Here is a 69,275-nt window from a genome sequence, read left to right as displayed (position 1 = left end):
AAATGTTGATGGATACCAACTTAGGGAACTTAAACAGTAACCTATGATAAATGTTGATGGATACCAACTTAGGGAACTTAAACAGTAACCTATGATAAATGTTGATGGATACCAAGTTAGGGAACTTAAACAGTGACCTATGATAGATGTTGATGGATACCAACTTAGGGAACTTAAACAGTAACCTATGATAAATGTTGATGGATACCAACTTAGGGAACTTAAACAGTAACCTATGATAAATGTTGATGGATACCAACTTAGGGAACTTAAACAGTAACCTATGATAAATGTTGATGTATACCAACTTAGGGAACTTAAACAGTAACCTATGATAAATGTTGATGGATACCAACTTAGGGAACTTAAACAGTAACCTATGATAGATGTTGATGGATACCAACTTAGGGAACTTAAACAGTAACCTATGATAAATGTTGATGGATACCAACTTAGGGAACTTAAACAGTAACCTATGATAGATGTTGATGGATACCAACTTAGGGAACTTAAACAGTAACCTATGATAAATGTTGATGGATACCAACTTAGGGAACTTAAACAGTAACCTATGATAAATGTTGATGGATACCAACTTAGGGAACTTAAACAGTGACCTATGATAGATGTTGATGGATACCAACTTAGGGAACTTAAACAGTAACCTATGATAAACGCCCCACTGTTAGTAACCCCCCTCCCTCATACTTTGGTTTGGTTTGAACCCCGGGAACTCCTTTACATGTGTCCTTCAACTCTCCACTTGGGTTAAACATTTATTTTGGGCAGACAGAGACCAGGACATGTGAGTTTTCAATGGCGACCACAAACAGTTCTGATTTTGTATATAGGTTTATAACTTTTATGAAACAGCACAGTTGGAAAATATATGGTAAATATAAATCAAGATGGGAGGGGTAGAGGGGAGGGGTAGAGGGGAGGGGTAGAGGGGAGGGGTTGAGGGGAGGGGTAGAGGGGAGGGGTAGAGGGGAGGGGTTGAGGGGAGGGGTAGAGTAGAGTAGAGGGGAGCTGAAGGACTAAAAACAAACAAAATACAACTAATGTCAAATATACTGTGTCAGTAAAATGTATATAGTATGTAAAAGCTGGATATAGAAGCCTAAGTGTTGTTGTCCATTTGTGCAAATGGAATAGACAACAGGTGGAAATTATAGGCAATTAGCAAGACACCGCCAATAAAGGAGTGGTTCTGCAGGGGTGATCACAGACCACTTCTCAGTTCCTATGCCTCCTGGCTGATGTTTTGGTCACTTTTGAATGCTGGCGGTGCTTTCACTCTAGTGGTAGCATGAGACGGAGTCTACAACCCACACAAGTGGCTCAGGTAGTACAGCTCATCCAGGATGGAACATTAATGCGAGCTGTGGCAAGAAGGTTTACTGTGTCGTCCAGCATAGTGTCCAGAGCATGGAGGCGCTACCAGGAGACAGGCCAGTACATCAGGAGACGTGGAGGAGGCCGTAAGAGGGCAACAACCCAGCAGCAGGACCGCTACCTCCGCCTTTGTGCAAGGAGGAGCAGGAGAAGCACTGCCAGAGCCCTGCAAAATGACCTCCAGCAGGCCACAAATGTGCATGTGTCTGCTCAAACGGTCAGAAACAGACTCCATGAGGGTGGTATGAGGACCCGACGTCCACAGGTGGGGGTTGTGCTTACAGCGCAACACCGTGCAGGACGTTTTTCATTTGCCAGAGAACACCAAGATTGGCAAATTCGCCACTGGCGCCCTGTGCTCTTCACAGAAGAAAGCAGGTTCACACTGAGCACATGTGACAGACGTGACAGTCTGGAGACGCCGTGGAGAACATTCTGCTGCCTGCAACATCCTCCAGCATGACCGTTTTGGCGGTGGGTCAGTCATGGTGTGGGGTGGCATTTCTTTGGGGGGCCGCACAGCCCTCCATGTGCTCGCCAGAGGTAGCCTGACTGCCATTAGGTACCGAGATGAGATCCTCAGACCCCTTGTGAGACCATATGCTGGTGCGGTTGGCCCTGGATTCCTCCTAATTCAAGACAATGCTAGACCTCATGTGGCTGGAGTGTGTCAGCAGTTCCTGCAAGAGGAAGGCATTGATGCTATGGACTGGCCCGCCTGTTCCCCAGACCTGAATCCAATTGAGCACATCTGGGACATCATGTCTCGCTCCATCCACCAACGTCACGTTGCGCCACAGACTGTCCAGGAGTTGGCGGATGCTTTAGTCCAGGTCTGGGAGGAGATCCCTCAGGAGACCATCCGCAACCTCATCAGGAGCATGCCCAGGCGTTGTACGGAGGTCATACAGGCACGTGGAGGCCACACACACTACTGAGTCTCATTTTGACTTGTTTTAAGGACATGACATCAAAGTTGGATCAGCCTGTAGTGTGGTTTTCCACTTTAATCTTGACTCCAAATCCTGACCTCCATGGGTTGATAAATTTGATTTCCATTGATCATTTTTGTGTGATTTTGTTGTCAGCACATTCAACTATGTAGAGGGAAAAAGTATTTAATAAGAATATTTCATTCATTCAGATCTAGGATGTGTTATTTTAGTGTTCCCTTTATTTTTTTGAGCAGTGTATATAATACATTTTATTATTGCAGTACAGTAGTTATTATACATAGTAGCTGTCTATACTAAGATCTTAATACACGTTTGATCATGATTAGTTACAGGCATAGGACATTAAACTAGATCAATAAGATCATGATGTAAGAAATAAGAGACAAGGGGAAAGGTGGTGGAACATAACTAATAACAGAAATGTGATGATAATCAGAACAAACACAGCAGACTGTCTTCAGTAGTTTATTACACTAAAGGATAGAGGTGTCTTCCTGGGGTGGGTTAAGAGGTATGACAGAAGAATATTGGAGGCAGATAGATGTTGTGACACAGGAGAGGAGTGTTCTGTCCTTCCAGTAAAAGGAAGGTCTTCTCAGTCAGTCACTACTGTGCAGCTGCTGCCCTCTGCTGGAGAGAAAGTGAAACATTCAGTCACAATCTCCATTGTGACGTTTCAACTAGATACAGATCTCCTCCTATCCTAACCTTAACCTTTGGTGGGGAATTTTTTTTTATCTGACCCAAGATCATCATCTAGGTGCAACGTCACCCTAAACCCAGGTGCAGTCCACACTGTAATGTTATAGATACACACTGATAACAATAGTTTAGCTGATCACAATGTGATAATAACATTTTACATGCAGCAAAATAAAAAAACGAAGACAGATTTGTGTGGTTAAAAAGTGATGTTTAGTACACATAGTAATGTGGTGTTGTCTGTATCTTTGTTGAGAGATCAGCATCATCTGGTACAGCAGACAGAGGAGACACCAACACTGACCTGTGTGGTCACCTGTAGAGCTAGTGAGCTGTAGACCACATTCTCATCTGGTTCTGCTGACTACAGAGGAGGAACAGGTAGAGAGGTGAACAGGGATAGTTCTGTCATGATGGAGATACACTATAAAAACACACTTCTCTGTGAAATTAAAAGGGTAGACAGTTATAATTGTGATATGTAACATAAATGTGATATATTAGGCCTACAGCTATAATGGTGATGTAACCATGACTATATTAACACTGAGGAAACAATCACCTACTGTTGTTTCTGATAACATAATACTAGCTGTGGAGAATCAGTAGAACAGCTTTACCTTGGTCTGTCCTTTTAGTTGGGTCTTGTGCTGGGGGATGACAGTGCTGTATGTGACATCATCATCAGCTTCAGGAAATGGATCCTGTTGGTAGAGAGACGCCCAAGTAACAAAAACGTGTTGTTATACTGTTATAGTGTACATTTACCTATTGCTTGTTCCAAGACAGAACATTAGACTGGAAATACAATTGTTTTCTAAAACAGATGCACATTTGCCAAGGCAGTGACGTTTTATGAGTAACAGCAATAATGTTGTCTACGAGTCGAGATGCTTGTAGCCATAAGTTGACCTTCTCTTCTGTCCTGAACTGATCAGGCATCACAGTGCTGTACATCACGTCATGGCGTCTCTCTGGGTTTGGCCTCTGAGAAATGGACAGCACAGAAGATAAACACATGGCTACATGCATTGGAAGAGACCCGGAACTTCAGATGCTCAGCTAGCTTCGCTCACCCTAGAGGAGGAGATCAACCATTTCCAGGCCCAGGGACATGGACTAGTCTGTGGCAACCTAAATGCCAGAACTAGACAAGAAGCCCTCAGCACGCAGGTGGAGAAAACACCTACCTGGAGGTGACAGCATTCCCTCCCCCATATGTCCCCCTAGACACAACTACGACAACATAACCAACAAAAATGGGTCACATTTCTTGCAGGTCTGTCGGACAATGGGAATGTACATAGTCAATGGTAGGTTTCGAGGGGACTCCTACGGTATTTACACCTATAGCTCATCTCTTGGCAGCAGTAAATACAAATTCCATCTTGACACCGTTGCCCTAGAGCACCCAAACTATACATACCTCTGCCTAAACATCAGCACCACAGTAACTTCAAGAAAGCTGTGAACGATCTTAGAGACAAGGCAAGAAGGGCCTTCTATTCCATCAAAAGGAACAGAAGGTAAACATATGGATACACGCACAGGAAAAGAGACACACTTCAGATACTCAGCTCACACTGCAGAGATGGAGGAGAAAGAGAGAGAGAGAGAGAGGGGGGAGAGAGAGAGAACCCCAGCTCACACCGCAGAGATGGAGGAGAAAGAGAGAGAGTGAGATTGAGAGAGAGAGAACCCCAGCTCACACTGCAGAGATGGAGGAGAAAGAGAGAGAGAGAGAGACAGAGAGAGACAGAAGCCCAGCTCACACTTCAACAGCGTTTATGACCAGGTCCACCTCTACAAAGCAGCAATCCCAACTTTCTCCAGGACCCTGAAGGACGTCACCCTGAACCGTACCCCCAGCAACTCACACAGGAGGAGCAGAGCAACGGACTCCCCACCCAGATTAGCGAGACACCCTCCCAGACCTATAAGACCCCCTACTGAAAGACCTGCACTTAGAGAAGCCATGTCAAGATGACCTACACCCAGACCACAGCATCACCAGCCACATCCCAACCAGCTAAGACTCCCCCAAGCAAAACCTGCCACACCCTTTATAGGTAACCCCCATTTCAGACCTATGCCCCTTCTTCCCACCCCATTCCCCCCACCCCTGTGGCAAGGACCTCAACATAACAGCAGAACATGAGCCCAGGCCGTGAGCAGAGCAACAGCCCCAACCACCACTATAACACCCTCCCAAGCCCCATCCTGCAATCTAAGAGGTACAGTTGAATTTGGAAGTTAATATACACTTAGCTTGGAGTCATTAAAAATAATTTTTCTACCTCTCCACAAATGTCTTGTTAACAAACTATAGTTTTGGCAAGTCGGTTAGGACATCTACTTTGTGCATGACACGTAATTTTTCCAACAATTGTTTACAGAGAGATTATTTCACTTATAATTCACTCTATTTACAATTCCAATGGGTCAGAAGAATACATACACTAAGTTGACTGTGCCTTTAAAGAGCTTGGAAATTTCCAGAAAATGATGTCATGAATTTAGAAGCTTCTGATAGGCGAATTGACATAATTTGAGTCAATTAGAGGTGTCCCTGTGGATGTATTTCAAGGCCTACCTTCAAACTCAGTGCCTCTACTTGACATCATGGGAAAATCAAAAGAAATCAGCCAGACCTCAGAAAAAATTGTGGACCTCCACAAGTCTGGTTCATCCTTGGGAGCAATTTCCAAACGCCTGTTCATCTGTACAAACAATAGTACGCAAGTATAAACACCATGGGACCACGCATACCGTTCAGGAAGGAGACGTGGTCTGTCTCCTAGAGATGAACGATCTTGGTGCGAAAAGTGCAAATCAATCCCAGAACAACAGCAAAGGACCTTGTGAAGATGCTGGAGGAAACAGGTACAATAGTATCTATATCCACAGTAAAACGAGTCCTATATCGACATAACATGAAAGGCCACTCAGCAAGGTGGAAGCCACTGCTCCAAAACCGCCATAAAAAAACAGACTAGGGTGTGGAACTGCACATGGGGACAAAGATCGTACTTTTTGGAGAAATGTCCTCTGATCTGATGAAACAAAAATATAACTGTTTGGCCATAATGACCATCGTTATGTTTGGAGGAAAAAGGGGGAGGCTTGCAAGCCGAAGAACACCATCCCAACCATGAAGCACGGGGGTGGCAGCATCATGTTGTGGGGGTGATTTGCTGCAGGAGGGACTGGTGCACTTCACACAATAGATGGCATCATGAGAAAGGAACATTATGTGGATATATTGAAGCAACATCTCAAGATCAGTCAGGAAGTTAAAGCTTGGTCGTAAATGGGTCTTCCAAATGGACAATGACACCAAGCATACTTCCAAAGTTGTGGCAAAATGGCTTAAGGACAACAAAGTCAAGGTATTGGAGTGGCCATCAAAAAGCCCTGACCTCAATCCTATAGACAATTTGTGGGTAGATCTGAAAAAGCGTGTGCGAGCAAGTAGGCCTACAAACCTGACTCAGTTACACCAGCTCTGTCAGGAGGAACGGGCCAAAATTCACCCAACTTATTGTGGGAAGCTTGTGGAAGGCTACCCGAAACGCTTGACCTAAGTTAAACAATTTAAAGGCAATGCTACCAAATACTAATTGAGTGTATGTAAACTTCTGACCAACTGGGAATGTGATGAAAGACATAAAAGCTGAAATAAATCATTCTCTACTATTATCATGTCATTTCACTTTCTTAAAATAAATTGGTGTATAACCTAAATTGTGATATAACCTAAAACAGGGAATTCTTACTAGGATTAATTTGTCAGGAATTGTGAAAAACTGAGTTTAAATGTATTTGGCGAAGATGCACGTAAACCTCCGACTTCAACTGTACGTATCAGATGCTCAACATGCTCTGCTCACACCTACTGTGATGGTCCAGGAACCCAGACTTCATCAAAGAAATTGGAAATATAGACATTGTCATCCTACAAGAAACACGGTATAAAGGAGAGGGACCCACTGGTTGCCCTCTAAGCTACAGACAGCTGTTAGCCACATCCACCAAACTATCAGGTGTCAAACAGGGAAGAGACTCAGGGGGTATGCTAATTCCGTATAGAGCAGACCTAACCCACTCCATTCGTCAAAACAGGAACATTTAACATCTAGCAAGAAACTAATAATGAAATGATCTCAACAGAGAAGAATGTCCTCATGTGTGCTACCTATATCCCCCCAATAGAATCCCTGTGCTTTAACGATGACAGCTTCTCCATCCTAGAGGGGGAGATCAACAATTTCCAGTCTCAGGGATGTGTGCTAGTCTGTGGCGGCCTAAATGTCAGAACTCAAAAAGAACCTGACACCCTCAGAACACAGGGGGACAAAAACCTACCTGGAGGTGACCATATTCCCTCCCCCATATGCCTCCCTGAAGCATCAAAGCCAAAGGAACGGAATAAATTTAAGTAATGCTTTAGAAAGAAGGAACGTAGTGTGAAATCTAGCAAAAAACAATTAGTCAACAACAAATTCAATCCCTTCTAGAAAAGGTCCTGGACAAAATGTTTCACTGTAATGGTGAAGGTGTAAACTTGGCAGTAGAAAACCTAAACAGTATATTTGACCTTTCAGCATCCAAAATCAAATCAAAAATGTCAAGCAGACAACCTAAGAAAATTAACAACAATGACAAATGGTTTGATGAAGAATGCATAAACCTAAGAAAGAAATTGAGATACCAATCCAACCAAAAACATAGAGACCCAGAAAACCTGAGCCTACGCCTTCGCTACGGTGAATCACTAAAACAGTGCAGACATACACTATGGAAAAATAAGGAACAGCATGTCAGAAATCAGCTCAATGTAATTAAAGAATCCTTAGAATCTAACCAATTCTGGAAACTCTGAACAAACAACAACACGAAGAGTTATCTATCCAAAGTGGAGAGGTTTGGATAAACCACTTCTCCAATCTATTTGGCTCTGTAACAATGAACAAAAAGCAAAAACATATACATGATCAAATACAAATCTTAGAATCCACTATTAAAGACTTCCAGAACCCACTGGATTCTCCAATTAAATTGAATGAACTAGAGGACAAAATACAAACCCTCCAACCCAAAAAGGCCTGTGTGGCTGATGGTATCCTAAATGAAATAATAAAATATACAGACCACAAATTCCAATTGGCTATACTTAAACTCTATAACATAATCCACAGCTCTGGCACATTCTCCAATATTTGGAAACAAGGACCAGTGGTGTAAAGTACTCAAGCAAAAATACGTTAAAGTACTACTTAAGAAGTCCTTTTTTTTATCTGTACTTTTCAACATATATATCATTCAATTGGCGAGGGCACTGGAACAGTCTGCAGCACCCGGCCTCACCCTACTAGAACCTGAAGTCAAATGTCTACTGTTTCCTCTTGTTCTGGTTCTTCTGTCCCCAACCAAGGAGGGCCTACAGCAGCACCTAGATCTTTTGCACAGATTCTGTCAGACCTGGACCCTGACAGTAAATCTCAGTAAGACAAAAATAATGGTCTTCCAAAAAAGGTCCAGTTGCCAGGACCACAAATACAAATTCCATCAAGACACCGTTGCACTAGAGCACACAAAAAACTAGACATACCTTGGCCTAAACATCAACGCCACAGGTAACTTCCACAAAGCTGTGAATGATCTGAGAGACAAGGTAAGAAGATAAGGAACATCAAATGTGACATACCAATTAGGATTTGGCTAAATATACTTGAAACAGTTATAGAACCCATTGCCCTTTATGGTTGTGAGGTCTGGGGTCCACTCACCGACTCTGCATGCAGAATTCTGCAAAAATATCCCCAGTGTACAATGTAAAACACCAAATAATGCATGCAGAGCAGAATTAGGCCGATACCCACTAATGATCAAAATAAAGAAAAGAGACGTTAATTCTACAACCACACAAAAGGAAGTGAATCCCACACCTTCCATAACAAAGCCATCACCTACAAATAAATGATCTCCAAGAAGAGTCCCGTCAGCAAACTAGTCCTGGGGCTCTGTTCACAAACACATACATACCCCACAGAGCCCCAGGACAGCAACACAATTAGACCCAACCAATTCTTGAGAACGCAAAACAATTATTACTGTCACGCCCTGACCTTATATATCTCTGTTTTCTATAAATAATGGTTAGGTCAGGGTGTGACCAGGGTGGGTCCTCTAGGGTTGTTGTATGTCTAGGGTTGTTGTATGTCTAGGGTTGTTGTATGTCTAGGGTTGTTGTAGGTCTATGGGTTTTTGTATTTCTATGTTGGCCTGATATGGATCCCAATCAGAGACAGCTGTTTATCATTGTCTCTGATTATGGATCATATTTAGGCAGCCCTGTTACACACTTTCTGGTGTGGGATCTTAACTGTGTGTAGTTGCCTGTCAGAATGATGTTGTATAGCGTCACGGTTCAGTTGTTATTTTGTTAGATTGTTTGGTGTTCAGTCTTTTAATAAAGAGAATGTACGTACGCATACTACGCTTCATACGATGATTGTGACAATTACTTGACACATTTTTAAGAATTTACAAAATACTGAGCAAACTAGAATGCTATTTGGCCCTAAACAGAGAGTACACAGTGGCAGAATACCTAGTGGTGAAAATACCACAGTGTGTAATCACAGCAGCAAGATTCGTGAACTGTTGCCACAAGAAAAACCTTTACAACATATATTTGCGTATTTATTTTCCCTATTGTACTTTAACTATTTGCACATCATTACAACACTATAGGTGGCAGGGTAGCCTAGTGGCTAGAGTGTTGGACTAGTAATCGAAAGGTTGCAAGTTCAAATCCCCAGCTGACAAGATACAAATTTGTCGTGCAGCTTCTGAACAGGCAGTTAACCCACTGTTCCTATTCCCTCGTTGAAAATAAGAAGTTGTTCTTAACTGTAAAAAATGTATAGATGTAATATCTCATTGGAAATGTATTTTGGAACTTTAGTGAGTGTGATGTTTACTGTAAATGTTGTTTTGTTATTTAACTTTGTTTACTATCTATTTCCCTTGCTTTGGCAATGTAAACATATGTTTCCCATGCCTACCTCCCAAATTGTTTTTAATTTAATTGAGTTAAGAGAGAGAGAGTGTTAGTGTTTTTATGAATAATGACTAAACAATATCTACGTTTAAATAGAACTATAACTAATTAAACTCTACCCTGTTTTATTATATCTGATTAATAATGTTAATTCACAAGGAAGGGATTGTGCAGCATGAAACAGGGGGTAATTAAACATAATAAATACCATTCCAGCTGGGTTAGGGAGGAATGGATTGTGGGTTTTTAAGTAAGTAAAGAGGGTCGTTAACCTATGGTTGAACCAACTCAATTTAGCTCTGGGAGGTTTAGATAAGGCAGCGAGTGTCTCCCTAGGTTTTCCATTATCTGGAACTGTCTGCTGAATAGTGATAGACGAAGGTGAGATTTCAGAAGTTAATCTTGATATGGTTTGTGTCTGGAGTGAGTGAGCTAGGGGGTTGGAATAAACCTTTGAACCTGTTTTGCCTTGGTCGATAGGAGGAAGGATATTTTATAACCTATGACGTCAAATTTTGTATATAAACTGTTGTTCGTGGTTCCATGGCAGCGAGCTCAGAGAATAAATACTATTATCTAATTTTGATAAGACTGGTCTCTATCTATTTTATGCAAATAGGAATCTTACAAATTCTTATAAAATAGACTGAGTGAATTTAATTAATGAACACATATAGGAATTATGAAATTCCGATGACAGAGAGAGAGAAACACCAGCTCAAGCTGCAGAAATCGAGGACAGAGAGATAGAGAGAGAGAGATAGAGAACACCAACTCACACTGCAGAAATCGAGGACAGAGAGATCGAGAGAGAGAGATAGAGAACACCAACTCACACTGCAGAAATTGAGGAGAGAGAGGAGAGAGAGAGAGAGAGAAGGAGAGAAGGAGAGAGAGAGAGAGAGAGAGAGAGAGAGAGAGAGAGAGAACCCCGGCTCACTGCAGAGATGGAGTTATTGGTTCTAGTCCAAGATCTCCACAGAAAAATACAAGTTTTATTCAGTTTGTACCTGCTGTGCTATTTGTCTGGTTTTGGTCACTGCTCAGAGTCAGCAGACTGCAAATAAATAAATAGCAAAGAGGAACAGGACTTGTCTATTTACCACCTAAACCACAGTTTGTTTCAGTGAACTGACAATTTCCTGTTATCTGTCTTTTTAACAGTCTTTTTAACATCTTGAGAGTTATAAGAGATTGGGTTCAGTTAGAATATGGGACCTTTTATGTCAACTCATTGATAGTCAACTGAAGAGGTAAAGCTGGAGTCAAATGGTAGATGATCCCAGATCAACAACAGATTTGCAGATGGTTGAAAATAATAAAATTAAAGAAGTGTATCCTACCACTGAGTTGTTAGTTGTCTGGTCCTTGGCCTTATTGTCCTCTGGAATAAATGTAACAGTACAAATTTAGACCGTCCCCTCGCCCATACCTGGGCGCGAACTAGGGACCTTCTGCACACATCAACAGTCACCCTCGAAGCATCGTTACCCATCGCGCCACAAAAGCCGCGGCCCTTGCAGAGCAAGGGGAACTACTACTTCAAGGTCTCAGAGCAAGTGACGTCACTGATTGAAACGCTATTTAGCGCCCACGCTAACTAAGCTAGCCGTTTCACATCCGTTACATAAAGAGAGGGAGATGTCAGTAACTTCTGAGTTTGTTATAGTACAATAATACCTCTGAATGGGTTTCTAAAAGACAATTCCTCCAAATGTTTTCTGTCATTCAAGATGAATCACTGGCAAGAAATATACTGTTGGTCACAATATCAATACATTTAGTATTTTCTAAACTATTCTCCTGTTTTATATTCACATAAAATGACTACTTACTATGCCTTCTCCACATCTTCCATGTTACTAGGATACCAGCTGTCACCACCACCAACATGCCCAGAGAGATGAGTAGGACTTTCACGGACCTGATGACAACTTGAATTAAAAATACAATTAAGTAGATCATTATAAATTGTTCATTTGTTGTATGCACTTGTTGTGATACATGGAACAATGATTTATCTGTTCACATGTGTGGAAGTTGACCATGCAAATGAAGAGATGATTATTATTGAGATTATGACTATTTATTAAGTTTGCAACTTGTTCTTGCACATGAGTGAGTATAACACAATAATGCTGCTACTTCTCACAAGGCGACCACAGAGATGTTCTACCCAGGAGGAAGTGATAACAGTCTCTATATGCATTTAGGGAGGGTGTTTGGTTAGCATTAACTGTTGTAGTGTATGATGGAATTGTAATGTTTCTCTGAGTTCATATTATCTAACAACATGTGGGATAAAACATCTGAAGGAGTGATAATAACCTCTGGTGGACTTCCTCCATGTTCCCCTCAGCTCCTTGACTTGTGTTGTCAGTCTGAACAGGCTCAGCAGTTGGAGAGGCAGAGGGTTGTTGAGGGGTTGGATCTTGGGTTGCTGTGAGGTAAAACAACAATATCATCAATGAAGTTAATGGTAAACCAGACAGTCAGGTTGTATAGCAACATCACATTCATAGTTCATATTACAATTAGTTCCAGATGATACCAGTGGATAAAACAAAGGGAATCATATTGATCATAAAGTATGTGATTGATCTACTAACTTGAGGTCATCTTAGAGGTTCTCTGTGTTGCATTTTGTTGACTGACAGTGATGTGAACAGGCATCTCTAGTTCTCCAACTCTACACCAATACCAGTCAGTGTTCTCCATCTTCAGTCCACTCATAGTCACTGTTAAGGCTTTTCTGTTGTTGCCATCACTAGTCCGCTTTAATGTCACTGATGTTCCATGTAAAGTCCCAGAAAACCCACTCACACAATCACCACCCATCCTGCACCACTTCATGTCTCCAAAGTTACTATAGTAACAACAGACAGTGACACTCCCTCCTTCTACTCCAGTCACTTCCTGTTGGTCCACATAGAGTTCTGGAGTACCTGAACACAGGTAAAAAACAAGAATTCAGAGAATAAAAAAGTGCTTTTACAACAGCCTCCTTACAAATTCCTTCAAGCTGCATTCTGTGATTGGTATATCCATTTTTTGTCTTTTAAATTCATAATAATTATATATAGTCATTGATTCTTGAAGAACGTAACTATCCTCACAAGCTTAGTTCTGTTACTCCATCATGACACAAAATATAATCTTGTTTTAACTACATGTACAGTATAGCTCTGTCTAGGAATTATTCATTCTACTTTACTAGATACAAGCAGTGAAGGGATCTTACCTGGAGTGACAGATAGGTAGAACCATTGTATCTTGATATCTATTCCTCCATTGATCTCCACAACACACCTGTAATTCCCATAGTCCCATGACGTCAGGTCAGTCATGGTCACGGTGAATATTCTCTTGTTGATGTCATCAGATATTGAGGTCTTACCACTGCTCTTAGGATGGTCAGTACGTACTACATACGAACATACATCCCAACCTAATCCTTGACACCAGTATTTCACATGGTTGATGTGATTCAGATCATAGTGACATGGGAAGGTGATGGAGCCTCCAGTCTGCACAGACACATGCCTCACTGTGGACAAATCAACACAAAACACATTTAAATTTGAGTTAAAATGTAATAGAATCTTTATAGAGGAAACATTTAAAAATCACATTAATCCAACACTTGAAACAGCTTGTTCATGATTGAGATTGATTATACAGTGTTTAAAGTGAACTGACCCAGGTGAACTGACCCTTAATTCATAGAAATGTGACCCTTACCTGCTAAGAGTCTGTCGAAGATGAGGAGTAGGAGGAGGAGGAGGGAGAGATGAAGAGCCATGTGAGAGTTAGAGTCTGCCTCTTATGGTAAATGGTACCTGAGCACAAATGTGTGTCAAGGACCAAGGCACCAGCCAGAATGACTCTACTTCCTAATGTTAATAGACTTCACTGTCTGTAACTCTCTTCCTGCTTCTGTTTGTGTGTACATTCCCCCCTCAGTGGCAGATAGGAACCACTGCAGTATATAGACTACTTTTAAAAAACTTCTTAGGGATAGCCCCCTTTTTTAAAAATGTTTGCCCAAATGACATACCCAAATCTAACTGCCTGTAGCTCAGGCCCTGAAGCAAGGAAATGCGTACTCTACAATTTGAAAGGAAACACTTTGAAGTTTGTGGAAATGTGAATTTAATGTAGGGGAATATAACACAATAGATCTGGTAGAAGAAAATACAAAGTTAAAACCAAATGGTGATTTTTTACTTCCATCTTTGAAATGCAAAAGAAAGGTCATTGTTAACCCTCCCGTGGTCCTGGGGTCAGGGTGACCCAGGTCCTGTGTGTGGAGGGCTCCCCTTTCTGTGCTCTGCGCTCGCGGGTCAGAGCGACCCAGGCCCTGTGCGTGGAGGGCTGGCGCTCTTGCGCTGGCGGGTCAGAGCGACCGTGCCAGCCACTGGCGAGGCGTGTGCCTTCGAGCGTAGTAGAGAGTCTGCGAGTGTGGCGAGGCTGTGCCCGGCTCCCCGCTCTGCGCTCTGTGCTCTGGCCTCCCCGCTCTGCGCTCTTGGGTCAGAGGGACCCTGCAAGCCACTACACAGGTCCGGACGTGCCTCGCTGTGTGCTAGAGAACAGCCGAGTGTTGTAGTTGTGCTCTGCGCTCGTGGGTCAGAGCGACCCAGGCCCTGTGTTTCCAGGGCTCGCGCTCTGCAATCTGCGCTCCTGAGTCAGAGCGACCCTGTCAGCCACTGGCGAGGCGTATGCCGTTGAGCGTAGTAGAGTGTCTGCGAGTGTGGCGAGGCTGTGCCCGGCTCCCCGCTCTGCGCTCTGTGCTCTGGGCTCTGGGCTCTGGGCTCACCGCTCTGCGCTCGTGAGAGCGACCCACCCAGCCGCTGCACAGGTCCAGACGTGCCCCGCCGTGGGCTAGAGAGCAGCCGAGTGTTCTTGTTGCGCTCTGCGCTCTGTGGGTCAGAGCGACCCAGCCAGCCGCTGCACGGGTCCAGACGTGCCCCGCTGTGTGCTAGAGAGCAGCCAAGTGTTCTTGTTGCGCTCTGCGCTCGTGGGTCAGTGCGACCCTGCCAGCCGCTGCACAGGTCCAGACGTGCCCCGCTGTGTGCTAGAGAGCAGCCGAGTGTTCTTGTTGCGCTCTGCGCTCTGTGGGTCATAGCGACCCAGCCAGCCGCTGCACAGGTCCAGACGTGCCCCGCTGTGTGCTAGAGAGCAGCCGTGTGTTCTTGTTGCGCTCTGCGCTCGTGGATCAGTGCGACCCAGGCCCTGGGTTTCCAGGGCTGGCGCTCTGCGCTCTGCGCTCTGCGAGTCAGAGCGACCCTGTCAGCCACTGGCGAGGCGTATGCCGTGGAGCGTAGTAGAGCGTCTGCAAGTGTGGCGAGGTTGTGCGCTCGTGGGTCAGAGCGACCCTTTCAGCCACTGGCGAGGCGTATGCCGTGGAGCGTAGTAGAGCGTCTGCAAGTGTGGCGAGGTTGTGCGCTCGTGGGTCAGAGCGACCCAGCCAGCCGCTGCACAGGTCCGGACGTGCTCCGCCGTGTGCTAGAGAGCAACCGAGTGTTCTTGTTGCGCTCGTGGCTCAGAGCGACCCTGCCAGTCAGAGCGACCCAGCCAGCCGCTGCACAGGTCCAGACGTGCTCCGCCGTGTGCTAGAGAGCAACCGAGTGTTCTTGTTGCGCTCATGGCTCAGAGCGGGTCAACTGCACACGACTACACACGAGCGCGCAAGCGAGCCTCGAGCATTGCGTAAGCCGGCCCGGCCGGCCCTACGTAGAGTGGATACTAATATTGTCAGCGGCACCCACCCACACCCCCACACACACACACACACACACACACACACACACACACACACACACACACACACACACACACAAAGTGACCGGCGCCCCACCTGTGCCAAGTGCGCTCTTGCCCGCAGCTCAGCGGACCCGATCAGTGGAGCCGAGCGGCCATGGCCGCGCGTTTCACGGCCGCGCAGGTTCTAGAACAGATCTTGTCCAGCGTGGACCAAGAAGACTACTCAGATTGCCAGGAGGAGGAGGAGGAGGAAGAGGTTTCGGAAGACGAAGACGGGGAGGAATACAACCCCGAGCACCGCGAGGTCGACGATGCCTCTTCTCCCTCTTCTGAAGAAGAGCAGCCCGTGGAAGAGCCGCCCGAGGACGAGCACGAGGACGAGCGTGAGGACCGCGGCGAGGAAGAGATCTCCTCGGCCCCGGACCAACGGGAGCCGCAGTTGCTGTCGAAAAACGGCAAAATCGAGTGGTCCCCCGTGGCCTATGGCCGCCGCCGCAGGCCCCTCGCGATCTGCCACGTCGGGCCGGACCAGACTCCGGGCCCCACGGCCTATGCCGCGACATCGCGTCCGCCTTCCATCTGTTTGTCACCCCGGCGATAGAAAGGATAATTGTGGAAATGACGAACCTGCACGGGGCCAGAAAATACGGCGACGGCTGGCGAACCCATGGACGCCACGGACCTGCGCGCCTACGTAGGGCTGCTGATCCTAGCGGGCGTCTACAGGTCCCGGGGCGAGGCCGCGGCAAGCCTGTGGGACGCCGAGAGCGGCAGGACCGTGTTCCGAGCCACCATGCCGCTCAAGGTCTTTCACAGGTACTCGAGGCTGCTGCGACCGCCAGTCGAGACCCGCCAGACTCGCCACGGACAAACTCGCAGCCATACGGGAGGTCTGGGACCTGTGGGAGGCGCGGCTGCGGGCCTCTACAACCCGGGGCCCGACGTGACGGTGGACGAGCAACTGGTCCCGTTCAGAGGTACTGTGCTTGTGCTTGTGCTTGCGCGTGTGTGCTCGCGTGTGCTTATATGTCTATACAGAGAGGCAGTGCTGCCGTAGCAGCGGTACAAGCAGCGGCTGTAGCAGCGCTGGCAGCGTGTGTAACACAAAAGTTGGCCCTTGGCCCCCGTGACACAGTAACCACACTAATCTCTTGTCCCCTTTCCAAAAGGCTGCTGTCCTTTCCGTCAGTACATCCCCAGCAAGCCAGCCAAATACGGCATCAAGTCGTGGGTGGCCTGCGAAGCCAACTCCAGCTACGCTTGGAAGATGCAAGTGTACACCGGCAAGGCGGCCGGCTGAGGCCCCGAGAAGAACCAGGGGATGCGCGTCGTCCTCGATCTGACAACGGGCCTGAGCGGTCGCAACGTCACCTGCGACAACTTCTTCACCTCCTACGACCTGGGCCAGCGGCTCCTCGAGAGGAACCTCACCATGGTGGGCATGGTGAGAAAGAACAAGGCCGAGCTCCCGCCCGCGCTGCTCGAGTCCAGGGGCAGACAGGTCCTGTCCTCCAGGTTCGCCTTCACGCCCACCGCCACTCTGGTGTCCTACCTGGCAAAGAGAAACAAGAACGTGCTACTTTTGAGCACGCTGCACACAGAGGGCCACATTAGCGATCGCCGCGACAGGAAGCCGGCCCTCATCCTAGACTACAACTGCAACAAGGGCGGCGTGGACAACCTAGACAAGGTGGTGGGCACCTACAGCTGCAGACGGATGACTGCCCGCTGACCCCTGGTCGTCTTCCACAACATCCTCGACGTGTCCTCCTACAACGCCTTTGTCATATGGCGAGAGATCAAGCCTGACTGGATGCCTGGCAAGCGGAACAAGCGCAGGGTGTTCCTCGAGCAGCTGGGAAAGGCACTCGTGAAGCCGCTGATCCAAAGAAGGCAGCATCTGCCCCGCACCGAAGCGGCGTCAGCCCTTGTCAAAGTCCTACAGAGTGCTACGGCGGCGGCGGCTGCGGCTCCTCGTGATCAACAGTGCGAGGGCCCCGCCGCTGGCACGGCCGCTGCCCCGCTCGTTGCCCCGGCCACCGGGGCAAGTAAGAGGAAGAGGTGTCAGCTCTGCCCACCCAAGAAGGACTCCAAGACACACACGGTGTGCTGCAGGTGTAAGAAATACATCTGCAAAGGCTGTTCACACGCCTACTGTCACACTTGCGCACATTGGGCCTTTAGCCAGGACGGGACAGGGTGACCCAGAGGACGCGGGGACTAGACACAATACCAGGACAACGGGAGGGTTAAAGCGATCCCTCTGATTGTAATTCAGATTGTGTCCACAAGATGGCAGCAGTGCATAAGCACATTTCCAGATGGAAGATTTGAAAAATGAGTGAACAAGAATACTTTTAGTGAGAAGACCCCAAGTACATTTGGGCAAATCGTGAAGGGGACATTCACATTCATATTCCATTTTTCTGCAAGAATATCGTTAAATCTGTATACTTGGACATCGATTTAGCTTTCCAAGTTTTTTGTAGCCATATTATAAGTTCAACATTTGCAAAACTACTAGTTTTCATAACTTCATAACTCTGAATATTCTTTTACGTTGTGTCCAAAAGGAAGAGGCATGTCTTCGTAAAAGGTTAGCGCCTACATTTTGTGACCGAGACGGGTTTCCGGATACTCCCGTAAAGCCCAGCTCATTGGCTATCTAGCTAGCTTTGTTTGACCCCGATTGGTGCTTATTTGACAAAGATACAGTCCTTCAAGTGATGGCTGCCCGCTTCATCGGCGTGCCATGAAGGCGTCACTCTCTGACCAAATATGGTGTCCTGTAGGACACTACACCCCTAATGAAATAGTGAAGTCTTGTTACCTTCTAGGATATCTGAGGAATAGAGATGAACGTAATTCATTCAAACAATGTTTAGGGTGAGATTTTCACTGATTCCTTTCTTCGCAAATTGAACGAGTGGAAATACAAAATCGATCTTGCGTGTTATATGGACCTTTTTAGGATAAGAAAAATTATTTTATCTAACAAAAAGACACGTCATGTTCACTCTGGGACCCTTTGGATGATAAATCAGAGCAAGATTTCAGAATATAAGTACACATTCCCCTTCAGAGGTGAATATATCAAACCTATCGCTTTGAAAAAAGTGTTTTGTTGTTAGGAGCTCTCGTCAAACAATAGCATGGCATTTTTTCGCAATAATCGCTACTGTAAATTGGACAGTGCAGTTATATTAACACGAATTTAAGCTTTCTGCCAATATAATACACTTATATTTACCGACATTTGTGGTTTCTCTAAAATCTGCGAACATGTCATTTAGATGTTTATACTGTCCAAACACACATTTTATTTATGTATTTCTCAATATCCATATATAGTAGACAAACAAATTAAAAATCTATAGGTTTACCAAATGGTTAAGTGGTTAAACATTAAACGTAGGTGGATTAAGTGATGGTCAAATGTATTTAAACAAATTAGAGATAATAATATGAAAAGTATTGTGAGCATTGCATTGTGGAAGGCAATTACTATATATGAAAGGTATTTCTAAATGAAACACTGATTAGGTTTGGTGAAAAAGTTACTGTGTGATTTTGTGTGTTGTATTTAGTCATTTGAAAATGTGCTTCAAGTTTTGTTAAAACAGCATTAAGATTATCTGTTTTAAGTTTTGTACTAAAAGTTGTGAAATTTTGCCTCAGACGTGTGAAAATAGCACGAAAGCAATACAACATTTTTTTTAAAGACATTTTATTGTCACAACATGATGTGAGCTCCTTGCTCAGCAATCTACACACAATACCCCATAATGACAAAGTGAAACAAGTGTTTTAGACATTTTAGCAAATGCATTAAAAATAATAAACAGAAATACCTTAATTACATACGTTTTCAGACCCTTTGCTATGAGACTCGAAATTGAACTCAGGTGCATCCTGTTTCCATTGATCATCAGTGAGATGTTTCTACAACTGGTTTAGAGTCCACCTGTGGTCAATTCAATTGATTGGACATGATTTGGAAAGGCTCACACCTGTCTATATTAGGTCCCACAGTTGACACTGCATGTCAGAGCCATGAGGTCGAAGGAATTGTCTATAGAGCAATGAGACAGGATTATATCGAGGCACAGATCTGGGGAAGGGTACCAAAAAATGTCTGCAGCATTGAAGGTCCCCAAGAACAGAGTGGCCTCCATCATTCTTAAAAGGAAGAAGTTTAGAACCACCAAGGCTCTTCCTATAGCTGGCCGCCCGGCCAAACTCAGCAACAGGGGGAGAAGGGCCTTGGTCAGGGAGGTGACCAAGAACCCGATGGTCACTCTGACAGAGCTCTAGAGTTCCTCTGTGGAGTTGGGAGAAACTTCCAGAATGCCCAGCGTCACGTCTGGAGGTAACATGGCACCATCCCTACGGTGAAGCATGGTGGTGGTAGCATCATACTAATGAGATGTTTTTCAGTGACAGAGACTGGGAGACTAGTCAGGATCGAGGAAAAGATGAATGGAACAAAGTACAGAGAGATCCTTGATGAAAACCTGCTCCAGAACAGGACAATGACCATAAGCACACAGCCAAGACAATGCAGGAGTGACTTCAGGAGAAGTCTCTGAATATCCTTGAGTGGCCCAGCCAGAGCCCGGACTTGAACCCGATCAAACATCTCTAGAGAGATCTGAAAATATCTGTGCAGCAATGCTTCCCATCCAACCTGACAGAGTTTGACAAGATCTCCAGGATCCCCAAATACAGGTGCGTCAAGCTTGTAGCGGCATACCTATGAAGACTCAATGCTGTAATTGCTGCCAAAGGTGCTTCTATAGAGTACTCCGTAAAGGGTCTGAATACTCATGTAAACGTGATATTTCTGTTTTTATTTGTAATACATTTGCAAACATTTCTAAAAACCTTTTATGGGGTTTTGTGTGTAGATTGCTGAGGATAAAAACAATTTAGAATACATTTAGAAAATGGCTGTAACATAACAAAATTTGGATAACGTCAAGGGGTCTGAAACATTTCTGAAGGCGCTGTTCGTTATATACCGAAAAATAGATTTTTACCAATGGGAATGTGGTGCATGTCACCCATTTATCAAATTTTTATAATCATTTGTGGCCTATCTTCCAGTAGAGAGTAACAGGATTGTAGTGACTATTGGTCCCAAAGAGTCCTTAGACAAAGATAAAAGCTGAAATATATTGTCGTGACTATGATTTTGGGGTTAATTTTAACCACTTAACCATTTGGTAAACCTATAGATTTTTAATTTGTTTGTCTACTATATATAGATATTGAGAACTACATAAATAAAATGTTTGTTTATACAATATAAGCAATACAATACATGATAACCGTATATAATGACCATTCATTATTGCTAATTGGTTTCACATAGTGATAACCACAGTTGGTCAACATATAAAAGGGTGTGTGTGAACACTTGCATTCTTTCAACATGGAGCAGGATAGACAGCAAGGGAAAGGAAGAAATAAAATAGCTCTTTGACAAGGGGCCTGTCAGAGAAGTGGGCATGGGCCTTGTCAAATAGGTCAAAGAGCTGGGCATGGGCCCCGTCAAAGAGGTGGACATTAGAGAGAGAGAGAGCTGACAGCAGGGAACTGTTGTGTTTAATGAAGTCCATGCCATCTTTGTTGACCATATGGTAAACAGAGGCCTTACCATGCCAGAGGCTGTCAATCCAATCTAAAAGGATCAACTGTTTGTTAGATCACATGTCACGCCCTGACCAGAGAGAGCCTTTTATTCTCTATGTTGGTTAGGTCGGCGTGTGACTAGAGTGGGTTATCTAGGTTATTATATTTCTATGTTGGCCTGGTATGGTTCCCAATCAGAGGCAGCTGTTTATTGTTGTCTCTGATTGGGGTTCATGTTTATGCAGCCTTTTCCTACTGTGTTTTGTGGGATCTTGTTTCTGTGTAGATGCCTGTGATCACTGCTTGAGCTTCACGTATCGTTTATTCTTGTTTATTGTTTTTGTGAGTGTCATTTAATAAACACGTGGAATTCTACGTACGCTGCGCCTTGGTCCGATATTCAATATAACGATGTGACAGAAGATCCCACCACAACAGGACCAAGCAGCGTGCCCAGGTGGAGAAAGTTTCATGGACTTGGGAGGAGATTTTGGATGGGAAGGGATCCTGGCCTTGGGAGGAAATCTTGGCAGGACAGGATCACCTTCCTTGGTAGGAGACGCAAGAAGAGAAGGGAGGACAGCGACGACGCCAGGGTTCGCGGCCAGGTTGAAAGCACAAAAGACAGCCCAAAATTTGTAGGGGGGAGCACACCAGGTGGTCGGCGGAGCAGAGGGGTGAACTGGAGCTAGTCAGGGAGTGGAAGGAGGAACTCGGCCAAAGATTCCGGAGAGAGGTGTTGGCTATTAGAGCTCTGCAGAGCGGGCGTGCTGAGGAGTGTGACACCAGTTCGGTGTCATATGCACCAGTTTCACGCATCTGGCCTCCAGTGCGCCTCCCCAGGCTGGTACGTCCTGTGCCTGCTCCTCGCACTCTCCCTGAAGTGCGTGTCCCCAGTCCGGTACGTCCTGTGCCTGCTCCTCGCGCTCGCCCTAAGGTACCACCAGTTCGGTACCACCAGAGCCGGCCCCACGCACCAGGCTTCCTGCGACAGTTCCCAATCCAGAGCTTCCGGCGACAGTTCCCAGTCCAGAGCTTCCGGCGACAGTTCCCAGTCCAGAGTTTCCGGCGACAGTTCCCAATCAAGAGCTGACGGCGACAGTTCCCAGTCCGGAACCTCCTGAGACGGTCCACAGTCCGGAACCTCCTGAGACGGTCCACTGTCCGGAACCTCCTGAGATGGTCCACTGTCCGGAACCTCCTGAGACGGTCCACAATCCGGAATCTCCTGCGACGGTCCACAGTCCGGAACCTCCTGCGACGGTCCACAGTCCAGCTCCAGGGCAGGAGCCTTCCTCTGCGCCTATGTCCAGTCCATGGACGGAGTCCAGTCCCACTCCAATGCAGGAGTCTTCCTCTGCGCCGGTGCCCAGTCCAGGCACGTCGGTCAACTCAGCTCCATGGCTGGGGCCCTCCTCTACGCCGATGCCCAGTCCGGGCACGGCGTTCTATCCGGCTCCATTTCCGCGAGCAGCGTGGGTACTTCTCTCCGCACCGGAGCAGAGCATGTTGATGTTTTATGTTAAAAACATCCTAAAGATTGATTCCATAAATCGTTTCACATGTTTCTAAAGGACTGTAAAGGAACTTTTCGAGTTTTTGTCTTGACGATGTGCCTGTGCCTCATGAAGATGGATTACTGGGCTGAACACGCTAACAACAAGTGACTATTTGGACATAAATGATGGACTTTTTGGAACTTTATGGAACAAATCAGTCATTTATTGTCGAACTGGAATTCCTGGGAGTGCCTTCTGATGAAGATCATCAAAGGTAAGTGAGTATTTATGGTGTTATTTCTAACTTCTGTTGACTCCAAAATGGTGGATATTTCTCTGGCTGGATTGGGCTCTGAGCGCCGTTCAGATTATGCTTTTTCCGTAAAGTTTTTTGAAATCTGACACAGCGGTTGCATTAAAGCCTACTCTATAATGTCTGCAACTGTATTACTGAATACTACAGATGACTTCATGTCTTAGTCCAGTGCAGCACCTCAAATATCACTGTGCATTTATCCCATTCACAGATATCATTATTATTTATTTTTTGCATAGGGCTTACTAGGCCCTAGGATTTCTACTGGTGTTCTATTCATTTTATCAATTGTCTACTCTGTCACTTCAACTTTACTTCAAATTCTATCTGATACCTTTTCCTTTTTTATAATGTCTACCCTTTCTTGTCTTAATTTATTTACTTACTATATCCTATCTTATTGTTACTTATTGCTTTTATGCTAATTTACTATATCTGTTCTCAGCGCTAATTCCTATTTCACTGAGTTTCTCCAGAGCCAGTCTCTCTTCTGGTTTCTGTAACCTTACACCTCTGCCTTTCCTTCAGGCTATAATTACCCTGCGGGCTCTGCTGCTACAGAGCGCTCAGTTGCCCGCTGTTTCCTCCTTCCGTCCTTCACGGTGCTGTAATGTCTCTAGTAGATACTCTAGATTATACCACGTTACTGTTTTTATGTATTTGTTGTCACTATTTATTCTAGACAGGTTTATTTTAACTTCTTGATGCACCCATCCCGTTAGCGGGATAATTTTCGTCAACCACCGCTGAATTGCAGAGCGCCAAATTCAAATTAAATTACTAAAAATATTTAATTTTCATGAAATAACAAGTGCAATATAGCAAAACACATCTTAGCTTGTTGTTAATCCACCTGACGTGTCAGATTTCAATAAAGCTTTTCAGCGAAAGCATACTGTTACGAATCCCTTTGGCCCGGCAGTCTAGGGGGGATGGTATCGAGACCCGTAACATAACTCATGCAAATTTTAACAGTGAAAAAGTAACGGTGAGTACAAACCGACATGCAACTAATTTACCGTCAAACTCTTATGGTTTATTTCTAAACACACGGGGGAGGGGGGGGGGGCAGGAAAAGGGGCTGAGCTGGACCCAAGGAAAGAAATAATAACTATCCAAAAACACCCCTAAGCTAGACTACCTGCTTTAAGAACAGCTAGCTAACTAACCAAAAATACAGTGGGTGGTCCGCCCAGTTCTAACTAGTGTTCTTAGACAAAGTAGTCCTACGGGTAGTGTATGCCCATGGGCAACTTGTCTTGGTACCCCCTTTTCCCACCATCAAACCAAACAAACACCATAACCAAAACAATACTCACAGGTGGGGACAAAGTGACATGTAGTTGCAAAAACAAAAGAGCTCAATCCAAAGAGAGAGAGAGAGATATGGAGAGCGAGATATTGAGCGAGAGACACAGAGATATTGAAACACAGAGATCGAGCGACACAGAGAGATTGAAACAGAGAGATCGAGCTCCAGAGGAAACAACTGAATGGGTTTTTAAACCAAGGGAAAGGGGATGTGATTGGGTAATGGAAACAGGAGGTGTGTCTTCTTATTGATGACCGCATGGTGACTGATGATGATTGCCACCTGTGAGGGGAGAAGGACAGAAAAGAAATACACACACAGGATACACTCACAGAATACTTATATCCGTAACACATACCAAGCATTTTTGTAAGCACATCTCTCTCAGTAGACAAAATATTACAAAAGGCTAGCAGCCAAGTAGATTGGTGATGAAAGTCAGAAAAGCAATAAATTAAATCGCATACCTTTGATAATCTTCGGATGTTTGCACTCATGAGACTCCCAGTTACACAATAAATGTTCCTTTTGTTCCATAAAGATTATTTTTATATCTAAAATACCTCCATTTGGTTGGCGCGTTATGTTCAGAAATCCACAGGCTCGAGCGGTCACGACATCACAGACGAAAATTCCAAATAGTATCCGTGATGTTCGTAGAAACATTTCAAAAGTTTTTTATAATCAATCCTCAGGTTGTTTTTACAATATATAATCGATAATATATCAACCGGGAATGTAGCTTCTTCAATAGGAGAGAGAGAGAAAATGACTGCTTCAAGCTGTTGCGCATACAAAACACTGCTGGCACCCAGCCATACAATGACGCAATGTGATTTTTCTCGCTCATTTTTCAAAATAAAAGCCTGAAACTATGTCTAAAGACTGTACACATCATGGGGAAGCCATAGGAAAAGGAATCTGGTTGATATCCCTTTAAATGGAGCGAAGGCAGACTATGGAACATGGAGCTTTCAAAATAAAGGCCATTTACTCGTTTGATTTTCCTCAGGTTTTCGCCTGCAATATCAGTTCTGTTATAGTCACAGACAATATTTTGACCGTTTTGGAAACTTTAGAGTGTTTTCTATCCCAATCTGACAATTATATTTATATTCTAGATTCTGGGCCTTAGAAATAGGAAGTTTAATTTGGGTAAGTTTTTCATCCAAACATCAAAATACTGCCCCCTACACTCAAGAGGTTAACAATGACCTTTCTTTTGCATTTCAAAGATGGTAGTAAAAAATCACCATTTGGTTTTAACTTTGTATTTTCTTCTACCAGATCTATTGTGTTATATTCCCCTACATTAAATTCACATTTCCACAAACTTCAAAGTGTTTCCTTTCAAATTGTAGAGTACGCATTTCCTTGCTTCAGGGCCTGAGCTACAGGCAGTTAGATTTGGGTATGTCATTTAGGCGAACATTTTTAAAAAAGGGGGCTATCCCTAAGAAGTTTTTTAAAAGTAGTCTATATACTGCAGTGGTTCCTATCTGCCACTGAGGGGGGAATGTACACACAAACAGAAGCAGGAAGAGAGTTACAGACAGTGAAGTCTATTAACATTAGGAAGTAGAGTCATTCTGGCTGGTGCCTTGGTCCTTGACACACATTTGTGCTCAGGTACCATTTAACATAAGAGGCAGACTCTAACTCTCACATGGCTCTTCATCTCTCCCTCCTCCTCCTACTCCTCATCTTTGACAGACTCTCAGCAGGTAAGGGTCACACTTCTATGAATTAAGGGCGAAGTCACCTGGGTCAGTTCACTTTAAACACTGTATAATCAATCTCAAGCATGAACAAGCTGTTTCAAGTGTTGGATTAATGTGATTTTTAAATGTTTCCTCTATAAAGATTCTATTACATTTTAACTCAAATTTAAATGTGTTTTGTGTTGATTTGTCCACAGCGAGGCATGTGTCTGTGCAGACTGGAGGCTCCATCACCTTCCCATGTCACTATGATCTGAATCACATCCACCACGTGAAATACTGGTGTCAAGGATTAGGGTGGGATGTATGTTCGTATGTAGTACGTACTGACCATCCTAAGAGCAGTGGTAAGACCTCAATATCTGATGACATCAACAAGAGAATCTTCACTGTGACCATGACTGACCTGGCGTCATGGGACTCTAATACTTACAGGTGTGTTATGGAGATCAATAGAGGACCAGATATCATGATACAATGGTTCTACCTATCTGTCACTCCAGGTAAGACCCCTTCACTGCTTGTATCTAGTAAAGTAGAATGAATAATTCCTAGACAGAGCTATACTGTAAATGTAGTTAAAACAAGATTATATTTTGTGTCATGATGGAGTAACAGAACTAAGCTTGTGAGGATAGTTACATTCTTCAAGAATCAATGACTATATATAATTATTATGAATTTAAAAGACCAAAAATGGATGTACCAATCACAGAATGCAGCTTGAAGTAAATTGTAAGGAGACTGTTGTAAAAGTCATTTTTTCTCCTCTGAATTCTTGTTTTTTACCTGTGTCCAGGTACTCCAGAACTCTATGTGGAACAACAGGAAGTGACTGGAGTAGAAGGAGGGAGTGTCACTGTCTGTTGTTACTATAGTAACTCTGGAGACATGAAGTGGTGCAGGATGGGTGGTGATTGTGTGAGTAGGTTTTCTGGGACTTTACATGGAACATCAGTGACATTAAAGCGGACTAGTGATGCCAACAACAGAAAAGTCTTAACAGTGACTATGAGTGGACTGAAGATGGAGAACACTGACTGGTATTGGTGTAGAGTTGGAGAAATAGAGATGCCTATTCACATCACTGTCAGTCAACAAACTGCAACACAGAGAACCTCTAAGATGACCTCAAGTTAGTAGATCAATCACATACTTTATGATCAATATGATTCCCTTTGTTTTATCCACTGGTATCATCTGGAACTAATTGTAATATGAACTATGAATGTGATGTTGCTATACAACCTGACTATCTGGTTTACCATTAACTTCATTGATGATATTGTTGTTTTACCTCACAGCAACCCAAGATCCAACCCCTCAACAACCCTCTGCCTCTCCAACTGCTGAGCCTGTTCAGACTGACAACACAAGTCAAGGAGCTGAGGGGAACATGGAGGAAGTCCACCAGAGGTTATTATCACTCCTTCAGATGTTTTATCACACATGTTGTTAGTTAATATGAACTCAGAGAAACATTACAATTCCATCATACACTACAACAGTTAATGCTAACCAAACACCCTCCCTAAATGCATATAGAGACTGTTATCACTTCCTCCTGGGTAGAACATCTCTGTGGTTGCCTTGTGAAAAGTAGCAGCATTATTGTGTTATACTCAGTCATTTGCAAGAACAAGTTTCACACTTTAAAGAAATGTTATTTGTATAGTAATAATCTCAATGATAATCATACAATCTCCTAACTTTCATGGTCAGATAAACAATTGTTCCTTTTACCATGACAGTGCACATAACAAGTGCATACAGAAAACGATCAATTAATAAGGATCTATTTTAATTGTATTTTTAGTCGAATGTTTTATATATAATCCATCAAATCAAATCAAATGTATTTATATAGCCCTTCGTACATCAGCTGATATCTCAAAGTGCTGTACAGAAAGCCAGCCTAAAACACCAAACAGCAAGCAATGCAGGTGTAGAAGCACGGTGGCTAGGAAAAACTCCCTAGAAAGGCCAAAACCTAGGAAGAAACCTAGAGCGGAACCAGGCTCTGAGGGGTAGCCAGTCCTCGTCTGGCTCTGCCGGGAGGAGATTATAACAGAACATGGCCAAGATGTTCAAATGTTCATAAATGACCAGCATTGTCAAATAATAATAATCACAGGCAGAACAGTTGAAACTGGAGCAGCAGTCCAGGTGGACTGGGGACAGCAAGGAGTCATCATGCCAGGTAGTCCTGAGGCATGGTCCTAGGGCTCAGGTCCTCTGAGAGAGAGAAAGAAAGAGAGAAAGAGAGAATTAGAGAGAGCACACTTAAATTCACACAGGACACCGGATAAGACAGGAGAAGTACTCCAGATATAACAAACTGACCCTAGCCCCCCGACACATGAAATACTGCAGCATAAATACTGGAGGCTGAGACAGGAGGGGTCAGGAGACACTGTGGCCCCATCGGATGATACCCCCGGACAGGGCCAAACAGGAAAGATATAACCCCACCACTTTGCCAAAGCACAGCCCCCACACCACTAGAGGGACACCTTCATCCATCAGGTCCATAGATGTGAAAGTCCTACTCATCTCTCTGGGCATGTTGGTGGTGGTGACAGCTGGTATCCTAGTAACATGGAAGATGTGGAGAAGGCATAGTAAGTAGTCATTTTATGTGAATATAAAAAAGGAGAATAGTTTAGAAAATACTAAATGTATTGATATTGTGACCAACAGTATATTTCTTGCCTGTGATTCATCTTGAATGACAGAAAACATTTGGAGGAATTGTCTTTTAGAAACCCATTCAGAGGTATTATTGTTCTATAACAAACTCAGAAGTAGTTGACATCTCCCGCTCTTTATTCCAGAGGACAATAAGGCCAAGGACCAGACAACTAACAACTCAGTGGTAGGATACACTTCATTTATTATTTTCAACCATCTGCAAATCTGTTGTTGATCTGGGATCATCTACCATTTGACTCCAGCATTACCTCTTCAGTTGACTATCAATGAGTTGACATAAAAGGTCCCATATTCTAACTGAACCCAAGCTCTTACAGTGCTCACGATGTTGAAAAATGCTGTTAAAAATACAGAGAACAGGAAATTGTCAGTTCACGAAATATATCTGTGACCGCATCCTATCATATAACAATATTGCACCTCATGTCTATTTCCAAACCAACTCTACGAGTTCTTGACAAACACATGACATTTTAATTTGCATTAGACAGATATGACATTTGTTGTTTTCATGTATGTGGTAAAGGAGTTTAGCTTATCGTGGAAACAAACTGTTGTTTAGGTGGTAAATAGACAAGTCCTGTTTCTCTTTGCTACTTATTTCTTTGCAGTCTGCTGACCCTGAGCAGGAGATTACATACAGCACAGTCACCTACACCAGAGAGGCAGCACAGCAGGTACAAACTGAATAAAACTGGTCTTGGTCTGTGGAGATCTTGGACTAGAACCAATCACTCCATCTCTGCAGTGAGCCGGGGTTCTCTCTCTCCCTCTCTCTCTCCCTCTCTCTCTCTCTCTCTCTCTCTTTCTCTCTCTCTCTCTCTCACTCTCTCCTCCATCTCTGCAGGTTCTCTCTCTCTCTCCTCCATCTCTGCAGGTTCTCTCTCTCTCCTCCATCTCTGTAGTGAGCTGGGGTTCTTTCTCTCTCTCTCTCTCTCTCTCTCTCTCTCTCTCTCTCTCTCTCTCTCTGTAGTGAGCTGGGGTTCTTTCTTTCTCTCTCTCTCTCTCTCTCTCTCTCTCCTCCATCTCTGTAGTGAGCTGGGGTTCTTTCTTTCTCTCTCTCTCTCTCTCTCTCTCTCTCTCTCTCTCTCTCTCTCTCTCTCTCTCTCTCTCTCTCTCTCTCCTCCATCTCTGTAGTGAGCTGGGGTTCTTTCTCTCTCTCTCTCTCTCTCTCTCTCTCTCTCTCTCTCTCTCCTGCTCTCTCTCTCTCTCCCCTCTCTCTCTCTCTCTCTCTCTCTCTCTCTCCTCCATCTCTGCAGGTTCTCTCCCTATCCTCCATCTCTACAGGTTCTCTCCCTCCACTCCATCTCTGTAGTGAGCTGAGGTTCTCTCTCTCTCTCTCTGTCTCTCTTTCTCTCTCTCCTCCATCTCTGCAGTGTGAGCTGAGCATCTGAAGTTTCGATTCTCTTCCTATGCATGTAGTCATGTGTTTATCTTCTGTGCTGTCCATTTCTCCTCCATCTCCTCTTATCTCTTTCTTCTCCATCTCTGCAGTGTAAGCTGGGGTTCTCTCTCTCCACCTCTCTCTCTCTCTCTCTCTCTCTCTCTCTCTCTCTCACCTCCATCTCTGCAGTGTGAGCTGAGTATCTGAAGTTAGTGTACTCTCTCTTTTCCTGTGCGTGTATCCATATGTTTACCTTCCGTGTTGTCAATTTCTCAGAGCCCAAACCCAGGGAGCCACCATGACGTGATGTACAGCACTGTGATGCCTGATCAGTTCAGGACAGAACAGAAGGTCAACTTATGGCTACAAGCATTTCGGCTCTTAGACAAATTATGGCTGTTACTCATGAAGCGTCATAGCAAATGTGCATCTGTTTAGAAAACAATTGTATTTCCTGTCTAATTTTCTGTCTTGGAACAAGCAATAGGTAAATGTACACTATAACAGTATAACAACACATTTTTGTTACTTGGGTGTCTCTCTACCAACAGGATCCATTTCCTGAAAATGATGATGTCACATACAGCACTGTCATCCTCCAGCACAAGACCCAATTAAAAGGACAGACCAAGGTAAAGCTGTTCTACTGATTCTCCACAGCTGGTATTATGTTATCAGAAACAACAGTAGGTGATTGTTTCCTCAGTGTTAATATAGTCATGGTTACATCACCATTATAGCTGTAGGCCTAATATATCATCTTTATGTTGCATATCACAATTATAACTGTCTACACTTTTAATTTCACAGAGAAGTGTGTTTTATAGTGTATCTCCATCATGACAGAACTGTCCCTCTTCACCTCTCTACCTGTTCCTCCTCTGTAGTCAGCAGAACCAGATGATAATGTGGTCTACAGCTCACTAGCTCTACAGGTGACCACACAGGTCAGTGTTGGTGTCTCCTCTGTCTGTTGTACCAGATGATGCTGATCTCTCAACAAAGATACAGACAACACCACATTACTATGTGTACTAAACATCACTCTTTAACCACACACACCTTTATTAGTGTTTTTGTTTTGATCCATGTAAAATGTTATTATCACATTTTGACCAGCTAACCTAACTGTTATCAGTGTGTATCCATAACATTACAGTGTGAACTGCCTAGGTTTAGGGTGACGTTGCTTCTAGATGCTGATCTTGGGTCAGATTTCATTTCCCCCCCACCAAAGGTTAAGGTTAGAGTAGGAGGAGGGGAAACTGATCTTAGATCTGTGCCTAATGGAAACGTGGAGAATGTGACTGAACGTTTCACTTCCTCTCCAGCAGAGGGAAGCAGCACAGCAGTGACTGACTGAGAAGACTTTCCTTTTACTGGAAGGACAGAACACTCCCCTCTCCTGTGTTACAACATCTATCTGCATCCAATATTCTTCTGTCATACCTCTTAACCCACCCCAGGTAGACCCCTCTCTTCTTTAGTGTAATAAACTACTGAAGACAGTCTGCTTTGTTAGTGATTATCATCACATTTCTGTTAATAGTTATGTTCCATCAACCTTTCCCCTCTCTTGTTTCTTATGTTTTGATCTTATTGATCTCATCTAGTTAAATGTCCTATGCCTGTAACTAATCAAACGTGTATTAAGGTCTTAGTATACTGAACTGCAATAATAAAATTGACTATATATTGCCCAATGGACATCAATGGTACAATGCAATTGTTACATCTATTTATAGCAACTGTTTGTAGGAATTACACAGAAGCATTTTCTTTTTGCAAATCATGTTATATTTATTGGGAATCATTGAACTTTTCATTAAATTTTTTGGGGGTAGATCAGCTTTAAACGTCCCTTTTTTCAAGACCCTGTTTTTCAAAGATAATTCATACAAATCCAAATAACTTCACAGATCTTCATTGTAAAGGGTTTAAACAGTTTCCCATGCTTGTTCAATGAACCATAAACAATTAATGAACATGCACCTGCGGAACGGTCGTTAAGACACTAACAGCTTAGAGACGGTAGGCAAATAAGGTCACAGTTCTGAAAACTTAGGACACTAAAGAGGCCTTTCTACTGACTGAAAAACACCAAAAGAAAGATGCCCAGAGTCCCTGCTCATCTGCATGAATGTGCCTTAGGAATGCTGCAAGGAGGCATGAGGACTGCAGTTGTGGCTAGGGCAATAAATTGCAATGTCCATACTGTGAGATGCCTAAGACAGAGCTACAGGGAGACAGGACGGACCGCTGATCATGCTCGCAGTTGCAGACCACGTGTAACAACACCTGCACAGGACTGGTCGCACCTGCGAGACAGGTACAGGATGGCAACAACAACTGCCTGAGTTATACCAGGAACGCACAATCCCTCCATCAGTGCTCAGACTGTCCGCAATAGGCTGAGAGAGGCTGGACTGAGGTAAGGCAGATCCTCACCAGACATCACCGGCAACATCATCGCCTATGGGCACAAACCCACCATCACTGGACCCGACAGGACTGGCAAAAAGTGCTCTTCACTGACAAGTTGCGGTTTTGTCTCACCAGGGGTGACGGTCGGATTCGTGTTTATCATCGAAGGAATGAGCGTTACACCGAGGCCTGTACTCTGGAGCAGGATCGATTTGTAGGGGGACGGCCCATCATAGTCTGGGGCGGTGTCTCACAGTAGCATCAGACTGAACTTGTTGTCATTGCAGGCAGTCTCATTACTGGAAAGACATCCTCCTCCCTCATGTTGTACCCTTCCTGCAGGCTCATCCTGACATGACCCTCCAGCATGACAATGCCACCAGCCATACTGCTCGTTCTGTGCGTGATTTCCTGCAAGACAGGAATGTCAGTGTTCTCCCATGGCCAGCAAAGAGCCCGGATCTCAATCCCATTGAGCACGTCTGGGACCTGTGGATCGGAGGGTGAGGGCTAGGGCCATTCCCACCAGAAATGTCCGGGAACTTGCAGGTGCCTTGGTGGAAGAGTGGGGTAACATCTCACAACAAGAACTGGCAAATCTGGTGCAGTCCATGAGGAGGAGATGCACTGCAGTACTTAATGCAGCTGGTGGCCACACCAGATACTGACTGTTACTTTTGACCACCCCTTTGTTCAGGGACATTATTCCATTTCTGTTAGTCACATGTCTGTGGAACTTGTTCAGTTTGTCTCAGTTGTTGAATCTTGCTATGTTCATACAAATACTTACACATGTTAAGTTCGCTGAAAATAAACACCGTTGACAGTGAGAGGACATGTACTTTTTTCTGAGTTTATATATACACACATGGACATTAACACTTAGGCTTCTACTTCCAGCTTGAAATAGATTTTACTGGCACAGTATATTTTACATTAGTTATCTTTAGTTTGTTTTTAGTCCTTCAGCTTTCCTCAACCCCTCCCCTCTACCTCTGAAGACCATCCAGTTCAATAACCAAACATGCACAAGGAGCACAACTAGAATGCAAATGGGGAGTTTATTAGGGAGATTTGCACACTGGAGAAAGGGGGGGAATTCACCAACCATTTCACAGTCCACAAACCGTTCTCGTTGTCCATTCCATTCTCCAGGGGTAATCCTAAAACTCGTGTCCTCAGCCAAACCGGTTCGGGACACAGTGGGGGTAATCACACAGCCATTTCTCTCTTCTCACACTTCCCTCTCTGTTCTCTGCCCCTTTAAGCAAGCCACTTCCTCTTTAATCCCCAAGTACTCTCTGGCTTAATGATCCACAGGCTTGCCTCATTAGGGCAAGAAGTCTATATAAGGCTCGGGGTTGGAGCCATTAGGCTGCAAGATATTTCCCTTCAATAACCACTCCTCTCACCTCTCCCTGCAGTCTGCCACACTATATACAACATCAGAACTGTTTGTGGTCGCCATTGAAAACTCACATGTCCTGGTCTCAGCCTGCCCAAAATAAATGATTAACCCAAGTGGAGAGTTGAAGGACACATGTAAAGGGGTTCCCGGGGTTCAAACCAAATCTGTTAAAGTATGAGGGAGGGGGGTTACTAACAGTGGGGCGTTTATCATAGGTTACTGTTTAAGTTCCCTAAGTTGTTATCCATCAACATTTATCATAGGTTACTGTTTAAGTACCCTAAGTTGGTATCCATCAACATTTATCATAGGTTACTGTTTAAGTTCCCTAAGTTGTTATCCATCAACATTTATCATAGGTTACTGTTTAAGTACCCTAAGTTGGTATCCATCAACATTTATCATAGGTTACTGTTTAAGTACCCTAAGTTGGTATCCATCAACATTTATCATAGGTTACTGTTTAAGTTCCCTAAGTTGTTATCCATCAACATTTATCATAGGTTACTGTTTAAGTACCCTAAGTTGGTATCCATCAACATTTATCATAGGTTACTGTTTAAGTTCCCTAAGTTGTTATCCATCAACATTTATCATAGGTTACTGTTTAAGTACCCTAAGTTGGTATCCATCAACATTTATCATAGGTTACTGTTTAAGTTCCCTAAGTTGGTATCCATCAACATCTATCATATGTTACTGTTTAAGTTCCCTAAATTGGCATCCATCAACATTTACTTTGATTAATTTATGGCACCTTTTATTATGTTATTTGGAATAGTATTTATAAATTTGAATGTATTGATTTTTTATTGTATTTGAATGTTTCTGTAGAAGGGGCTATGGCTATTTAAAGGATGGGGTTGAGCTGGTCCCGGACCCGGAGACGTGGGCAGACCATGATAAGCAGATTCCATTAGCTTCCATAGCCACAGAGTCAGATTCCACAGCCACAGAGTCAGATTCCACAGCCACAAAGTCAGATTCCATAGCCACAGAGTCAGATTCCATACCCACAGAGTCAGATTCCATAGCCACAGAGCCAGATTCCATAGCCACAGAGTCAGATTCCACAGCCACAAAGTCAGATTCCACAGCCACAAAGTCAGATTCCACAGCCACAAAGTCAGATTCCATAGCCACAGAGTCAGATTCCATTAACTTCCATAGCCACAGAGTCAGATTCCATTAACTTCCATAGCCACAGAGTCAGATTCCATAGCCACATTTTATTAACATTAGCTTCCATAGCCACAGAGTCAGATTCCACAGCCACAAAGTCAGATTCCATAGCCACATTTTATTAAAGGTTAGGGTTGAGGTTAACAGTGTGGTTAGGTTAGGGTTAAGTTTAACAGTGTGGTTAGGTTAGTTTAGGTTAGGTTAGGTTAGGTTAAAGGTTAACAATGTGGATAGGTTAGGGTTAAGTTTAACAGTGTGGTTAGGTTAGGATTAAAGTTGGGTTTAAAATCACATTTTAAGAAGATCAAATGTAGAAATGGGCGGGATTTATGACTTTCTGACTATGGAATCTAGTAATTACCCGAGTGGAGCAGCGGTCTAAGTTCAAGAGGTGTCACTACAGTCCCTGGTTCGAATCCAGGCTATATCACATCTGGCTGTGATTGGGAGTCCCATGAGGCAGTGCACAATTGGCCAAGCATCGTCCGGGTTTGGCTGGGGCAGCCCATCATTGTAAATAAGAATTTGTTCTTAACTGACTTGCCTAGTTAAATAAAAAATATAAATCCTACATTCATGTGCTTGTCAAAATTTCACATTTTTGGTGTCGGAAATACGACTTTGTTTCATTCATGTGCTATTTGGTGATTTGGTCAGAACAATTCTTCAACCAGTAAGAGTTTAGCTACCTTGATATTGACAATATGGTCAATCTAAATACATTACAAATTACATACTGATGAGGCTGTAGTGGTCAAAAACGGATTAGTTTTTTGGCAGCAACACTTTCTAATTTTCCTCTTGTAATTCTGACTTGGAGGGTCATTCAAGTGAAACTACCCAGTCAGAACTAGGAATTTCAAAGAACTCCGAAAGCACATGAACGTGTCAATGAACCTTTGGTAAAGAAGCGTGCAGTGTTTAGCCCAGGGACGTCACTAGAGATTACTGGATAGGGGGGCTAAGCCTCTTTTAGGGAGGTCTGGCATACAGTCTCAATCCACAGAAGTAGCTAATGTTAATTTAAATGTTAGCTACAAGTAGGCCTAAAGGTGCATGTACACTAGATAGTGGTAAATTGACGCGTGCAGCTTAGGCCGCCCCTTGTGACTCACTTGTGGGCGTGCTGGAAGCATATGGCAGCACGTTCGATTGTGCGTCAAGAATTCAGCAGAGCAAGTTTGTATGAAGGTCTGGTTATTAAATGGGTACATAGTTCAATAGTAATATTGTCTAAAACGCTCTGGTGACAAGAAAACTTTGCTGCCCTGTTTCCAATTATCCACATGGCTGGGAGAACCTATTTAGGTAAGTAAACACATGACAAACATTTTTTTAAACTATGTATTATTAGCTAATTAGCGACAGTGCAGGCTAATTCAAATGAGATGCAAAATTAACTAGCTAGTTGGCTAGCTAGCTATCTAGCCAACGTCATATACTGTATAGATAGCTAGCTAACGGAATTAAATATCACAGGCTACCTAACATCATATTAGCTCAGTATCTTTTTGCATTTATCACTGTAAAAAACGAACTCCAAATGCATGTGTAGGTAGCTAGCTAACAGCTTTGGAGGGTGAAAGGATAGCAGCCCCAACTGTCAAAGTGAGAGAGTAGACTATTCTAGATAGGGCAGGTACTTTTGTCTAGTTCCTGTCCTTAGAAGTGAGGATGGAGATAATAGTAACATTATATTCAGTACGGTATAATTTGACTAAATAAAGTCTGTTTCTTGTGAGGTTATCGGTCCTCAGATAAAGAGAGCTGTGAAAGCCTGTCTACATATGAAGAGGTCCCAATGAAGAGCAGTGGTTCTCACTTTAACTAGGAAGTATAATTAATAAAGAGATGCTTTACATTGAAATACAGATAGGTCAGTTTTGCATTTCACCTCCTGATTGATGACTAACAATGTTAGAATAAAAAAATAAAACAAGGCTTAAACATGCTCTCTCCATCTGTCTCTCGTCTGCAGATATGTTTTGATGTGAGAGGATGCCAACCCCCAGTCCCATCATCGCCACCTCACCTCTTTTAAGATAATATTGTCTCTCGTTGGCCCAAAGGTTATGTAATTGTGATGAACTGAGAGAATATTTAGGTAGCACTGTGATTCATTAATCATGTGCTGCCTTTCCTGCTCCATTTGAATGACCTAAAACATGACATTTCTACCTTTATATTTTGTGGCAGAGAGAAAGTTAAGATATCAGACAGGGAAGGTGATATAAATAATACTCTGAGCAAACATTATTTCCTAAAGGTCTTATTGATGAAGTACCTATGTATGTTATGTTGTTAATGTGAACATGAATTATGTCCCCATTTCAGATTACTCTGACCTTTTTCTTGCTCTGTACCCAATGATTGATGAAAATTTGCTTGGTAGGTCGATGTCCTCATTGTGGTTATACAGACGTGTTTAATACGTTTTATGTTGACAGTTGAATCAATTTGAAAAAATAAGAAACCAGCACACTGCCCTTATATTTTTCTTATTTTTCACATTTATTCAACTGTTACCATGCACCTGCAAAAGAGACAACTCAGATGTGCGAGTGCCTTTTGAATTTTCAAGTTAGGAAATAGAAAGTTCTGACGAGCACGTAATTGCAGCATTTGATAGTTGTGAATAGCTTCCATAGCCACAAAGTCATAAAGCCCGCCCATTTCTACAATTAATCTTCTTAAAATTGTATTTTAAACATATCTTTAACCCTAACCTAACCACACTGTTAACCTTATCCATAACCTTAAATAACATGTTGACTTTGTGGCTGTGGAATCTGACTCTGTGGCTATGGAAGCTAATGGAATCTGACTCTGTGGCAATGGAATCTGACTTTGTGGCTGTGGAATCTGACTCTGTGGCTGTGGAATCTGACTCTGTGGCTATGGAAGCTAATGGAATCTGCTTATCATGGTCTGCCCACGTCTCCGGTTCTGGGACGAGCTCAACCCCAGCCTTTAAATTGCTTTAGCACCTCCTACAGAAACAATGCATTTCAATCAAAAAACAATACATTCAAAATTACAAATAATATTCAAAATAACATAATAAAAGGTGCCATACATTAATCAAAGTAAATGTTGATGGATACCAACTTAGGGAACTTAAACAGTAACATATGATAGATGTTGATGGATACCAACTTAGGGAACTTAAACAGTAACCTATGATAAATGTTGATGGATACCAACTTAGGGAACTTAAACAGTAACCTATGATAAATGTTGATGGATACCAACTTAGGGAACTTAAACAGTAACCTATGATAAATGTTGATGGATACCAACTTAGGGTACTTAAACAGTAACCTATGATAAATGTTGATGGATACCAACTTAGGGAACTTAAACAGTAACCTATGATAAATGTTGATGGATACCAACTTAGGGAACTTAAACAGTAACCTATGATAAATGTTGATGGATACCAACTTAGGGAACTTAACCAGTAACCTATGATAAACGCCCCACTGTTAATAACCCCCCTCCCTCATACTTTAACAGATTTGGTTTGAACCCCGGGAACTCCTTTACATGTGTCCTTCAACTCTCCACTTGGGTTAAACATTTATTTTGGGCAGACAGAGACCAGGACACGTGAGTTTTCAATGGAGACCACAAACAGTTCTGATTTTGTATATAGGTTTATAACTTTTATGAAACAGCACAGTTTCATATATGGCAAATATAAATCAACACTGAGATAGATGGGAGGGGTAGAGGGGAGGAGTTGAGGGGAGGGATAGAGGGGAGGGGTAGAGGGGAGGGATTGAGGGGAGGGGAGCTGAAGGACTAAAAACAAACAATGTCAACTAATGTCAAATACACTGTGTCAGTAAAATGTACATAGTCTGTAAAAGCTGGATATAGAAGCCTAAGTGTTGTTGTCCGTGTGTGTGTGTGTATGTGTATATATATATATATTTAAACACACACACACACACGGACAACAACACTTAGGCTTCTATATATATATATATATATATATACAGTACTGTATATATTTACAAAATAATATATGGGGGATTGGAAATGATGCAGACAATTACCCCCATACCTAAAATAAAATGTTTGTGTAATTCCTATAAATAGTTGCTATAAATAGATGTAACAATTGCATTTAAAAAAATACATTTCCATTGTTTAATATATATAGTACATTTTATTATTGCAGTACAGTAGTTATTATACATAGTAGCTGTCTATACTAAGATCTTAATACACGTTGATCATGATTAGTTACAGGCATAGGACATTAAACTAGATCAATAAGATCATGATGTAAGAAATAAGAGACAAGGGGAAAGGTGGTGGAACATAACTAATAACAGAAATGTGATGATAATCAGAACAAACACAGCAGACTGCCTTCAGTAGTTTATTACACTAAATATGACAGAATCATATTGGAGGCAGATAGATGTTGTGACACAGGAGAGAGGAGTGTTCTGTCCTTCCAGTAAAAGGAAGGTCTTCTCAGTCAGTCACTATTGTGCTGCTGCTGCCCTCTGCTGGAGAGGAAGTGAAACATTCAGTCACACTCTCCATTGTGATGTTTCCACTAGATACAGATCTAGGATCAGCTTCCCCTTCCTCCTATCCTAACCTTAATCTTCAGTGGGATTTAAAAACAAATCTGACCCAAGATCAGAATCGAGGTGCAACGTCACCCTAAACCCAGGTGCAGTCCACACTGTAATGTTATAGATACACACTGATAACAATAGTTTAGCTGATCACAATGTGATGATAACATTTTACATGCAGCAAAGCAAAAACACTAATAAAGGTGTTTATGGTTAAATAGTGATGTTTAGTACACATAGTGATGTGGTGTTGTCTGTATCTTTGTTGAGAGATCAGCATCATCTGGTACAACAGACAGAGGAGACACCAACACTGACCTGTGTGGTCACCTGTAGAGCTAGTGAGCTGTAGACCACATTATCATCTGGTTCTGCTGACTACAGAGGAGGAACAGGTAGAGAGGTGAACAGGGACAGTTCTGTCATGATGGAGATACACTATAAAAACACACTTCTCTGTGAAATTAAAAGTGTAGACAGTTATAATTGTGATATGTAACATAAAGGTGATATATTAGGCCTACAGCTATAATGGTGATGTAACCATGACTATATTAACACTGAGGAAACAATCACCTACTGTTGTTTCTGATAACATAATACTAGCTGTGGAGAATCAGTAGAACAGCTTTACCTTGGTCTGTCCTTTTAGTTGGGTCTTGTGCTGGAGGATGACAGTGCTGTATGTGACATCATCAGCTTCAGGAAATGGATCCTGTTGGTAGAGAGACACAAATAGCAAAAATGTGTTGTTATACTGTTATAGTGTACATTTACCTATTGTCCTCCGAGACACAACTACGACAACATAACCAACAAAAATGGGTCACATTTCTTGCAGGTCTGTCGGACAATGGGAATGTACAAGTCAAAGGTGGTTTCGAGGGGACTCCTACGGTAGGTACACCTAAAGCTCATCTCTTGGCAGTAGTGCTGAGACCCCTATCAGATCACAGCAAAATCACACTCTACTTGAACAGGGCTGAGCTCAATCATGAGGCATCAAAGCCAAAGGACCTGAATAATATTAAGAAATGCTATAGATGGAAGGAAAGTATTGTGGAAATCTACTATAAAACAATTAGGCAAGACACATTCAATCCCTTCTCAACAATTTCCTGGACAAAAATACACTACAGAACAAGAATGAACAGCACGTCAGAAATCAGCTCAATGTAATTGAAGAATCCATAGACTAACCACGTAGATTTGGAAAAACCATTCAACATTGGAAAACTCTAAACAAACAGCAACACGATGAGTTATCTATCCAAAACGGAGATGTTTGGATAAACCACTTCTCCAATCTTTTTGGTTCTATAACAAAGAACAAACAGCAGAAACATGTACATGATCAAATACAGATCTTAGAATCAACTATTAAATACTAGCAGAACCCACTGGATTCTCCAATTACATTAAATGATCTACAGGAGAAAATACAAACCCTACAAACAAAAAGGCTAGTGGGGTTGATGGTATCCTAACTGTAATGATAAAATATACAGAACACAAATCTATCCTGGCTATCCGTAAACTCTTTAACATCTTCCTCAGCTCTGGCATATTCCCCATTATCTGGAACCAAGGACTGATCACCCCAATCCACAAAAGTGAAGACAAATTTGACCCCATTAATTACCTGTCACGCCCTGACCATAGAGAGCCCATGGGGTTCTCTATGGTGCAATAGGTCAGAGCGTGACTAGGGGGTGTTCTAGTCTTGTATTATGTTGGTGTGAGTATGGTTCCCAATTGGAGGCAGATGATGATCGTTGCCTCTAATTGGGGATCATACTTAGTGTGGTCCTTTTCCCACCTGCGTTTGTGGGATATTGTTTATTTTGGTTTAGTGCTATGTGCACTATGAACTTTACGTTTGTTTATTCTTTGTTGTTTTTTGAAGATTCACTTTAATAAATATGTGGAACTCTACTCACGCTGCACCTTGGCCCGCTCATTATGTATACGACGAACGTGACATAACCGTGGGAAATGCGTCAACAGCAACCTTGGGAAAATTATCATTAACAGCAGACTCGTACATTTTCTCAGAGAAAACAATGTACTGAGCAAATGTCAAATTGTCTTTTTACCAAATTACAGTACGACAGACAACGTATTTTCCCTGCACACCCTAATCGACAAACAAACCAACCAAAAAAAGGCGAATTCTTCTTCAAATTCTTGTTGGTTTCAAAAAAGCTCTTAATCAATTTGGCATGAGGGCCTGCTGTACAAATTGAAGGAAGGTGGTGTTGCTTGAAAAAAATGACGTAAAATCCATGTACAAAAAAACACATTTCTTCCACAGGGCCCGGGTCCCTGTCTCTGTTGGTGAGACAGGGATACAGCTTAAGCCCCACCCTCTTCAACATATGTTTCCCATGCCAATAAAGCCCTTTGAATTGAGAGCCCCAGCTCACTGCAGAGATGGAGTGATTGGTACTAGTCCAAGATTTCCACAGACCAAAACCAGGTTTATTCAGTTTGTACCTGCTGTGCTGTTTCTCTGGTGTGGGTCACCGTGCTGTATGTAATGTCTTGCTTAGGGTCAGCAGACTGCAAATAAATAAATAGCAAATAAATAGCATAGAGAAACAGTTTGTTTCCACTGATATGATGCAGTCAGGTGTATATTTAGTGAACTTACAGTATTCACAACATTTTTCAACATCTTGAGCACTGTAAGAGCTTGGGTTCAGTTAGAATAGGGGACCTTTTATGTCAACTCATTGATAGTCAACTGAAGAAGTAACGCTGGAGTCAAATGGTAGATGATCCCAGATCAACAACAGATTTGCAGATGGTTGAAAATAATAAAATTAAAGAAGTGTATCCTACCACTGAGTTGTTAGTTGTCTGGTCCTTGGCCTTATTGTCCTCTGGAATAAAGAGAGGGAGATGTCAATTACTTCTGAGTTTGTTATAGTACAATAATACCTCTGAATGGGTTTCTAAAAGACAATTCCTCCAAATATTTTCTGTCATTCAAGATGAATCATAGGCAAGAAATATACTGTTGGTCACAATATCAATACATTTAGTATTTTTCTAAACTATTCTCCTGTTTTATATTCACATAAAATGACTACTTACTATGCCTTCTCCACATCTTCCATGTTACTAGGATACCAGCTGTCACCACCACCAACATGCCCAGATAGATGAGTAGGACTTTCACGGACCTGATGACAACATGAATTAATAATACAATTAAAATAGATAATTATAAATGTATCATTTGTGAAAAGGTAACAACTTGTATGATAAGTGGAACAATTATTTATCTATTCACATGTGTGGAAGTTGACCATGCAAATGAAGAGATATGATTATTATTGAGATTATGACTATTTATTAAGTGTGCAACTTGTTCTTGCACATGAGTGAGTATAAAACACTATTGCAGCTACTTCTCACAAGGCAACCACAGAGATGTTCTACCCAGGAGGAAGTGATAACAGTCTCTATATGCATTTAGGGAGGGTGTTTGGTTAGCATTAACTGTTGTAGTGTATGATGGAATTGTAATGTTTCTCTGAGTTCATATTATCTAACAACATGTGGGATAAAACATCTGAAGGAGTGATAATAACCTCTGGTGGACTTCCTCCATGTTCCCCTCAGCTCCTTGACTTGTGTTGTCAGTCTGAACAGGCTCAGCAGTTGGAGAGGCAGAGGGTTGTTGAGGGGTTGGGTCTTGGGTTGCTGTGAGGTAAAACAACAATATCATCAATGAAGTTAATGGTAAACCAGATAGTCAGGTTGTATAGCAACATCACATTCATAGTTCATATTACAATTAGTTCCAGATGATACCAGTGGATAAAACAAAGTGAATCATATTGATCATAAAGTATGTGATTGATCTACTAACTTGAGGTCATCTTAGAGGTTCTCTGTGTTGCAGTTTGTTGACTGACAGTGATGTGAATAGGCATCTCTATTTCTCCAACTCTACACCAATACCAGTCAGTGTTCTCCATCTTCAGTCCACTCATAGTCACTGTTAAGACTGTTCTGTTGTTGGCATCACTAGTCCGCATTAATGTCACTGATGTTCCATGTAAAGTCCCAGAATACCCACTCACACAATCACCACCCATCCTGCACCACTTCATATCTCCAGAGTTACTATAGTAACAACGGACAGTGATACTCCCTCCTTCTACTCCAGTCACTTCCTGTTGTTCCACATAGAGTTCTGGAGTACCTGGACACAGGTAAAAAACAAGAATTCAGAGATGAAAAAAAGTGCTTTTACAACAGGCTCCTTACAAATTCCTTCAAGCTGCAATCTGGGATTGACACATCTATTTTTTGTCTTTTAAATTCATAATAATGATATATAGTCATTGTTTCTTGAAGAATGTAACTTTCCTCACAAGCTTAGTTGTGTTACTCCATCATGACCCCAAATATACTCAGCGAATAAAGAAACGTTGTTAGGTTCTTATTTTTCAGAGAAAATAACTCAAGGGCACTAAAGAAGCTTTTACCAAGTTTATTTCTTCCCAAAAGGTTCTGTATAGCTGTAATTCAGACAACTCTAAATTTCTTCCAGACAGATATATACAATGCTCAAAAAAATAAAGGGAACACTTAAACAACACAATGTAACTCCAAGTCAATCAGACTTCTGTGAAATCAAACTGTCCACTTAGGAAACAACACTGATTGACAATAAATGTCACATGCTGTTGTGCAAAAAGAATAGACACCAGAATTGACAACAGGTGGAAATTATAGGCAATTAGCAAGACACCCCCAATAAAGGAGTGGTTCTGCAGGTGGTGACCACAGACCACTTCTCAGTTCCTATGCTTCCTGGCTGATGTTTTGGTCACTTTTGAATGCTGGCGGTGCTTTCACTCTAGTGGTAGCATGAGACGGAGTCTACAACCCACACAACTGGCTCAGGTAGTGCAGCTCATCCAGGATGGCACATCAATGCGAGCTGTGGCAAGAAGGTTTGCTGTGTCTGTCAGCGTAATGTCCAGAGCATTGAGGCGCTACCAGGAGACAGACCAGTACATCAGGAGACGTGGAGGAGGCCATAGGAGGGCAACAACCCAGCAGCAGGACCGCTACCTCCACCTTTGTGCAAGGAGGAGCAGGAGGCGCACTGCCAGAGCCCTGCAAAATTACCTCCAGCAGGCCACAAATGTGCATGTGTCTGCTCAAACGGTCAGAAACTCCATGAGGATGGTATGAGGGCCCGACGTCCACAGGTGGGGGTTGTGCTTACAGCCCAACACCGTGCACAACGTTTTTCATTTGCCAGAGAACACCAAGATTGGCAAATTCGCCACTGGCGCCCTGTGCTCTTCACAGATGAAAGCAGGTTCACACTGAGCACATGTGACAGTCTGGAGACACCGTGGAGAATGTTCTGCTGCCCTGCAACATCCTCCAGCATGACCAGATTGGCAGTGGGTCAGTCATGGTGTGGGGTGGCATTTCTTTGGGGGGCCGCACAGCCCTCCATGTGCTCGCCAGAGGTAGCCTGACTGCCATTAGGTACCGAGAGGAGATCCTCAGACCCCTTGTGAGACCATATGCTGGTGCGGTTGGCCCTGGATTCCTCCTAATGCAAGACAATGCTAGACCTCATGTGGCTGGAGTGTGTCAGCAGTTCCTGCAAGAGGAAGGCATTGATGCTATGTACTGGCCCGCCCGTTCCCCAGACCTGAATCCAATTGAGCACATCGGGGACATCATGTCTCGCTCCATCCACCAACGCCAAGCTGCACCACAGACTGTCCAGGAGTTGGCGGATGCTTTAGTCCAGGTCTGGGAGGAGATCCCTCAGGAGACCATCCGCCACCTCATCAGGAGCATGCCCAGGCGTTGTAGGGAGGTCATACAGGCATGTGGAGGCCACACACACTACTGTGCCTCATTTTGACTTGTTTTAAGGACATTACATCAAAGTTGGATCAGCCAGTAGTGTGGTTTTCCACTTTAATTTTGAGTGTGACTCCAAATCTAGACCTCCATGGGTTGATTAATTTGATTTCGTATTCCAGAAATGCTATGCATACAATGCATTTTATTTTTTATTAAATGTGTATGTATGTTTCCATTTTATTTCGTTAATATTAAATAGCCTATATATTAACAAAATAAAATGGCAAATAGCCTATGTTGCAAATTATTTGTTTTCTTTCTTTTATTTTCAGTGAATAGTTATGTGTCTTTATCATCACGGTGAAACTGCTTTGGGTGCGACAAGTGAACACACTGTGTTTTTTTTTTTTGACTTAAAGCTCAAGGTTTCTGGACCAGAAATGGATAGAATAATAATATTAATATAACTCTGTTGCACTCGACTATGTTCTTGCCTATTAGTTGACCTGTACTGTATTGTACTCTTCCCCTGCAATTCTCTGAATAAAAATGTCAATTTCAAGGTGACGCAACGCCTGGTTATACTGCGTTTCTGTCTAAAGGTATATTGTCTAGAGCCATGGCATCATAATGATGGTAATAAGAGGTGCATTAATTTGGGTGGTACTGTGTAGGACCTCACTGAAGGCCCAGGCCCCAGGCCCACGGCATGCTACTGCAATTAATGAACATCCATCTGTGGAACGGTCATTAAGACACTAACAGCTTGTGGCGAAATCCTGCACGGAGCCTTCACCGTGCACTGCCACTTTAAGAGCGCATCAGCAGTAAGGAAGGAGGAAATAAAGACAGCTATTTCAGCTCTTTTGGGAGGAGCTCTTTGTTTGTTTTCAGCATGTGTAGTTTATAAAGTATTTAACTCAATCATCGGTATGATCGCTCTAGGTCGTGGTGGTTTTAATTTGGGACCGCGCCCGTTATGAATCGCATGGATTAGTAGCAACATTGTTGCTTGGATAGGTCGAACAGTGTTCCGTGACTCTCTGTTAAGCTGGAGAATGCTGTTTGCGGTTTTCCGGTAGGGCTGAAAGTGCTGGGGGTCCAGGAGGGAGAGAAACATAATTTTTTCTTGGTCTTGAAACCTGTTTCGTATCTGGCAAAAAATCTTGTCCAGAATATTGCTGTGGAGTTGTTGGTAGTATGTGCGAGGGTCTCCTTGTGCTGGGCCTCTGCGTGCACTGGGTGAACTTGAGATGCGCGCTGTGTCATCGTAGATTTGACTGAACCTGCGCCTCTCTCACTCAATTGTAATTATAGGCATTCCCAGCAGTACAGTTTGCAGTGCTTCTCGGAGCCTGTGAGCCATTGATAGCGCTCGTAGTTGGAACTTTGAAAGTGGCGAACGAACCCCTTTCCCGCCTGTGACAGGCTTTGTAGCGTCGGCGTCGGGCGACCTCTCCTTACAATGTCTAACTTTTCTTGAAAAGTTTGTCTTGAGAATGGCGTTATAATTATATCCTCGACCAAATCGATATCTTCTCCTCCTTCCGCCATTGTGGGTTGAAAAACAGCTTAGTAGTACGCAAATTAATTTGTTTATCAAATTCAGTTTCCTAGTTGTGAGGTTCTGCATAGACCTGCCCATATAGGACCTGCCTCTCAATATTGGTAATCCAATCAAAAGACGTGCACGCACTACGCCTGCTAGCTGGCTCCTGTGTAACACTGGAGTCAGCCAGCGGGCGTACAATAGCCAACTCTAAAGCTGATTGGTTGACACTAAATTTTAATTTCCATTCACTTTAAGCTACAAGCACGCACTGTTGATTCTGAAGGCCTGAGGGCAGATTTTAGACCCCTGGCAACACATGATGGCTGAATATAATTGGATAAAAGATCTAACATAAAGACCAGCCCTCCAAATCTCAACCTGGGGCTGGAAGCAGTGCAACCAAGAGTAAAGCTATGAAATGAAGAGTATACTCTGGGGAATAATTTAATTTGTGGGAAAATATATTTAAAAAATAATAATATTCTGATGATGTTTAGGCCAGCAGAGAAGGCCTTGCTGGCCCTGATGGCCCACCACTGATTAATTGCTTATGGTTCATTGAACAAGCATGGGAAACAGTGTTTAAACCCTTTACATTGAAGATCTGTGAAGTTATTTGAATTTGAACTAAGTATCTTTGAAAGACGGGTCCTGAAAAAGGGATGTTTCTTTTTTTTCAGAGTTTATAATCTTGTTTTACCTACATGTACAGTATAGCTCTGTCTATGATTTTCAGAGTGGTTACACATTTCTCATTTCATTTGTTTTAATAGGTTATTTATCATTATTTTGTATTTGACATTGCAGGATTACAGGACACTCCGTAGGACATTGCTGAGCACTATTCATTCTACTTTACTAGATACAAGCAGTGAAGGGATCTTACCTGGAGTGACAGACAGGTAGAACCATTGTATCATGATATCTGTTCCTCCATTGATCTCCACAACACACCTGTAATTCCCATAGTCCCGTGACGTCAGGTCAGTCATGGTCACAGTGAAGATTCTCTTGTTGATGTCATCAGAGATTGAGGTCTTACCACTGCTCTTAAGATGGTCTGTACGTACTACATACGAACATACATCCCAACCTAATCCTTTACACCAATACTTCACGTGGTTGATGTAATACTGATCATAGCGACATGGGAAGGTGGTGGAGCCTCCTGTCTGCACAGACACAGTCCTCACTGTGGACACATCAACACAAAACACATTTAGGTTGTGGAATGCAATCACTTTATTTCTGCACTATAAAACAACTTGTGTATGATTAAGATTGATAACACTGTTTACAGCACTTTATTGAAACATCTCACATGAAACAATTATACAGTCTAAATACAATACATTTATATACTATGGTATTCGCTACACTGCTTTTGTGGAATTTACTGTAGTATTCACTATAGTGTTTTGCGGATTGATAACTGTAGTGTATTGTAGTAACATCTGCCGACTATGCAAGTTACTGTTTAATGAGGGGAACTCCTCAACCACAACATAAAGACACACAGGTTTGTGACAGGCCACCTATTGAGTTAGGTCAACAGACGATTAGGATTTTTTGTTTGATACAGATAATACACATTAACAAGAGTACACCAAAATGACTTATTAGCTTTATGAAATACAACAGTGCTTTCACAGAGATTCAGCTGACCAAGTAAACAACATGACCTAAAACTGTGACAAACAATACCGTACTTCTGATGGTAGAAAATAATAAACAGGTAACCACAGTATTTACAGGGGTGTAAAATACTTAAGTAAAAATACTTTAAAGTACTAGTTAAGTATTTTGGGGGGTTATCTGTACTTTACTATTCATGTTTTGGACAACTTTTAATATTACTTCACAACATTTCTAAAGAAAATAATGTACTTTCTGCTCCATACATTTTCCCTGACACCAAAAAAGTACTTGTTACATGTTGAATGCTTAGCTGGAAAATTGTCAAATTCATGCACTTGATCATCCCTACGGCCTCTGACCAGGCAGACTCACTAAACACACATGCTTCGTTTGTAAATTATGTCTGAGTGTTGGAGTATGCCCCTGGCTATCTGTAAATTAAAAAAACAAGAACATGGTGCTGTCTGGTTTGCTTAATCTAAGGAATTTGAAATTATTTATACTTTTACTTTGGATACTTAAAGTGGAATATCACTCTAAAATGAAAATGGTATTTTTTTCATTAGTTTACTGTTGATACAGTCCCAAAATGTTTTGCAAGTCAGCAGGGGCGGACTGAAACAATAATTCAGGCTGGGAATTTGACTATATCCCATGCCACCATGTTCACGCAAACCACCAGACAGCTAATTTTGTAGGGTAACCCTATTTGTTGTTGTAATGGGTACCAAACTAGGTATATATTTGACCACTATGTTCATCTGGGAAGAAAGTTATCCACATTACAAAATACAAACATTTGGGACTGACTAACAAGTAGCCTATCTGAACACTGAGTTTTCAAGGTATGCTATGGCTGTGGGTGCACCCTCAAAAACTCACTAGGAATACACCAATCATAGCACATACAAATGTACAAGGCTAGACACACAAAACAATTAGCCTACACGTTTTAAAAAGATAATTAGATACACAGAGTTAGCTCAAATGTTCAAGTGATTATCTTTATATTCAAGCATCAAGCATATCAACAGTATCAAAAAACTTCACACACGCACACACATTCACTGAACGTGAACATAAGCTACAACAATGTAAGTAAGTATAATACAAAAGTCGAAAAAGCACTCCTCTACAAAAAAATGTAGATTACAATGTTCACTCACTGATGTCCATAAAGCAAACAGGACAAAAATAAACACATCTACACACTGAGTCAATGAAATTGAACATTGGCTACATAAATGCAAGTATAATACGAATGTCCAAAAAACATGCCTCTGTACAAAAGCTTTAACTCACAGCAAATGTTCTTTCACCGTTGTTAGCCTGTTAAGGAAGAGACATAGCATAGCTACTTCAGAGTAACCAGGAAGTAATTACCACTAGTAAACCAGTAGGTGGCGCAGTAACTTACTGCTCTCCGCCATCTTGTCAATGATGTCATCTTTGTCAAGTCCCAAAATAATCTCCTTCTCTGTTGCATTCAAAAGGAATGCTTCAAGGTTCTCTTGAGTGAGGGGAGGTTCTTTGGCGGTTCTTCACGAATTTCAGGGTGGAGAAGGTCCTCTCACAAGCCACCTGAGTGACGGATAGGGTGAGACGGAACTTGTAGCCCAGACCCCATGATGTGATACGCATCCGTGAGCAGATTGTACTGAGACAGCATATCGGGCAGTTTTTACATGTGGAACAACTTCTGCTCACCAACTCCACACTTTTGTCAGGATCCTCAAAGCCTTCCCGTGAGTCATCACTGGCGGCGGTGACCCTGTGTTGTACTCCTCCAATGGTGACTGTTTCAGTCTTTTCCACTGTTGTGCAAGGCTGATCAGTTCAACCTGCAATGCCTCAACAGTGGCATGTTCATCAAATTCCAGTAAGCATTTGCTGAGCTCCTTCATGGCTGTCTTTGGAAGGCCCTTGACCCACTCAACAAAGTTGTCTGCTGCCCTCTTCACACCCTCAAAGTCTCAAGGCACACCGTCAATGAGTGCTGTGCTGTTACGATATCCATGCAAATTGTTTGCAAGTATTTAGAGAGAGGGGTCTTCTCAAAAATGCTGAGAAAAATCTCAATTGTAGGTATGGTTTCATACTTTAGGAGAGCATCCTTGTACCCTTGGGCCTTGCTTCGGGTGGCAGGTTTTATGGTCACATCCTTTTAAATTCTTTCCATAGTGATGACCACATGCGTGTAAATTGCACCGTCAGGCTTTGCAAAGCTTCCAAATACTTCCCTCAAGGCCTCGTCTTTGGCCCACCAGCGTGTTTCACCAATTACATCAACCCGTCTGGGTCTCCTGTCCTCACTGGTTTCCGCTCATAGCTACATGCGCTTGTAGGAATCTCGAACGAACACTGCAATGTCATTCAATAGTGAGAAAAGGGATTCACTTGCCACAACAACCCCAGTGGTGTAAGTTAGCACAAGGTTGAGGACATGTGAGTACACCACATGTGTACTTGGTTAGGAGACTCTCCTGTGAGCAATGCAGAGAAGCCCCTGTATTGTCCCTGCATATTAGCTGCGCCGTCTTTTGCATTACCAACACAACACGTTTGATATCTATGTCCATCTTCTCAAGGGTCTGTTTCACAAGGTCCACAAAGTACTGTCCAGTTGATGACTCACAGTCAATGACCTCAATGAGTCTCTCGTGGACAAGATCAGTGACATATCGCAGAACTACTATACACTGGTCTTTGGATGTTAAATCCTGTGTTGTGTCCATTTGTATTGAGAACATCCCTGCCTTTCTCACTTCAACAACAATTGTCTGCTGAATCAACATTCTGATGACTTCAGTTACTTTATTTGCTATTGTTTTGGACATCATAGTTTGCAAGGACCCTTTACTTCCCATCTGCTTCTTGCTCTTCTCAATGCAATCCCTAGCATGCTCTTATAGGAAGACATCATATTTGCTTAGCAACAAAATGAGCTCAAGAAACTTGCCGTGATTGATGGCCATGTTTTCCAAGTTACATGCAGCTTTGTGTCTGTGTCCTCTGTAGCTAAGCCCACATTTACCAATAACTTTAACTACATCTACATCTACATCTACATCAATCACACGTTCCATGACCTGCCTCCTCTTTCTGACCTGGTCTCGTTGAACTGACATTTGCTTATCACCCAAAAGGGTACGGATGTCTGCTTTGCTGGCTCTGTGGAAAAAGGCTTCTGCACTTTCTCTATGGGTCTTGCTTCTCTCATGTTCCTGTACTCTCTGATAGCATTGTTTCCAGGCCTGCATGCCTCCTTTGACAAATGCACTCACTGGCTGAATGTGTTGCAAATGCAAGACATACTGAGCAGAATAAGGAAAGAGGTACTTCATTGTAGGTCAGCCATTTTCTGTTTATGCCATCTTTGGAGTGGAATACATTGGGAATGACTCTGAGGGGTTTGTTTTGGGTGGTACTGAAAAAATAAGTCAAAATCCTTGGACTGAGAACAGGCAAAATAATCAAATGGATTTTCAGTGCTTTCACTGTCCCTTTCTATTTCCCTGTACTGGGCTCTGAACCTCTCTCTCTCTCTGCACATCTGGTTGCTCTGCAGAATGAGATTAACATTGTAAATAACCTCAATTTAAACTTGTATTACTTGTGCGGTCATCGATTGTATGCCCCCCGATTACAGTGCTACTGATAATCTCATAAATAAAGCACATATTAATCTAAAATCATAGCCTACATGTTTAGGTTTGTGCTCTTAAGTTGTAGCTGAAGGTTCCTGCTCTGAGTCTGACTCTGAACTGACCACCATCTCCAGTTCTGCAGGAGCACCTCAAGCTCTAGTGCAGCTGCTGCTCCCTTCTCCACTTTAGCAACGAAAATACTCTATTATCATACTCACTCACTATCATTAGTGTACCAGTAGGCTACATTAATACAGCTCTTAAGAGTGGTCTCTTAATTTTTCTCAGAGCTGTATATTATTGTAGTAATGCTTGTACTAATGGTGCTAATGATCTTTGTCATTGCCTGTGCTGTGTCACACAGCCTACTGTGTTACTGTGTCACACAGCCTACTGTGTTACTGTGTCACACAGCCTACTGTGTTACTGTGTCACACAGCCTACTGTGTTACTGTGTCACACAGCTTACTGTGTTACTGTGGGGGGGACAAATGCCAAGGGGGGTGAATACTTTCGCAAGAAACTGCATAGAGAATGATAACTTGGTTAGTGAATAATTCAATCAGTCTTGTTGTCAAGATTTATCCATTATGGGCATCCAATATGAGGTTGCTCAATTAAAAAATAACAAATCTCTAGGTTGTGATAGATTAACCTCTGAATTTGACAAAACCTTCTCTGAAGAAATGGCAACATTTTACTTGAAACCTTTGAGGCTATAAAGAAGGGAGAACTACCTGCCTCTCTGATGCAAGGGGTTATTACTCTTATACCTAAACCACACAAGGATCTCTTCATTATTGATGATTGGCGTCCAATCACTCTCCTCAGTAACAACTACAAAAGTATAGCCCCAATCTTTGCGAAAAGGTTAAAGTTGTGCTTGAATGATCTGATTGATGAATGTCAATCAAGGTTTATGAAAGGGAACCAAATATATAATAATCTGAGGCTGGTGTTAGATTTGTTTGAATATTGTGATCTATTGGATGACTTCCCTGTTATCTTATTTTTAGATTTTCAGAAAGCATTTCATACCGTAAGTCACAATTTTATCTTTGAATGTCTTAAGCATTTTAAGTTTGGTATTTTTGCTGTTGATGCTTTTAGAACTCTGTATTATGGCGGAAATAGCTGAATCAAACTCTGTCATAGAACATCCTCAAGGTTTTACATTTGCAAACGTATACAACAAGGTTGCCCAATCTCACCTTGTTTTTTATCTAAAATGTTGTGCTCATTAAATTAAGTCAAAATGAAGGCATTACATTCCAGGCAAAAGAGATCAAGATATTCCAACTGGCAGATAACACCTCACTTTAATTTTATTTTTTTTTTAAATGTGTCACAAAATAGATTAGCATTGGATATTGTGAAGCAGTTCTCCCAAATCTGGTATTATTATTATTTGGTATTAAATCTTTCCAAATGTGAGATGTTCGTTCTGAAAGGAGCTGTCAATCCAGCAGATTGTTACATCTCTTACAAAGATACTATAACCTATCTCGGTGTAAAGATCACCAAAAATCTTAAGGCTGTGAATGATCTTAATTTGAATCCTGTAACTGAATCTATCAAAATGGTTAGGGAGGGATTAAAGTCTTCAAGGGAGGGTGCTTTTATGCAGAGCTGAGGGGCTATCTTTTTTAATCTATTGACATTCCCAAATCCACTTGCTGTACCTGATTGATCAACAGTTTAAACTTCTTCAGTTCAACCATTATTGGGTTAAATGACACATTTACATTGTAAACAGCCATCCACAACAACCTCAACCCTTAAAGTGCAAATAGCTAAATGAGAGAGGAGCAGTGTGATTCACATCAATACGCTATCTAGTCTAGATATCAATAATAAGTGATAACCATCCGTATTGCCCGTAGGCTACACCTCTGCTGTTGTCCTTACCTCCAAGCATTTATTCAAATTGGATAATCTTTGGATGCCGACAGCAGTCGCAACATTGGAAGACCTAGCTTGGACAAGACTACAAAATCATTTTCCTGCTCTTTTCCCGCGATCCATCAAACATCATAGTGGTCTCTGACTTGTGGTCAGACTCGCTCAGACGGAACAAACTTAAAGTGGAACTGAAAGCGTTTCAGAAACATGAAATCATATTCAAATCTGTTCATACACAGTATGTAACCCCGTGATTCTTGACTATCCCTACTTTACAGGACTGATACACACAGACAGGATCATCGGGTTCAGGTGAGTGCCACGTTTACTGTAGTCTTGCAATAAACCACACAACTTAGGTGTTCAAGTCAGAATCAGGCGATTATGAATTTACATTCCTCGAGCTCTGTCTTTGCCATAATTACAAATGAAAGGGCAAATATGATTGTAATAACAAAACATGATCATATAATTTTACTGTATATTCTGGTGGATTGTATACTCTTTAGGTTAGATTTTACTTGATGTGTTCGCTCCTGTACTGGTAAGGGCACAGATAGCAGACATGTAGGATACCAGTTGAGGTGGTTTAATAATGCTGAAGATGCACAGGTATGCAACAGCACCGCACACTGTATGTAGAATGGATGGGCTAAGGCACTTAGTGGTCTGGCAAATATCAACAAGGATGCACTCTGGTGTTGGCTAACACAATGAAAGCTAACAGGTGAAAAACACAAGGATGGCTGGAACTTTCTCTCACTTGACATCTCTCGAGCTGATCTTCTCTCAGCTGGATAGCGCCCAGTATGCTCTGCTCCACTTCACCGGTGAGCGGCGCTACAGCTCTGATATGATGAACTAACATTACTGATATGATTAACTACAAATACTTCAAAGTATTTTGTACAGTCACAACTTTGTTTTACTACTTGTGGTAACGTTAGCCATTACATGCCTCATTAGCTATCAAAGTAAACATTCAGAACGTTAATTTAGTGCCAAGTAATTAGCTAGCATCCCGATACATCAAGATACTGAGATATTAAATGTCTGATCTCCGCACAGCCTGATTCATATACAGTGCATTTTATACAGTTGGACTAGACTATTATGACATGTTATATCACAAAAAGGATCAGAGCTCAACTTTCTACGTACTGTCTTCGCCTATATGCAAATAAGCCATTTGCTACACGGGCCTGCCATAATTTAGTTTGAACTGTATATTTACAGGCAGTAGCAACAGCGTGACTTTAGATCATTAGAACGCATTGGCCAAAAGCCACAAAATACACCTGAATGAATTTCTGGAAATATGTAAATACCACGGGAGTCCTCATACTTTTGGGAACTTCACTGTCCTATTGATCAAACAACCGTGAAAAAGTAGGCCCTCTCGCCCTCAGTTGCCTATGCACATCAACAACAACAAGATCGACAACTAACGCTAGCCGGAGTGAGATGAGCAAAAATCTAATGAGGGAACATCAGATAAACCCTCAAGCTTTTTCAGCTAGTTGGCCGTCAAAAACGCACTGATAAACAATGGGGAATAGTAGCCTGCTACTGCAGCTTGCCTGCCAATGCATGCTTCTCCCACCCCACATTTTGACAAAATTGGAACTTGCCTGCCTGTCCGCCTATTTGATCGATGCCAAATGTATTTGATAGAATATCTCTTAGTTGTCGATCTGTGGATAAGTCGTTCATGTTCAGCATAGCTAGCTAGTTAGCAAAGTGATTCACATTTCTTGCTAGCTAACCAAATGACACCAGTATGACTAGCTGTAGCCACCGAAAAACGATGAAGGGGAAAAGTCGGTCACTCATTCACTCACGCCTCCAATTAATGACATGAAATCCATCCATCCAGCAGCTAGCTAGCTAACGTTAGGCGTCATGTTTTTAGCTTGCTAAATAAATATCTACATAAATAGATACCCTAGCCTTTTAGCCAAATTATGACTAACTTGTGATTATTTCCCTTGTTAGTTTGATTGTATTGACAAATATTGAGTCATTGAAACTGAAAGAGTGCATCCTGGCCAAAAGAGCACTCTTCCTTGGCTAAATGGAGAAATCTGGAAACTGATGAAAGAATGAGATCGTGCTCTAAAAACATCCCTAAAGTCCAAATTAGAGCAGGACAGACATAGTTTACTATGTTGAGAAATAAGGTGATGAAAGAAATCAGACAGGCCAAGGCAAACCTTTTCATTAACATAATTGGTGAAGCAAAGGGACATTCTAAATTGATCTGGGAGAATCTAAAAAAGTTAACAGGGAAAGACCATAGCAACACTGCAAAAAGACTAAGAATCAAGGTGAATGACAATCTAACAAAGGATGCAGTCGAAATAGCAACAGTCCGGGGGTGTTTCCAAGGGTCTGGAAGTCGGCCATAATAATCTTTAAATCGGGTGACCCTGCTGACGTGAGTAACTTCAGGCCCATTTGTATACTACCTGTGGTGTCGAAGGTTGTTGAAAAGTGTGTTGCAGAACAACTGATTGCCCACCTAAACATCAGTCCCTTCACATTACACTCCATGCAGTTCGGCTTCAGAGGAAAACACTCCACAGAAACGATCAACTACTATCTTCTGGAAAATGTGAAGTCCAAGATGGACAAAGGGGGCATTGTTGGGGCTGTGTTTCTGGACCTAGAAGGCCTTTGATACTGTTAACCATGAGGTTCTCATCACAAAATTGTCCAAGTTAAACTTTTCGCCCGATGACTTGAGATGGATGAAATCATACCTTGAAGGCAGAACTCAACATGTCAGAGTGAGCAATGAGCTGTCGCCCACTCTTAGCTATGATGTGGGGGTGCCCCAAGGGTCAATACTGGGGCCCCTCCTGTTCAGCCTGTACATTAATGATCTGCCCTCCGTCTGTACTGGGTCTGAAGTTCAAATGTATGCAGATGATACAGTGATATATGTGCATGCAAAGAGCAAACAACAAGCTGCACAAGAACTCACTACTGTAATGGTCCAGGTAACAAAATGGCTCAGTGTCTCAAGTTTGCATCTCAATGTGAAAAAAAACATCTGCATGTTCTTCACAAAGAGGGCAACTGATGCTACTGAACCAGATGTCTGTGTCAGGGGAGAAGCTCCAGGTGGATTCTGATTTTAAGTACCTTGGCATCATACTTGATTTCAACCTCTCTTTTAAAAGCAGGTGAAAAGGGTAACTCAAATAACCAAATTCAACCTAGCTAATTTCTGATTTATACGAAATTGTTTGACTACAGAGGTAGCAAAACTGTACTTCAAATCTATGATAATCCCCCACTTAACACACTGCTTGACTAGTTGGGCTCAAGCTTGCTGTACAACATTAAAACCCATTCATTCTGTCTACAAACAGGCTCTCAAAGTGCTTGATAGGAAGCCTAATAGCCATCATCACTGTTACATCCTCAGAAAGCATGAGCTCCTGAGTTGGAAAAATCTTGTGCAATATACCGACGCATGTCTTGTATTCAAGATACTAAATGGCCTGGCTCCCCCTCCACTCAGTACTTTTGTTAAACAGAAAACCCAAACATATGGCAGCAGATCCACAAGGTCTGCGATTAGAGGTGACCAAGTATATAGTTCCCTCACGGAAAAGCACCTTTAGTCAATCTGCATTCTCTGTGAGAGGTTCCCAAGTTTGGAATACACTGCCATCAGACACACACAACTGCACCACCTATCACACTTTCACAAAAAAACATGAAGACATGGCTAAAGGCCAATCAGACTTTAGTTGTGTATTGCTGCTTTCCATGTCGTCTGTTGTCTGTAGCTTGTGAGGTGTGGAAACACTTTGTTGCTTTTATGAATTTTGTCTTGTTGCTTTTTGTGCTATGTTGCTCTGTCTGCATGCTATGTCTTGCTTGTCCTATGCTGCTCTGCGTGTGCTCACTGCTCATTGATTGTCTGTATTGTTATTGTAATTGTTTTTAATAACCTGTCCAGGGACTGTTGTTGAAAATTAGCCGGCTGGCTAAAACCGACACTTTTACTGAAACATTGATTAATGTGTCCCTGTAAAGTAAATACTACAGTCATGCCTGAAAAAACAGTACATTGAATACAACACTTTAAATCAATCAAATCAAATTGTATTTGTCACATGCACAGGGTTAGCAGATGTTAATGAGAGTGTAGTGAAATGCTTGTGCTTCTAGTTCCGATAGTGCAGTAATATTTAACAAGTAATCTAACAATTCCCCAACAACAACCTAATACCTAATTTCTTCAGCCTCCTGAGGTTGAAGAGGCGCTATTGCGCCTCCATCACCACACTGTCTGTGTGGGTGGACCATGTCTGTGATGTGTATGCCTAGGAACTTAAAACTTTCCTCCTTCTCAACTGCTGTCCCCTCGATGTGGATAGGGGGGTGCTCCCTCTGCTGTTTCCTGAAGTCCACAATCACTACAGCCATGTCAGCAAAAACACTACAGTGAATACTATAGTATACCAGTCATGCCCCCAAGAACACTGCAGTGAATACTACAGTAAAGTCTGCAAAAACACAACATTGAATACTATTGTATACTACAGTCATGTCTGCAAAAACACTAGTCCGCAAGACTATAGTATATAACTATAGTAATACTACAGTATTTATACCATAGAATACTTCAGTATTTTTTCACGTGGGTAAGCTGTAAATGTGTAATATATTTGTAGGTTTGTTGGATCACAATGGACATAAATGTACAACTTCTTTTGTTTTATTCTCAACACATTTCTAAATACATTGTATCCAAATTTGTGGTTGTTTTGTTTTTTAAGTAGTCAGGTAAAATCTATCAGTCAAGGGATACTAAAGTGTTGAGTATAGTATTCTACAGTATACTGCAACATTCTACAGTAAGCGCTACATGATCAAGTCGGAACCTCGGTGGAAATCCCCGGCATGAGCTCAACAAGGACAGCACGTTCAAATCAAACAGCAGTAAAACTAGCTAGCTATCCAATCCATCTAAAAAATTCTAAATGAAATACTACGTGATTGAGGACTACTAGAAGAAGAATAGAATAGAATTCTTCAGTATACGACAAAAGTATATTGTAAGCACTACACGATCGAAAGGGATACTACAATCTATCATATAGTATTCTCCAGTATACTACAATCAATGTATACTACAGTATACTACAGTGTGGTGTAGAATTCTATAGTGTACTACCGTTTACTATAGAATTCTATAGTAAGTAATACAGTTTTCTATAGTAAACTGTTGTATTGTTGTTTGTAGGAGATTACACATACCTGCTGAGAGTCTGGGGAAGATGAGGAAGAGGAGGAGGATGAGGCGTGCGAGATGGGGAGCCATGTGAGGGTTTGACTCTGTGTGTGTGTGTGTGTGTGTGTGTGTGTGTGTGTGTGTGTGTGTGTGTGTGTGTGTGTGTGTGTGTGAGAGACAGGTATCTATGTACTGATGTGTGTGCCAAGAAAACAAGTCAACAGTGAGAATGACTCTATTTCCTTATGTTCACAGACCTCACTGTCTGTAACTCTCTTCCTGCTTCTGTTTGTGTGTACATTCCTCCCTCAGTGGCAGACAGCAACTATTGCATCATATGGACTAATTTAACCCCATAATCATAGTCACTAAAATATATTTCAGCTTTCTCTAAGGCCTTTTTGGGACCAAGATTCACTACTATCCTGTTGTCCTCTGATGGAAAAGAGGCCATTAATGATACAAATATTGGATGCAGGGACATGATGCACCACATTTTCAATGGCCAAATTCAATATTTCTGAAGAAGGCCATTAAAGGCTAAAATGTCAGTCTTTTAAAACTAGTAATGTTTAATAGTGAGCTAGCATTGCACCTTTTTGTTTCCAAATTCAGTAGTTCAGAATTAATTCTGTATAAAAAAAATGATCATACATTTGTATCGAAAAAATTGATAGAATTGAGATGTGCTGCAGAGGTGGAGTGATAGGAACTAGACCAAGACCTCCATAGACTCTCACGTTAAACCAGGTTCATAGTTCAGGGTCCTCCAGGCCACAACCCAGTCTGATGTGGTTTTACGCTCAACATGAACGCTCTCTATCTCTCTCCCTCTTCTATACAGGAAATAAGGCCTGGTCATTCAGTAGACGGAGCTCCTAGCCACAGATAATGTATTCATAGCCAAAGTGTCAAAGTTAGCTCAGGAAGTTGCAGTACCACAAGGCTGCAAATCTTGGGTAAACTCATTCCATGACGTCATATTAAATACTGACTATACCTTTTATCTTTGGCTCCATCTCAGTAATCTACTTCTGATACATCAGAATGTAACACTCAAACTCACAAAGCACAGAACCATTTTTGATAGCCCATAGGCACTTCTTTAGTATGTATTTTAGTTTTTCAGTCCCACTACCCTTTGTTACTGCCTGTAGGCTTGGCCCAGCGGTTTGAGGCTTGAAAGTATTAAAGTGGAGGCAGACGTTGCTGATGCATGCCAGATCTTACAATGCCTGTATAGGTATTTTACATATCAGCAAACCACACAAAGGTTGTGTTCCCCTGCTCAGATGTTGCATGCATCAACCAATGGTTGCCACGTTGTCATCAATTATGCTGTCGGGCACTAGATTGCTATAATGCGACCATGACTAAATACATGTTGTTCTCTAGTTCTCGCAAGAATATTCCAGATGGACTGCATATTTATTCATTGGATAGTTCCCTGATTGATTGGCTTCCCGCCGACAAATATCTGGGCATCTGGATTGACAAAGACTTAATTTTATTTTTTTAACATATGGATGAGCTAGTTAAAAAGCTAAGATTTAAAGTGGGCTTTTTAGTAATATATATTGTCTCTTGCTAAATAGCAGGAAGCAGAATGTACAGTTGACTTTCCTGCCGGTTCTTGATTATGATGTCACCATTTACCAGATTGCAGCAGCCACTCTGAAACCTTTGGATGGCGTCTACCACAGCTCCGTTCCTTTTATCCCCGTGACAGTTTTAATACTCACCACTGCATCCTGTATCAAAAGGTTGGCTGGTTCTCAAGTACATCAGTTAATGACTTCCTTTTTGTTTACAAAGCCCTACTACACAAGCTTCCAACCAACCTAACTTCGCTGCTGACGTATAAAAGAATGAGATACCAAACCTGCTCACAGAGTTGGTTAACTCTTCAGACCCCTCAGGTCTCCACGAAATTAGGTAAATCCGCTTTGAGTTTCCAAGCTCCACATTTTTTTGAATCACTTACAAAATCCATTAGAATTGGATTCCCTGGTGCCACTGGAGCATTTTAAACCCTGGGGATAAATTAGTTCACCGAGGTATACAATTGATTTGTAATAATAATTTGTTTATGATGTCTGTGATGTTCTAATGTAATGTATTTGTTATTATATCTTGTTATGCTATCTTGTATTTTATCTTTTATTTTATGTCCTCAGGGCACCATTGAAAATGACACCCTGGTCTCAATTGGGCTCCCCTGATGAAATAAAAGTGAATAAATTATAATAGCATATGATGTGGTTAGCTGATACATAAAATACCTGTCCAGGAGATATAAGATTCAGAATGCGTCAGCAACATCTGAGCAGAGGAACATGTTATAGAAATGAACGGACAGTCGATGACATGGAAGGCAACCATTGATGCATGCAACATCTGAGCAGGGGAACACAACTTTTATGTTACCTTAGCCCCTCCTACAGAGACAAACCAGAAAGGTTAATCAATCAAAAAAACAACACATTAAAAATGACAAATAATATTGTCTGTAACATAAAGTAAACTACCATAAATAAATCAAAGTAAATGTTGACTGCGAACAACAGTTACAAAATGACCATGGAATAAAGTGCATGGATGCATGGGTTATGTGAACAGCGCTAGACCACACGGTCAATAAAAAATGGCGCCAGATAAAAAGGCTGATGTTTTACGTTTCCCCAACCGATTGTGTTTTTTAGTTCGTTCATTTGGGTTTTTTGTAACTTTTTTTATTTATTTTTTACATATTTTGTACATAATGTTGCCTCTACCATCTCTTATGACCGAAAATAACTTCTGGACATCAGGACTGTGATTACTCACCACGGACTGGCAGAATCATTTTTTTCCTTTAACGAGTCTGACGAGCCCGACACGAATGACATACTGCTTTCTTGGGAACAGGCCCAGATCCCCGTGATTTGCGCGAAGAGGAGGCAGAGAAAAAGGGGCTAAAGGGGGGGCGGGCTGCCTTCTGAGAATTCGTAGGCAATCTAAAAAAAAAACATTTCCTTCCATTCTGCTAGCAAACGTGCAATCTTTGGAGAATAAAATAGATGACCTACGCGGAAGATTAAACTACCAACGGAACATTCAAAACTATAATATCTATTGCTTCACAGAGTCGTGGCTGAATGACGACGCTATCAACATACAGCTGGCTGGTTATATGATGTACCGGCAGGATAGAACAGCGGCGTCTGGTAAGACAAGAAGCAGCGGACTATGTATTTTTGTAAATAACAACTGGTGCACGATATCTAAGTCTCGAGCTATTGTTCACCTGAGGTAGAGTATCTCATGATAAGCAGTAGACCACACTTGTTATGGTGAGTGAATGAGGACCCAAAAGCGAACTAACTTAAACAGAGCTTCTTTAATAACCAAACATAGGTAGGCTCAGATAGACCGGCAGATTCCGACAGGACAGGACAAGGTTACAGCAAACATGACGATAGTCTGGCTCAGGCATGAAACACAACAAACAAGAATCCGACAAGGACAGGAACAGAAACAGAGAGAGATATAGGGACCTAATCAGAGGGAAAAAGGGAACAGGTGGAAAACGGGGTGAATGGGTAGTTAGAGGAGACAAGGAACAGCTGGGGGAAAGCGGGGGAGAAAAGGTAACCTAACAACGACCAGCAGAGGGAGACAGGGTGAAGGGAAAGGACAGAGACAAGACACAACATGACAGTACATGACAGTACCCCCCCACTCACCGAGCGCCTCCTGGCGCACTCGAGGAGGAAACCTGGCGGCAACGGAGGAAATCCTCGATCAGCGCACGGTCCAGCACGTCCCGAGAGGGAACCCAACTCCTCTCCTCAGGACCGTACCCCTCCCAATCTACGAGGTACTGGTGACCACGGCCCCGAGGACGCATGTCCAAAATTCTACGGACCCTGTAGATGGGTGCGCCCTCGACAAGGATGGGGGGGGGGGGGGGAAGACGAGCGGGGGAGCGAAGGACGGGCTTGATGCAGGAGACATGGAAGACCGGGTGGACGCGACGAAGGTATCGCGGAAGAAGAAGTCGAACTGCGACAGGATTAATGACCCGAGAAATACGGAACGGACCAATGAACCGCGGGGTCAACTTGCGAGAAGCCGTCTTAAGGGGAAGGTTCTGAGTGGAGAGCCAAACTCTCTGACCGCGACAATATCTAGGACTCTTAGTTCTACGCTTATTAGCAGCCCTCACAGTCTGCGTCCTATAACGGCAAAGTGCAGACCTGACCCTCTTCCAGGTGCGCTCGCAACGTTGGACAAAAGCCTGAGCGGAGGGGACGCTGGACTCGGCGAACTGAGATGAGAACAGCGGAGGCTGGTACCCGAGGCTACTCTGAAAAGGAGATAGCCCGGTCGCAGACGAAGGAAGCGAGTTGTGGGCGTATTCTGCCCAGGGGAGCTGTTCTGACCAAGACGCAGGGTTACGAAAAGAAAGACTGCGTAAGATGCGACCAATAGTCTGATTGGCCCGTTCTGCTTGACCGTTAGACTGGGGGTGAAAGCCGGAAGAGAGACTGACGGAAGCCCCAATCAAACGGCAAAACTCCCTCCAAAATTGAGAAGTGAATTGCGGACCTCTGTCCGAAACGACGTCTGACGGAAGGCCATGAATTCTGAAAACATTCTCGATGATGATTTGTGCCGTCTCTTTAGCAGAAGGAAGCTTAGCAAGGGGAATGAAATGAGCCGCCTTAGAGAACCTATCGACAACCGTAAGAATAACAGTCTTCCCCGCTGACGAAGGCAGTCCGGTGACAAAATCTAAGGCGATGTGAGACCACGGTCGAGAGGGAATAGGAAGCGGCCTGAGACGGCCGGCAGGAGGAGAGTTACCGGACTTAGTCTGCGCGCAGACCGAACAAGCAGCCACGAAACGACGCGTGTCATGCTCCCGGGTGGGCCACCAAAAACGCTGGCGAATGGAAGCAAGCGTACCCCGAACGCCAGGGTGGCCGGCTAACTTGGCAGAGTGAGCCCACTGAAGAACGGCCAGACGAGTAGGAACGGGAACGAAAAGAAGGTTCCTAGGACAAGCGCGCGGCGACGGAGTGTGAGTGAGCGCTTGTTTTACCTGCCTCTCAATTCCCCAGACAGTCAACCCGACAACACGCCCCTCAGGGAGAATCCCCTCGGGGTCAGTGGAGGCTACTGAAGAACTGAAGAGACGAGACAAAGCATCAGGCTTGGTGTTCTTAGAGCCCGGACGATAAGAAATCACGAACTCGAAACGAGCGAAAAACAGCGCCCAACGCGCCTGACGCGCATTAAGTCGTTTGGCAGAACGGATGTACTCAAGGTTCCTATGGTCAGTCCAAACGACAAAAGGAACGGTCGCCCCCTCCAACCACTGTCGCCATTCGCCTAGGGCTAACCGGATGGCGAGCAGTTCGCGGTTACCCACATCATAGTTACGTTCCGACGGCGACAGGCGATGAGAAAAATACGCGCATGGGTGGACCTTGTCGTCAGAGAGGGAGCGCTGAGAAAGGATGGCTCCCACGCCCACCTCTGACGCGTCAACCTCGACAACGAACTGTCTAGAGACGTCAGGTGTAACAAGGATAGGAGCGGATGTAAAACGATTCTTGAGGAGATCAAAAGCTCCCTGGGCGGAAACGGACCACTTAAAGCACGTCTTGACAGAAGTAAGGGCTGTGAGAGGAGCTGCCACCTGACCGAAATTACGGATGAAACGACGATAGAAGTTCGCGAAGCCGAGAAAGCGCTGCAGCTCGACGCGTGACTTAGGGACGGGCCAATCAATGACAGCTTGGACCTTAGCGGGATCCATCTTAATGCCTTCAGCGGAAATAACAGAACCGAGAAATGTGACGGAGGAGGCATGAAAAGTGCACTTCTCAGCCTTCACAAAAAGACAATTCTCTAAAAGGCGCTGGAGGACACGTCGAACGTGCTGAACATGAATCTGGAGTGACGGTGAAAAAATCAGGATATCGTCAAGGTAAACGAAAACAAAGATGTTCAGCATGTCTCTCAGGACATCATTGACTAATGCCTGAAAGACAGCTGGAGCGTTAGCGAGGCCGAAAGGAAGAACCCGGTATTCAAAGTGCCCTAACGGAGTGTTAAACGCCGTCTTCCACTCGTCCCCCTCCCTGATGCGCACGAGATGGTAAGCGTTACGAAGGTCCAACTTAGTGAAAAACCTGGCTCCCTGCAGGATCTCGAAGGCTGAAGACATAAGAGGAAGCGGATAACGATTCTTCACTGTTATGTCATTCAGCCCTCGATAATCTATGCAGGGGCGCAGAGACCCGTCCTTCTTCTTGACAAAAAAAAACCCCGCTCCGGCGGGAGAGGAGGAGGGGACTATGGTACCGGCGTCAAGAGCTACAGACAAATAATCTTCGAGAGCCTTACGTTCGGGAGCCGACAGAGAGTATAGTCTACCCCGGGGGGGGGGGTGGTTCCCGGAAGGAGATCAATACTACAATCATACGACCGGTGTGGAGGAAGAGAGGTGGCCCTGGACCGACTGAACACCGTGCGCAGATCGTGATATTCCTCCGGCACCCCTGTCAAATCACCAGGCTCCTCCTGTGAAGAAGAGACAGAGGAAACAGGAGGGATAGCAGACATTAAACATTTCACATGACAAGAGACGTTCCAGGAGAGGATAGAATTACTAGACCAATTAATGGAAGGATTATGACAAACTAGCCAGGGATGGCCCAAAACAACAGGTGTAAAAGGTGAACGAAAAATTAAAAAAGAAATGGTTTCACTATGATTACCAGAAACAGTGAGGGTTAAAGGTAGCGTCTCACGCTGAATCCTGGGGAGAGGACTACCATCCAGGGCGAACAAGGCCGTGGGCTCCTTTAACTGTCTGAGAGGAATGTCATGTTCCCGAGCCCAGGTCTCGTCCATAAAACAGCCCTCCGCCCCAGAGTCTATTAAGGCACTGCAGGAAGCTGACGAACCGGTCCAGCGTAGATGGACCGACAAGGTAGTGCAGGATCTTGAAGGAGAGACAGGAGTAGTAGCGCTCACCAGTAGCCCTCCGCTTACTGACGAGCTCTGGCCTTTTACTGGACATGAAGTGACAAAATGACCAGCGGAACCGCAATAGAGACAGAGGCGGTTGGTGATTCTCCGTTCCCTCTCTTTAGTCGAGATGCGGATACCTCCCAGCTGCATGGGCTCAGCACCCGAGCCGGCAGAGGAGGATGGTAGTGATGCGGAGAGGGAGGCGACGGAGAGCGCGAGCTCCTTTCCACGAGCTCGGTGACGAAGATCAACCCGTCGCTCAATGCGAATAGCGAGTTCAATCAAGGAATCCACGCTGGAAGGAACCTCCCGGGAGAGAATCTCATCCTTTACCTCTGCGCGGAAACCCTCCAGAAGACGAGCGAGCAAGGCCGGCTCGTTCCAGCCACTGGAGACAGCAAGAGTGCGAAACTCAATAGAGTAGTCTGTTATGGATCGATTGCCTTGACATAGGGAAGACAGGGCCCTGGAAGCCTCCTCCCCAAAAACAGATCGATCAAAAACCCGTATCATCTCCTCCTTAAAGTCCTGATACTGGTTAGTACACTCAGCCCTTGCCTCCCAGATTGCCGTGCCCCACTCACGAGCCCGTCCAATAAGGAGAGATATGACGTAGGCGACACGAGCAGTGCTCCTGGAGTAAGTGTTGGGCTGGAGAGAAAACACAATATCACACTGGGTGAGGAACGAGCGGCATTCAGTGGGCTCCCCAGAGTAACACGGCGGGTTATTGATTCTGGGCTCCGGAGATTCGAAAGCCCTGGAAGTGGCCGGTGGATCGAGGCGGAGATGGTGAACCTGTTCTGTGAGGTTGGAGACTTGGGTGGCCAGGGTCTCAACGGCATGTCGAGCAGCAGACACTTCCTGCTCGTGTCTGCCTAGCATCGCTCCCTGGATCCCGACGGCTGAGTGGAGAGGATCCGAAGTCGCTGGGTCCATTCTTGGTCGGATTCTTCTGTTATGGTGAGTGAATGAGGACCCAAAAGCGAACTAACTTAAACAGAGCTTCTTTAATAACCAAACATAGGTAGGCTCAGATAGACCGGCAGATTCCGACAGGACAGGACAAGGTTACAGCAAACATGACGATAGTCTGGCTCAGGCATGAAACACAACAAACAAGAATCCGACAAGGACAGGAACAGAAACAGAGAGAGATATAGGGACCTAATCAGAGGGAAAAAGGGAACAGGTGGGAAACGGGGTGAATGGGTAGTTAGAGGAGACAAGGAACAGCTGGGGGAAAGCGGGGGAGAAAAGGTAACCTAACAACGACCAGCAGAGGGAGACAGGGTGAAGGGAAAGGACAGAGACAAGACACAACATGACAGTACATGACAACACTACCTAACTAGAGAGTTTTCATCTGTTTTCCTAGATATTAACATACCACCACAGTCAGAGGCTGGCACTAAGACAGCATTGAATGAGTTGTATTCAACCATAAGCAAACAAGAAAACGCTCACCCAGAGGCTGCGCTCCTAGTAGCTGGGGACTTTAATGCAGGGAAACTTATATCTGTTTTACCAAATTTCTATCAGCATGTTAAATGTGCAACCAGAGGAAAATAAACTCTGGACCATCTTTACTTCAACACAGAGACGCATACAAAGCTCTACCTCACCCTCCATTTGGAAAATCTGACTATAATTCTATCTTCCTGATTCCTGCTTACAAGCAAATATTTAAGCAGGAAGCACCAGTGACTAGATCAATAAAAAGGGGTCAGATGAAGCAGATGCTAAGCTACGGGACTGTTTTGTTAGCACAGACTAGAATATGTTCCGGGTTTCCTCCGATGGCATTGAGGAGTACACCACATCAGTCATCGGCTTCATCAATAAGTGCATCGATGACGTTGTCCCCACAGTGACCATACGTACATACCCCAACCAGAAGCCATGGATTACAGGCAACAGCCTCACTGAGCTAAAGGCTAGAGCTGCCGCTTTCAAGGAGTGGGACTCTAACCCTGAAGCTTATACGAAATCCCGCTATGCCCTCCGACGAACCATAAAACAGGCAAAGCATCAATACAGGACTAAGATCTAATCGTACTACACCGGCTCTGACGCTCGTCAGATGTGGCAGGGCTTGCAAACCATTACAGACTACAAAGGGAAGCACAGCCGAAAGCTGCCCAGTGACATGAGCCTACCAGGTGAGCTAAACTACTTCTATGCATTCTTCGAGTTAAATGGCACTGAAACATGCATGAGAGCACCAGCTGTTCTGGAAGACTGCAGCCGATGTGAGTAAGACCTCTAAACAGGTCGACGTTCACAAGGCCGCAGTGCCAGGCGGATAACCAGGATGTGTACTGCGAGCACGCG

At 43.2% G+C, this 69,275-nt stretch overlaps 3 protein-coding genes across 3 annotated transcripts; 1 reads left to right on the top strand and 2 right to left on the bottom strand.

The window, feature by feature from the left end:
* Window positions 1-3,199: 3,199 nt before the first annotated feature.
* LOC110531070 (uncharacterized) lies at window positions 3,200-14,078 on the bottom strand. Its single transcript, XM_090243159.1, has 8 exons — window positions 13,861-14,078; window positions 13,361-13,666; window positions 12,729-13,064; window positions 12,448-12,559; window positions 11,955-12,043; window positions 11,463-11,503; window positions 3,674-3,757; window positions 3,200-3,417 (listed from the first exon to the last, which is right to left on the bottom strand). The coding sequence occupies exons 1-8, from the start codon at window positions 13,919-13,921 to the stop codon at window positions 3,319-3,321; spliced, it is 1,128 nt and encodes a 375-aa protein (XP_090099285.1). The 5' UTR covers window positions 13,922-14,078; the 3' UTR covers window positions 3,200-3,318.
* Window positions 14,079-26,167: 12,089 nt separating this feature from the next.
* Window positions 26,168-31,446, top strand: LOC110531089 (uncharacterized). The gene is made up of 9 exons (XM_090243179.1): window positions 26,168-26,367; window positions 26,562-26,867; window positions 27,164-27,499; window positions 27,669-27,780; window positions 28,891-28,985; window positions 29,199-29,239; window positions 29,688-29,753; window positions 31,012-31,092; window positions 31,348-31,446. Exons 1-9 carry the CDS (start codon window positions 26,310-26,312, stop codon window positions 31,444-31,446), a joined length of 1,194 nt encoding a protein of 397 aa, XP_090099305.1. The 5' UTR covers window positions 26,168-26,309.
* An 8,827-nt stretch (window positions 31,447-40,273) lies between these two features.
* On the bottom strand, window positions 40,274-48,663 carry LOC110532822 (uncharacterized). Its single transcript, XM_090243169.1, has 8 exons — window positions 48,364-48,663; window positions 43,953-44,288; window positions 43,672-43,783; window positions 43,172-43,260; window positions 42,917-42,957; window positions 42,569-42,634; window positions 40,707-40,787; window positions 40,274-40,450 (listed from the first exon to the last, which is right to left on the bottom strand). The coding sequence occupies exons 1-8, from the start codon at window positions 48,467-48,469 to the stop codon at window positions 40,352-40,354; spliced, it is 930 nt and encodes a 309-aa protein (XP_090099295.1). The 5' UTR covers window positions 48,470-48,663; the 3' UTR covers window positions 40,274-40,351.
* Window positions 48,664-69,275: the final 20,612 nt, after the last annotated feature.

The sequence above is a fragment of the Oncorhynchus mykiss genome, chromosome 1, assembly GCF_057628025.1.
Source record: "Oncorhynchus mykiss isolate SJ-2025 chromosome 1, ASM5762802v1, whole genome shotgun sequence".
NCBI lineage: Eukaryota > Metazoa > Chordata > Actinopteri > Salmoniformes > Salmonidae > Oncorhynchus > Oncorhynchus mykiss.
Note: the sequence above shows the minus strand (reverse complement) of the source record. Positions and strands in the feature narration are given on the sequence as shown.

Excerpts from the sequence above, each read along its gene's own strand:
- LOC110532822 (XM_090243169.1), bottom strand. The coding sequence starts at position 48,469 with ATGACTGACCTGACGTCACGGGACTATGGGAATTACAGGTGTGTTGTG. Across the intron at positions 42,958-43,171 it reads GAAGATGTGGAGAAGGCATA|AGGACAATAAGGCCAAGGAC; the intron begins GTAAGTAGTCAT and ends TCTTTATTCCAG. Across the intron at positions 40,451-40,706 it reads AACTAAAAGGACAGACCAAG|TCAGCAGAACCAGATGATAA; the intron begins GTAAAGCTGTTC and ends CCTCCTCTGTAG.
- LOC110531070 (XM_090243159.1), bottom strand. The coding sequence starts at position 13,921 with ATGGCTCTTCATCTCTCCCTCCTCCTCCTCCTACTCCTCATCTTCGAC. Across the intron at positions 12,560-12,728 it reads AACCTCTAAGATGACCTCAA|CAACCCAAGATCCAACCCCT; the intron begins GTTAGTAGATCA and ends TTTACCTCACAG. Across the intron at positions 3,418-3,673 it reads AACTAAAAGGACAGACCAAG|TCAGCAGAACCAGATGAGAA; the intron begins GTAAAGCTGTTC and ends CCTCCTCTGTAG.
- LOC110531089 (XM_090243179.1), top strand. The coding sequence starts at position 26,310 with ATGGCTCTTCATCTCTCCCTCCTCCTCCTACTCCTCATCTTTGACAGA. Across the intron at positions 27,781-28,890 it reads ATGGAGGAAGTCCACCAGAG|GTCCATAGATGTGAAAGTCC; the intron begins GTTATTATCACT and ends TTCATCCATCAG. Across the intron at positions 29,240-29,687 it reads AGACAACTAACAACTCAGTG|TCTGCTGACCCTGAGCAGGA; the intron begins GTAGGATACACT and ends ATTTCTTTGCAG.